The sequence below is a fragment of the Rattus norvegicus genome, chromosome 18 (genome assembly GCF_021556685.1).
Source record: "Rattus norvegicus strain SHRSP/BbbUtx chromosome 18, alternate assembly SHRSP_T2T, whole genome shotgun sequence".
Lineage (NCBI taxonomy): Eukaryota > Metazoa > Chordata > Mammalia > Rodentia > Muridae > Rattus > Rattus norvegicus.
Window position 1 is genome coordinate 36002788 of NC_141551.1, and position 72089 is coordinate 36074876.

At 38.1% G+C, this 72089-nt stretch overlaps 2 protein-coding genes across 2 annotated transcripts; one reads left to right on the forward strand and one right to left on the reverse strand.

Moving 5' to 3' along the window:
• The first annotated feature begins 2384 nt into the window (after nucleotides 1–2384).
• Scgb3a2 (secretoglobin, family 3A, member 2) lies at nucleotides 2385–5307 on the forward strand. Its single transcript, NM_001024283.1, is given in 3 exon segments — nucleotides 2385–2486; nucleotides 4686–4888; nucleotides 5240–5307. Coding segments are annotated over 3 exon segments (282 nt in total). The 5' UTR covers nucleotides 2385–2431; the 3' UTR covers nucleotides 5264–5307.
• Nucleotides 5308–17947: 12640 nt separating this feature from the next.
• Nucleotides 17948–39048, reverse strand: C18h5orf46 (similar to human chromosome 5 open reading frame 46). The gene is made up of 4 exons (NM_001106149.1): nucleotides 38894–39048; nucleotides 31317–31476; nucleotides 27965–28023; nucleotides 17948–18357 (listed from the first exon to the last, which is right to left on the reverse strand). Exons 1-3 carry the CDS (start codon nucleotides 38961–38963, stop codon nucleotides 27966–27968), a joined length of 288 nt encoding a protein of 95 aa, NP_001099619.1. The 5' UTR covers nucleotides 38964–39048; the 3' UTR covers nucleotides 17948–18357; nucleotide 27965.
• Between the last annotated feature and the right edge of the window lie 33041 nt (nucleotides 39049–72089).

Below are 72089 nucleotides of genomic sequence, written 5' to 3' on the forward strand. Positions count from 1 at the left end.
TGAACTTGTGTATTTTGCTATTTTACTGAAGGTGTTTATTGTTAAAATCTTTCAGTATAATCTTTATAGGTCTTGTATGTACATTTGCAAATAAGAGTAGCTAGCCTTCTTCCTTTTCTATTTGTATAGTTTTTATTTTTCTTGTCTTATTGCTCTAGCTAAGATGTCTAAGACCATGTTGAATAAGAGTAGAGCAAGGGAAACCCATGTCACCTTATTGACTGTAATGTAAATGCAATGAGTTCTCCCCACTTCATTCAGTGTAATGTTGGAAGTAGTTTTATAGGCTGTAGTTTTTTCTATGCTGGGATATTTTTCTTCTTTTCCTAGTTATTTCCGAGCTTTTACCAAGAAGGAGTACTGAAATTTGCCAAAAGCTTATCTGTATATATTGAGAAAATAATAAAAATTCTACCTTTAAATGATCTTAACAATTAGCTCAACACTTACACTTCTCTGTATTTTTAAAAAAAATGCCATGAAAATTTATCAACTGAGGGTTTATTATAATAATAAAATGATCACATATGGACCTGGCACCAAGGCTCCTCATTGCTATAAATTTTGCTGAGCTCTGTATTAGGATTCAAAATGAGGTAATAACTTTCTCAAGATACTCACAACTAAACTTTAATATGAGCATCCACAATGTGAAGAAAGGCAACTAATAGTATCAGAACAAACACACAGGAAAGAGATTAAGAGGAGTCAAAGAAAAATTAAAAAGAAAAGAAGTTTCTATATTATACTTATTCATACCAACAGCTAAGGAGATAACTGTTAGTGTAAATAAAATTTGCTATCTGGTATAGGAGCATGACACAACATAGGGCCTAGAAACTCACAGGAGAGGTAAGAGCCTGGAGAGAGAGAGACAGAGAGAGAGAGAGAGAGAGAGAGAGAGAGAGAGAGGAAGAGAGGAGAGGAGAGGAGAGGGGAGGAGAGGAGGAGAGAGGGGGAGAAGAAAAAGAAAAGAAGAAGAAGCAGAAGCAGGAAGAAGAAGAAGCAGAAGCAGGAAGAAGAAGAAGAAGAAGAAGAAGAAGAAGAAGAAGAAGAAGAAGAAGAAGAAGAAGAAGAAGAAGAAGAAGAAGAAGAAGAAGAAGAAGGGTTTTTAAATCAAACTAGCCCATGGAAGCCCTAATAAAGATAGCAGAGATTTACATTGCCAAAAAAAGTGATGACACAAAACTTGTGGGAGGCGGCTTTAAGGGTTACCATAGCCACATCATGTACTAATATGTGTGTTAAAATGGCCAATAAACAGAAATAGTATACAGCAGAGAAAGCAACATTGACTTTGCAAGGCAATAACCTGTACCCTTTTCATTTAGTTGTTCGAGTAGCTGAAATTAATGACAGTGCAACAGTAAAATGGATATAAAAATGATAACCTATGAATTCATTTTAATTTGGCATACATATTCCTTTGGAAAATTTATCAAATCTTTACTGCAATGCCATGGAGGCAAAATTGAACTCAAATAGTAAGGGACTGACAGCACACTTTGTCTTCTTAGCATTTTTCTTTTTTTGCTGTTGGAAATTGTAAAATAAGATCAATGAGTTCTGAACTCATCCCAAGAATCACATGGGCTTTGTTCCCTGTTTCTCCCATTGGAGGTTTTCTTACGCCCTTCTTTACATTCAATGCTCAGCCAATGCCCCCAGTGAACTCCAGTAAATTTTGTTTACAAATGTGGTCATTCTGTTGTTCAATGGCTGAGCCCTGGTGCCCAGAAGGGCAGCTTTGGGAATAGATTGCTTCTCAGAATATAGATTGATACAGGTGATGCTATGGAGGACACATATACATAGACATAGAGGACAACAGAGAAACACACACTCGACTCTCCCTGGATTACTAGAGGACATTAGGAAAGGTAACAGGGAAAATCTGACCTTGTCTAAACCAATGTATGACTATTGACCATGGGTAAATTCAAGAGATATACAGAAGTGCCATTTAGCTAAATCTGGGAAGTTCATCAGGAAATGCAATTCTCCAAACTTTAAATAAACAGCAAATTAACTACAGAAAAACATTCCTCTCAATCCCAACAGAAAGATTTCACTTTTTTTTCTTTTCCTTTTTCTTCCAAGAGGAAATGCTTTGCCATCTGTCATCATTTCTAAGTGAGGGCTTGGGAAAGAACTACTTGAGACTACTACTGTGGGGCTTTGTTTCACACAAGAATGTGATGAAAAGTGAAAAACCCTACAGAGTGTTTAGTTAGGAAGCATGCCCTTTATGTTCTTCCTTGCTGGGGTAAGTCAACAGGCGGTGGTCAGAATTTAAGTCTTTAGTGCATATATTAGTACCTGTGAGGAAAAGCAGCCATCCAGTGACAGCGAGCAGAGCTATTGACACCGTGATTTTGTTGGACTTTCTGTCTACATTCCAAAGTCCAAGAAAACATCAGAGGAACCAGCTATGAAGGTGGTACCCATCTTTCTGCTGGTGACGATTGGTATTTGTGGTTATTCTGGTAAGTCACTATCTGGAGTATCGATAGCTCTCTCCTTTTCTGTTTCTATTGTAATATCACAACTAATCTGGCATACAGGCAATAGAGTGTGGTAAAAAGAGTCTCAGAGTCACAGAAAATTATAACTGTTAGAAGATTGTAGAGGTCCTCCATCAATCAAACTGTAATTCATTAAAAGTACTATTCTCAATGCACAGTAAATTAGTCAGGTTGCTAGACTGAATCTCCTGAAGTCAGTACATTCATCAGTTACACAGGCTGTAACTGTGTAACTGAGCATACAGAGGGTGAGAGTGAGTGAGCTTTTGACAGAAATTGCTGTGCTACACTCTCCAGTGAACTGTATGGGCAGGGTTCAGTGGCTGTACTGGGGACTGAAGTGCTTAATTTTCAAGTAAGGTACACAACCTGCCTAGTTAGAAGGTTGAGCCTGTCCTTTAAGAGAGAACCACTTTAACTATCAGGATGAAATGTTTGGGTCCTTGAGAAAAATCTTCGATCACAGCCTTTGCTCACCCAGGGTAAAGGGTTTGGAGAATGTTCTCCAGAAAGATATAGAACCTCACAGAAATGTTTAATGTGAACACTATGAAGATTTACCATGAGATTTTAAGTGCTACCTGCACTTAGAATCCTGACTGAAGGTAGCTGCTTTTACTAGATTTTCGTTGTTGAGAAATTTGGCCAGATTTGAATATTTCTCTGTCCTTTAATGTGCAAGGAAAGTTTTTCCAGACAAAGATGGCAGCAGAAAGGAGCATGGATCAAAGTAAATAGCTGTCTATGAAAAGAAAGTGTGAAGGGAAAAATTGGTAACAGAAGATAGAGGCAGGGCAAGGCACAGGCTCCAGTTTCATACTTTTAAGTCAGAAATCAGGAAACAAACAGTCTTTAGGAGAAACAATGAACCTCAGAAAATCTTAGCTAGCAAGATTCAAATTATTGAGTGTTTGTATGCTCATATATTTAAATATCTGCACAGGTTTTCCTAGAACTGCATTACACATATTTTTCTACTCTGCTTATCTTCTATGCAAAGTAATTTCTATCCTTTTTAGCTGAAAATTTGAAAGACCTTTATTTTAAGTTGCAATTATTAACTTGTCAATTGTGCAAATTGATAGACTTTTCTGTGATATATGCATATATTCATTCATACACCCTGAACTAGTCATGTGCAACTTTCCTTCCTTTTATACCTCCCTTGTTCAGCCTCTATACTTCTCTTCTTGTTTATTCCCATCCCTCATCCCCTCTGACCTTTTCTATCCCTAGTGACCACTAGTCCTTAAATCAAAGATATAAAGTACAACTTTCCCATGTAAAACCTTGATAACTTCCTACTGTCCTCAGGAACAAGTTCCATAATTATGGGTACAACATTGAAGGCTTTCAAGTATCTTACTTGACTGATTTTTTTCCTGCATTGCCCAGTTTTCTGGTTATTGGCCACACTCACTGAAATCCTGCACTCTGGCCCACACTCTCTTGACAGATGGCTAGCCATTCTATATACATTCACATTCATTTTAACATCACAAGGATTTATTGATTTTGCATCTAATTTCCTCCGCTCTTCTTAACCCAGAACTATTCTTTTTCTAACTGGTGACAATTATAGTGTAACACTGAACTGAATTGACATGCACTCTTAACTAGTTCATGCATGCTTGGTCTTGACTAGAGAACCTTTATGGCACATCTCCTTTGTCTAAAGGCCATGACCATGGACAACTTATATACAATTCTCATTCAATTCCCCCATTAATATCTACTGAATGAGTTTTCAGTACTTTTGCTTACCGCATGACATAGTCAGTTCTGAATATTGAGCACAGCAGCAGACAAGAACTCCTTACTCATGGAACTTCTATTCCAGGGAAAAAGTGAAGGTGGAAAAAATAATACATATATAATATAGTAGATAACAATAAGAAATTATGAGAGAAGAGCAACAGAAGATGCTCTTTAAATATAGTAGCTGCTACAGGCTTCTCTAAGGGGTGACTACAATAGGAAAGAAGGGCTATAGCTAATTTGGAGAAAGTTCTAGGGAAATGGACATGTCCAAAAGGCATCAATAAACATGGGAAATACAAAGGAGTGCATGTAGATTGGAGATGTTGATGGGCAGAGATGGGGGTGGGGATGGAGTCTTAGACAGGCACGTTTCACTCTTTGCTCTCATTTGCTCTGCAGCCACTGCCTTTCTTATCAACAGTGTCCCTCTTCCTGTTGACAAAGTGTTACCTTTACCTTTGGACAACCTTATTCCCTTATTTGATCCCTTGAAGATGCTTCTGAAAACCCTGGGAATTTCTGTAGAACATCTGGTGGAAGGGCTGAAGAAGTGCGTGAATGAGCTGGGGCCAGAGGCTTCAGAGGCTGTGAAGAAGCTTCTGGTAATTATAATTTGTTCTTATTTCCATGGGAGAAGCCTTTACTACCTGAACAATCTCCCATCACTTCTAAGTGTATTATTTCTTCTTCATTGGTTACACTCATGATATGTGCATATCCCAGGGACCCCAAAAAGAAAAACATCTGCATTTATAGAAAGAACATTTGATCAGTCGAAGTTGTGATTTTATCTAATTGCACAGTTTGGGGATCCTTGATAAGACGCACTGAGACATTTCTTCAACATCACCACAATGTTGTCAAATGGGAGATTAAAAGTGAATATTTTTGATACATGCTAATTACAGGTAAAAAGACTTATCATATTTACCTTTGTGTTTTTTCTTTCTCAGGAGGCTCTATCACACCTGGTATAAAATCTGCATAAACAGATTTAAGGTGCGAGTGAAGAGAAGGATGTGCTCTCTCTGACTGGCTGGATCTCATTCTACCATATGTAGATTGAATGTCCTAAAAATGTATGAATAAAGCAATGAAAAGATCTGTGGCTCAGCCTGTATTTATGGTAGAATATAACCAGACAGCTTTCCTCTTGTGTCACACTCTTCAAGGACTATTACTGGGCAAATAGTCTAGCATATGAAATAAGATATACTCATTCTCTCTGTGTAAGTCAGTTTTGTCCATTACCTACCATTCCTTATGCATTCTTACTATCAGTTTGCTCATCTTGTTCTCCCATTTAAAAAGCTCTCATTTAAAAAAGTTAAAAAGTATGTAACGTTCAGCAAGGCAAAGACCATGCTAATATCATTGCAACACCCAAGATAGCAATTTCTATTAAATCTGCAGTTAATTAAGGCCATTCTATAGTTTAATGTGTCTTTAACACATAATCCTCAACAATGCTAACCTTGTTGGGGCACCAGTGGAAAGGGAGGCCCTTGGTTCTGCCAAGGTTGGACCCCTAGTGCAGGGGAATATGGGGAGGCAGTAAGGGGATGTATAGGAGGAACGCCCATATGGGGTAAGGGGAGGGGAGGGAATGGGGGCGTATGGACAGGAAACTGGGAAGGGGAATAACATTTGAAATGTAAGTAAAGAAATAAATTTAATAAAAAACGTAAACAAATACATGATCCCCAGGCAAAGCACTTATAAATTATTTTTTCTTCTGCCAAATTTAGCATCTGAAACAATATTGGCCAGGTAGGAATTCAAGTAGATTGACACCAACTTATCCACAAAAGTTTTGACCCGAAATTTTTTTTATCCTTATTAACTTGAGTATTTATTATTTACATTGCAATGTTATTGCCCTTCCCAGTTTCCCGGCCACCATCCCCCTAACCCCTACCCCTCCCCTTCTATATGGGCTTCCCCGCTCAATCCTCCCCCCATTACCACCCACTCCCAACAATCACATTCGCTGCGGGTTCAGTCTTGGCAGGACCAAGGGCTTCCCCTTTCACTGGTGCTCTTCCTAGGCTATTCATTGCTACCTATGTGGTTGGAGCCCAGGGTCAGTCCATGTATAGCCTTTCAGTACTGTCTTAGTCCCTGGAAGCTCTGGTTGATTGGCATTGTTGTTCATATGGGGTCTTGAGCCCCTTCAAACTCTTCCAGTCCTTTCTCTGATTCTTTCAACAGTTCTCAGTTCAGTGGTTTGCTGCTGGCATTCGCCTATGTATTTGCTGTATTCTGGATGTGTCTCTCAGGAGAGATCTACATCCGGTTCCTTTCAGCCTCCACTTCCTTGCTTCATCCATTTTATCTAGTTTGGTGGCTGTATATGTATGGCCAACATGTGGGGCAGGCTCTGAATGGGTGTTCCTTCTGCCTCTGTTCTATACTTTGACTCCCTATTCCCTGCCAAGGGTATTCTTGTTCACTTTTTAAAGAAGGAGTGAAGCATTCACATTTTGGTCATCCTTCTTGAGTTTCACGTGTTCTGTGCATCTAGGGTAATTTAAGCATTTATCAATGAGTGCATACCATGTGTGTTTTTCTGTGATTGGGTTACCTCACTCAGGATGATATTTTCCAGTTCTATCCATTTGCATATGATTTTCATAAAGTCATTGTTTTTGATAGCTGAGTAATATTCCATTATGTAGATGTACCACATTTTCTGTATCCATTCATTTATTGAAGGGCATCTGGGCTCTTTCCAGATTCTGGCTATTATAAATAGAGCTGCTATGAACATAGTGGAGTACATGTCTTTGTTATATGTTAGGGCATCTTTTGGGTATATGCTCAAGAGAGGTATAGCTGGGTCCTCAGGTAGTTCAATGTCCAGTTTTCTGAGGAACCTCCAGACTGATTTCCAGAATGGTTGTACCAGTCTCCAATCCCACCAACAATGGAGGAGTGTTCCTCTTTTTCCACATCCTCGCCAGCATTTGCTGTCACCTGAGTTTTTGATCTTAGCCATTCTCACTGGTGTGAGGTGAAATCTCAGAGTTGTTTTGATTTGCATTTCCATTATGACTAAAGATGTTGAACATTTCTTTAGGGGTTTCTCAGCCATTTGTCATTCCTCAGCTGTGAATTCTTTGTTTAGCTCTGAATCCCATTTTTCAATAGCGTTATTTGTCTCCCTGCGGTCTAACTTCGTGAGTTCTTTGTATGTTTTGGATATAAGCCCTCTATCAGTTGTAGGATTGGTAAAGATCTTTTCCCAATCTGTTGGTTGCCGTTTTGTCCTAATAACAGTGTCCTTTGCCTTACAGAAACTTTGCAGTTTTATGAGATCCCATTTGTTGAGTCTTGATCTTAGAGCATAAGCCATTGGTGTTTTGTTCAGGAAATTTTCTCCAATGCCCATGTGTTCGACATGCTTCTCCACTTTTCCTTCTATTAATTTGAGTGTATCTTTTTTGATGTGGAGGTCCTTGATCCACTTGGACTTAAGCTTTGTACAGGGTGATAAGCATGGATCAATCTGCATTCTTCTACATGCTGACCTCCAGTCAAACCAGCACCATTTGCTGAAAATGCTTTTTTCCATTGGATGGTTTTGGCTCCTTTGTCAAAAATCAAGTGACCATAGGTGTGTGGGTTCATTTCTGGGTCTTCAATTCTATTCCACTGGTCTATCTGTCTGTCTCTGTACCAATACCATGCAATTTTTATCACTATTGCTCTGTAATACTGCTTGAGTTCAGGGATAGTGATTCCCCCCAGAAGTCCCTTTATTGTTGAGGATAGTTTTAGCTATCCTGGGTTTTTTGTTATTCCAGATGAATTTGCAAATTTTTCTGTCTAACTCTTTGAAGAATTGGATTGGTATTTTGATGGGGATTGCATTGAATCTGTAGATCGCTTTTGGTAAAATGGTCATTTTTACTATATTAATCCTGCCAATCCATGAGCATGGGAGATCTTTCCATCTTCTGAGGTCTTCTTCAATTTCTTTCTTCAGAGGCTTGAAGTTCTTATCATACAGATCTTTTATTTGCTTGGTTAAAGTCACACTGAGGTATTTTATATTATTTGGGACTATTATGAAGGGTGTCGTTTCCCTAATTTCTTTCTCGGCTTGTTTCTCTTTTGTGTAGAGGAAGACTACTGATTTATTTGAGTTAATTTTATATGAAGCCACCTGTCTGAAGGTATTTAGCATGTTTAGTAGTTCTCTGGTGGACTTTTGGGATAAATATACTATTATATCATCTGCAAATAGTGATATTTTGACTTCTTCTTTTCCAATCTGTTTCCCCTTGATCTCCTTTTGTTGTTTGATTGCTCTGGCTAGAACTTCAAGAACTATATTGAATAAGTAGGGAGAGAGTGGGCAGCCTGATTTTAGTGGGATTGATTCAAGTTTTGCTCCATTTACTTTAATGTTAGCAACTGGTTTGCTGTATATGGCTTTTACTATGTTTAGGTATGGGCCTTGAATTCCTATTCTTTCTAGGACTTTTATCATGAAGGGGTGTTGAATTTTGTCAAATGCTTTCTCAGATTCTAATGAATGATCATGTAGTTTTGTTCTTTAAGTTTGTTTATGTAATGGATTACGTTGATGGTTTTCAGTATATTTAACCATCCCTGCATAACTGGGATGAAGCCTACTTGACCATGATGGATGATTCTTTTGATGTGCTTTGAGATTCACTTTGCCAGAATTTTCTAGAGTATTTTTGCGTCAATATTCATAAGGGAAATTGGTCTGAAGTTCTCTTTCTTTGTTGGTTTAGGTATAAGAATAATTGTGGCTTCATAGAAGGAATTCGGTAGTGCTCCATCTGTTTCAATTTTGTGGAATAGTTTGGATAATATTGGTATGAGGTCTTTTATGAAGGTCTGATAGAATTCTGCACTAAACCTGTCTGGACCTGGGCTCATTTTGGTTGGGAGACCTTTAATGACTGCTTCTATTTTGTTAGGAGTTACGGGTTTGTTTAAATGGTTTATGTGTTCCTGATTTAACTTCGGTATCTGATATCTGTCTAAGAAATTGTCCATTTCCTGCAGATTTTCAAGTTTTGTTGAATATAGGCTTTTGTAGCAGGATCTGATGATTTTTTGAACTTCCTCTGATACTGTAGTTATGTCTCCCTTTTCATTTCTGACTTTGTTAATTTAGACACATTCTCTGTGTCCTCTTGTTAGTCTGGCTAAGGATTTATCTATCTTGTTGATTTTCTCAAAGAACCAACTTTTGGTTCTTTTGATTCTTTGTATAGTCCTTTTTTGTTTCTACTTGGTTGATTTCACCTCTGAGTTTGATTATTTCCTGCCTTCTACTCCTCCTGGGTGTATTTGTTTCCTTTTGTTCTAGAGCTTTTAGGTGTGCTATCCAGCTGGTGACATATGCTCTCTCCTGTTTCTTTCTGCAGGGACTCAGAGCTATAAGATTTCCTGTTAGCACAGCTTTCATTGTGTCCCATAAGTTTGGGTATGTTGTACGTTCATTTTCATTAAATTCTAAGAAGTCTTTAATTTCTTTATTTCTTCCTTGACCAGGTTATCATTGAGTAGAGCATTGTTCAACTTACATGTATATGTGGGCATTCTTCCCTTATTGTTATTGAAGACCAGCTTTAGCCCGTGGTTTGACCCAAAATTTATCTTGTCTATAAAAAAATACAGGCACAGGTATGGAGCAGAGACTGAAGGAATGGCCAACCAATAACTCTCCAAACTTGCCATCCATCTATGTTCAAGCATCAATCCCTGAAACTATTAATGGTCTACTGTTATGCTTGTAGACAAGTGTCTAGCATGCCTGTCCTCTAAAAGGTCCCACCAATGGACTCAGACAGAATCATATGCCCACAGCCAAACACTGGTTGGAACTTGGAACCCTGGGTCTCTCAGAGATTGAAGCACCAACCAAAGAACATACGTGAGCTGGTCCAGAATTCCCTGCCTAGCCATAGGAAGCAGCCTCCCCAGACTCCATATCCCCCATGCTGTGAGTCACAGCACAGGACACACTCATTGATTCTGGGGTGCCTCCCCTATCTCAGGTCTCTGTCTCTTCTTGGAGTTGCTCCCTACCTCCCCCCACCCTTGTCGGTTCCATGTGTCCATTTATTATAGCCATCCATCCATTATTCCTGCCCCTTCCCACATCCGACATGGAACTCACCACTCCCCTCCTGATCACTTCTCCCAACCAGATTCGTCCCTCCATATGCCTTTCACTATCATTCCATTTCTCCTTCCAAGTGAAAGTCAAACATCCTTCCTTATGTCCTCCTTCCTGGCCAGCCTCTTTGAGTGTGTAGAGTACAGCATGGGCACTTTTATTTTATAACTAATATCCACTTAAAACTGAATACATACCATGTGTACATGTTCTTTTGGGACTCAATCAGGATGATATTCTTAAGATCCATCCATTTTCCTGCAAAATTTATGATGTCTTTTTTTCTTAGTGTAATAGTATCCTATTGTGTAGATGTAACACATTTTCTTTATCCATTCTTCAACTGAGGAAAAAATAGGTTGTTTGCAGTTTCTTACTTTTATGAATAAAGGTACTATGACTACAGTTGAGCAAGTGTCCCTGTGGTATAGTGTTGCATATTTGGGTATATGCCCAGGAGTGATATGGCTGGGACTTAGAGGTAGAACTATTCTCAGTTTTCTGAGGAACTGCCAAACTGATTTCCAAAGTGGTTTTTTCAAGTTTGCAATCCTCTCAGCAATGAATAGAAGAGTGTTCCCCTTGTTCCACATTCTTGCCAGCATGTATTAGCACTTGAGTTTTTGATCTTAGGCATTTTGATTTTTATAATTTGGAATCTCAGGGTTGTTCTGATTTGCATTTCCCTGATGACTAAGGATATTGAACATTCCTTTAAATGCTTCTTGTCCATTTGAGATTCCTTTGTTGAGAATTCCTTTGTTGAGAATTTAACTTTCCCAATCTGTAGGCTGCCATTTTGTCTTATTAACACTGTCCTTTGCCTAACAGAAGCTTTGAGGTTTCACAAGGTCCCATTTATCAATTGTTGACCTTAGTGCCTGAGCCATTGGTATTCTGTCAGGAAGTTGTTTCCTTTACGAATGAGTTCAAGGATATTTCCCACTTTCTCTGAGATTTATTGTATCAGGTTTTATGTTGAGGTCCTTGATCCACTTGGACTTGCGTTTTGTGCGGGGTGATAAGTACATATCTATTTTCATTCTTCTACATGTAAGCTTCCAGTTAGACCAGCATCATTTATTGAAGATACTTTCTTTTTTTCCCCATTGTATGGTTTTGGATTTTTATCAAAAATCAAGTGTCCATAGATGTATGGCTTTATTTCTGTGTCTTTGATTCAATTCCATTGATCAACATGTCCGTTTCTTTACCAATACCATGCAGTTTTTATCACTATTGCTTTGTAGTACACCTTAAAGTCAGAGATGGGGATTCCTCCCAGAAGTTCCTTTATTGAGAATTGTTTTTGCTTATTCTGAGTTTATTAGTTTTCCATATGAAGTTGAGAATTTTGGTTTCAAGGTCTAGAAAAATTCTGATGCAGTTTTGATGGGGTTGAATTAAATCTGTAAATTGCTTTTGGTCAGATGACCATTTTCACTATGTTACTCCTACCTATCCACAAGCATGGAAGCTTCCCATCTTCTGAAGTTTTCTTCAATTTCATTTTTCTGGAACTTGAAATTCTTGTCATATAGATCTTTCACTTGCTTGGTTAGAGTTACAACAAGATATTTTATATTATTCATGCCTATTGTAAGGAGTGTTGTTTCCCTAATTTTATTGTCAGCCCATTTATCATTTGTATAAAGGGGGCTACTGATTTCTTTAAGTTTGTATCATGCCACTTTGCTGAAATTGTTTATCATCTGTAAAAGTTCTCCGGTAGAATTTTTGGGATTGCTTATGTATTCTATCATATCTTCAAGTGGCAATACTTCTTTTCCAATTGCTATCCCCTTTATCTGGATCTCTTTTAGTTTTCTTACTGCTCTAGCTAGGATGTCAAGTATTATATTGAATAGATAGTGTGAGCAGCCTTGTCCTGTTCCCTGATTTTAGTGTTACTGCTTTAAGTTTCTCTCCATTTATCCTGATGTTGTCTATTGGCTTGTTGTATATTGCTTTGTGTATGTTTAGGTGTGTGCCATGATTCCATGATCTCTCTAATACTTTTTAACATGAAAAGATGTTAGATTTTCTCAAAGGCTTTTTCAGCATCCCATGAGATGAACATGTGGTTTTTTTTCTTTCGGTTGGTTCATATGGTGGATTATGTTGATAGATTTTTTTATATAGTGGACCAACCCTGCATCTCTGGGATAAAACCTATTTGATCATGGTGGATGGTGGTTTCAATGTGTTCCTGGATTTAGCATGCAAGTATTATATTATTTTTGCATCAATATTCAAAAGCAAAATTGGTCTGAAATTCTCTTTCTTCGATGGTTTTTTTGTTTTTTTGTGGTCTAGGTATCAGGGCAACTGTGTCTTTATAGAATGAGTTCGGCTGTGTTCCTCCTGTTTTCATTTTGTGGAATAGTTTTTGGAGTATTGGTATTAGCTCTTCTTTGATAGTCTCGTAGAATTCTGTACTAAGACCATTTGGCCCTGGGCTCCTTTTGGTTAGGAGACTTTTAATGACTGTTTCTATTTCTTTAGGAGTTATAGGGATCTTTAAATCATTTATCTGTTCTTGATTTAACTTTGCTAAGTGGTATCTGTCTAAAAAATTGTTCATTTCCTTGAGATTTTCCAATTTTGTGGAGTACAGGCTTTGGAAGTAAGACCTAATGAATCTTTGAATTTTTTTCAGTGTCTGTTGTTATGTCTCCCTTTTCATTTCTAATCTTATTTGGATACTGTTTCTCTATCGTTTGGGTAGTTTGTCTATCTTGTTGATTTTCCAATGAATAAGCTCTTGGTTTCATTGATTTTTTGTACTGCTTTCTTTGCTCCTAACTGATTGATTTTAGTCATCATTTTGATTATTTCCTGCCTTCTGCACCTCTTTGGTGTGCTTGCCCTTTTCTTTTTCTTCTAGAGCTTTTAGGTGTACTTTTAAATTGTTGGTATGAGAACTTTCTAAATTCTTCACGGAGGCACTTAGTGCTATGAACTTTTTTCAGGCATCATTTTAAAGCCTGTTTACTACACAGCTATAGACACTCTTTAGTTTGACATACTTATGTCAAAACTCACTCTTTGCAACGTTCCTAACCAGGAGTGTAACTCATTCAAGTACAAACTTATCTACTGAGTAGCTAAAAATATAATTACTGGCCAATTCTTGCTTTATGTATTTTAGTCAAAAGACCAGATTAGCCAAATAATGCTCTAGAAAGCTGTTGACAGTGTGAATATCCTCATGATACAACAAATTTGGCTTCTTCAAGAAATGAGCTATATCTGTGTGGCCTAAAGTTGTTTGAGCAGATTCAGGGAACACAAATTGAGACTGTACAAGTAGAAGAGTAGAAGCTAAGTGTTGGGTATCAGAATCATGGCCACTTCCTACTCTAACAACCCAGGAAGGCTTTGAATAGTTTTGTGTCTAGTGTTCTCCATCTCCCTGAATGGCAATTTCATTCATATTGAGACATTAGTCAGCCACCTAGTACTCATGATCCATACTTTTCTCTCTCTTACCAATCCTATCTGACTCATGGCCACACCTGTGTAGTCAGCTCCTAGTTTCTTATATTCTCCCACATCACTCCTCTGCACTGACACTTTTTTGTCTCCATCTGTCTATCTCTTACAAGTGCTCCCGAGCCAGCCTTTCAATTTCATCTGGCCTCTACACTAAGCAGGTGGTGTTTTAAAATGTAAGGCAGTGTTTACATCAATAATTTTAATGCAAAATTTTTATTTAGATTTGGGAAGCATTTTTTTAGGATAACATGTGACATCCTATAAGATTAATTTTCTCCTTGACTTCATTGATTCTTGTTCATAGCTTGTTTATTTTGGCTTTCTTCTGTGAACAAGCATAGCACTATTAGAAATATCACTCATTCAACTTTAAATGGCTTTTTATCTGTCTTTTTTGTTCTTTTTGAGATCTTGTCACATTTAATCATTTTGCTATGCTGTTTCTTTTTCCATCCATATATCAACACAAATATTACTTCTTTAAAAAATCTCCATGATCACTGTACTGGCAAGATACAATTGTAATAGGTTATAAGACAAACACTGTTTTTCCTTTCTGAACACTTCTTTCTAAAGAGAACTAAGCATTCATGAATGATTGATTGTAAATTGTCTCTCATTTTGGGAAAGTTCAAAGAGAGTATAGTATAGTATCTGCTAGTGTCCATGGTGCATGATAAAACTCACCATGGGATTTATTAATGCATGAGTAGTATGATAAACTCCTTAAATAACTCTCACTTTAGATATTCTCTCAAACAACTTACTTAGTTGAAGAAATTATAGGAGATGAATTGTTCTTAATTTTGTTTCTAGTGATTTATGTTTGGGCTACTGCATTTTCTACCCATGTTGCCAAGCAAATTGTACTGACAATTTTGGTTCTAGAAAGCTCAAGTCAACCTACTGTGAAAGCAAATGGGTTACAAATGGCAAGAGAAAATTTTAGGTACAATGAACATGTTCAGTATCTTATTAGATGGAAATTTTGTAGGTATACATTTATTAAAATTCCTCAAATGCATGTTTCAATTTTTGTATATATAATGCATCAGTCATGATTCAATAAACTTATAAAATTTCTTATACATCATGAGGTGCGGATCTACTCTACCTTTTAACAGTAGTGACAATTCTAATCAATAATGTAATTGTTATATGTCCAAGTCTTTCTCACAATATTCATTAGTCTTTAAAAATGTCTATTTACCTAGAAAATACCATCAATGTTCCTCATGAAAATCTCATAAAAGCCAATCAAAGTCACATTGGAAAGGAGGCTGTAATGAAATCATGTGTGGCAATTGGAAGATGTTAGTTGCAAACTGGCCTTCTGACTCAGACAAAGTTCTTGATAAGTTGCCATGGTTACCTTGTTTGGAATTGCCATTCCTTTTTCTCCTTTACTATCTCTGAGGTTAAACCCCAATATTGCTGCCTTTGAAAAGTCTTCACACATCTCCTCACAGAGCATAAGAGATGCTATTCCATATCTCACATTGTCATGATGGTCCTTGTGGTTATGACATGCTGTATGTGACGGCTTGCTTAGACACTCAGCCTTTGTGTGGAGATCTGAGGCACTTGAAGGCAACATTGGGCTTGAAGTAATGTTCCCTTTGAACCCATAATGCATTCCCTTTAAGTAAACTTTCCATGGTTTTCATTTTTTCCTTAATGGTGGGTACAAGAAATACTTACAGAACTATTTGCTCCTAGAGTCTGCTTTTACTGCTCATAACTGCACAAGGAACTTTGAATAAAAGAGTCATGGTAACTGTCTCATGGATTAAATTTATATTTTTTAATATTTTTTTTCTTTTCTTTTTTTTTGGAGCTGGGGACTAACCCAGGGCCTTGCACTTGCTAGGCAAGCACTCTACCACTGAGCTAAATCCCCAATCCCTAAATTTATATTTTTAAAAATATTTTAATATTTATTCTATTTGTTTTCTTTTTAAAAAATATTACTTTGGTTGGGTGGTGTTGGTATATTCCTTTAATTCCAGCACTTGCAAGGAAGAAGCAGGAATTATCTCTTGTGGGTTTGAGGCCAGCCTGGTGTACAGAGTGAGTTCCAGGACAGTTAAGGCTATACAGAAAAACTCTAGCTAGGAACAAAAACAACAAAGAGATAAAAATTATTTCTTTAATTTTTTCAGATTATATTGGATTTACATAATTTCCTCTTTCCCTTTCCTGCATCAAAACCACCTTAAACTCACGTTCTTGCTTTCTTGTAGATTCATGGCCCCTTTTTTTTACATATGTGTGTGTCCGTGTATTTATAAATATGTAAATATAACATTCTAATGAATAGATGAAATAAATCAAGTTTGAAGATCTTGTTAAGAGATGGACTTGATGGAATGAAATGAGACATTCCAAATGGCATAGGAAATACTACCCAGCAGATGTGATTTTAAACACTAAAATCTATGAGAAGCTTTCTGAAAACCTAATCTTGAAGAAAGGATTTAATGAAAAGAAGGCAAAGCCACATGGCTCTACTGTATGGCAATGTGTAGATAACAGCAAAGGACTTTGAAGCATGAAAAAGAACATTCTAGAAATTTTTGAAGGTTCCTTCCATGTGCCTGGAGAGAAAGAGCAAAGGGATGAGATATAGGAGAATGGATGGCAAGTGGGCAGCTCTGGTAGGATTAACCACTGTGAGATAACTGAAACATAACCTTTTCCCAGAAAAAAAAGGATGGGGAGTGGTGGAAGGAATTGATACAATTTGAATTCTATTTAAACAGAAGCTTTCCTTCCACCTAGCACTTCCATGGAAGGTATAATGCTGTGGATTTAAGGCAGAAACGTTTTCATGTTCAAGGAGACACCCACCTCAAAGAATTAAGGTAAAGTGATAGAAATAGAGAAGGCTAATGGATGCTCTTCTCTGGTCTTCACAAGATCAGTGGCTCCTGGTGTTCATGTGCTCAACACACACACACACACACACACACACACACACACACACACACACAAACACACACACACAGAGAGAGAGAGAGAGAGAGAGAGAGAGAGAGAGAGAAGCAGACAGAGACAGAGACAGAAAGAATAGAGGTTACAACTCAGTGGAAAAACACTGGCCTACATGTGAACTTCTCTGGGTTCCATGTACCCCTATAGTACCATAAACAAACACCATCAACTTCCTCCAAACAAAAAGGTAGAGAGTAACATTCTAATTGTCAGATATGAGTTTAATAGATATTTAGGTAACTTGGTTAAGAAGGATATGATAGTTGAAACTGACATCATTCATCAAAATGCAAAGGGTAGATTATCGCAATTCACCATAAAATGCAATGTTTATTTTCACCTCATCTCATTTTATTTAATTTTCTCACTAGGTCCAATATTCCATCCATCTATATCATGAAAAGTTCTTTGTGCTGTATGCAAACCTATCACAGATAAATAAAAAATGCAAGAGAGACAAGCAAGAGTTAATGCTTGCATTCAGGGTGAGATTGAAAATAAGAGTGATGCTTGAGAAAGACAGGACTGAAGAGAAACTCTGGTGAACTTAATAGAAAAAAACAGAATGGGTTGGTATTCTAGACTCCAGTGATGCATGCTCATCTTGCTCCATGACTTAAGTCCTGTCCTCTTGAACACATTAGGACACTCTTGGGGAATGTTTCTGTCAGGTGTGCTGCCATGTCTACTGAGGACTCAGCTCTGTTCCCTAAGGTACCAATGTGAATGGGCTGCATTCAGCATTTCAAGCATTCTCCCCTCTTCAACACTCTGTATTCTAGAAGAAGAATAATGGCCATGAAAGAGAAACAGACATTTGAATGAAAAGAAGAAGTCTAACATTTAATTCAGCAACACAGGCTATGCTGCTTGAAATATTTTGAAGGGAAAACTTTAAAAATGTGTAAAATATTGAAACTTCTTTGTATATCTTTAGAATTTAAGAACTTAGCTTTTGGAGTAAGAATTAAGTCCTTGTTCTACTACCTACTGCCTTTTTTTTTTGAAATGTGTTATTTTATCTTTTAGAGTCTGTTAACATACATGTATTGTATACATAAAGATGCCTTGAACTAGCTTTTGCACATATGTATATGTAATACATAATCTAATTTTCCCTAAATTAGAAAATGAAACACAATGTGGAAAATTGCTAGGAAAAACAAAAATCTCTATGAAGTCAGGTGTGTAATTCTAAAACTCGAAGAAGATACTTATTTTCTGACATTGCGGAAGGAGGAGGAATGCAAAGTCATGGAGCTCAAATGAATTGTATTTGGCTGAAACTGGGGCTGAATTTCCTCTGACTTGCTGGGAGATGCCTTGAAGTCTTTGTTTTCACATGACTTGTGAAACAGAACTGGATGTTCAGGATCTGGCTGTCCTTGATTTTCGTGGCTGCCAAAAGGGTGTGCCCTTCAAAATACAAATAGAGAGAACAATTGACATTCAAACGTAGCAAGTAGACTGATGACTTTCTACCTTTTCATTAGATGTTAATGCTTCTGCACTTTGAAGCACGAGAGGATTTGCGATAAAATCAAACTTCATACAAGTCTGATAAAATAATTAACTAAAGTAATAGAAAAAAGCAAAAACAATCAGGACACCGAAGCAAAGACACAAAAGGCTGCCTAAGATACATCACTTTAGCTCTGAGTGCCTGCAGAAAGAAATAGTAAAAATGGCCATTTTACCAAAGTCGATCTACAGATTCACTGCATTCCCAATCAAAATACCAATCCAATTCTTCAGAGTGTTAGAACAATTTGCAAATTCATCTGGAATAACAAAAAAACCCAGGATAGCTAAAACTATCCTCAACAATAAAAGGACTTCTGGGGGAATCACTATCCCTGAACTCAAGCAGTATTACAGAGCAATAGTGATAAAAACTGCATGGTATTGGTACAGAGACAGACAGATAGACCAGTGGAATAGAATTGAAGACCCAGAAATGAACCCACACACCTATGGTCACTTGATTTTTGACAAAGGAGCCAAAACCATCCAATGGAAAAAAGATAGCATTTTCAGCAAATGGTGCTGATTTAACTGGAGGTCAGCATGTAGAAGAATGCAGATCAGTCCATTCTTATCACCCTGTACAAAGCTTAAGTCCAAGTGGATCGAGGACCTCCACATCAAACCAGATACACTCAAATTAATAGAAGAAAAAGTGGGGAAGCATCTCAAACACATGGGCACTGGAGAAAATTTCCTGAACAAAACACCAATCGCTTATGCTCTAAGATCGAGAATCGACAAATGGGATCTCACAAAACTGCAAAGTTTCTGTAAGGCAAAGGACACTGTGGTTAGGACAAAACGGCAACCAACAGATTGGGAAAAGATCTTTACAAATCCTACAACAGATAGACAGCTTATATCCAAAATATACAAAGAACTCAAGAAGATAGAGCACAGGGAGACAAATAACGCTATTGAAAAATGGGATTCAGAGCTAAACAAAGAATTCACAATGGAGGAATGCTGAATGGCTGAGAAATAACTTAAGAAATGTTCAACATCTTTAGTCATAACGGGAATGCAAATCAAAACAACTATGAGATTTCACCTCACACCAGTGAGAATGGCTAAGATCAAAAATTCAGGTGACAGCAAATGCTGGCGAGGAGGAGGAGAAAGAGGAACACTCCTCCATTGTTGGTGGGATTGCAGGGTGGTACAACCATTCTGGAAATCAGTCTGGAGGTTCCTCAGAAAATTGGATATTGAGCTACCTGAGGACCCAGCTATACCTCTCTTGGACATAAACCCAAAAGATTTCCCAACATATAACAATGACATGTACTCCACTATGTTCATAGCAGCCTTATTTATAATAGCCAGAAGCTGGAAAGAACCCAGATGCCCTTCAACAGAGGAATGGATACAGAAAATGTGGTGCATCTACACAATGGAATATTACTCAGCTATCAAAAACAATGAGTTTATGAAATTCATAGGCAAATAGATGGAACTGGAAAATATCATCCTGAGTGAGGTAACCCAATCACAGAAAAACACACATCGTATGCATTCATTGATAAGTGGCTATTAGCCCAAATGCTTGAATTACCCTAGATGCACAGAACACATGAAACTCAAGAAGGATGACCAAAATGTCAATGCTTCATTCCTCCTTTAAAAGGGGAAGAAGAGGGCTGGAGAGATGGCTCAGCCGTTAAAGGCTAGGCTCACAACCAAAAATATAAAAGGGGAAGAAGAAAATCTTTGGCAGAGAATAGGGAGGCAAAGTTTAGAACAGAGGCAGAGGGAACACCCACTCAGAGCCTGCCCCACATGTGACCCATACGAATACAGCCACCCAATTAGATAAGATGGATGAAGCAAAGAAGTGCAGACTGACAGGAACCGGATGTAGATCTCTCCTGAGAGACACAGCCAGAATGCTGCAAATACGTAGGCGAATGCCAGCAGCAATCCACTGAACTGAGATCGAGACCCCCGTTGAAGGAATCAGAGAAAGGTCTGGAAGAACTTGAAGGGGCTTGAGACCTTATGTGAACAACAATGCCAAGCAACCAGAGCTTCCAGGGACTAAGTCACTACCCAAAGACTATACATGGACTGACCCTGGGCTCCAACCACATAGGTAGCAATGAATAGCCTAGTAAGAGCACTAGTGGAAAGGGATGCCCTTGGTCCTGCTAAGACTGAACCCCCAGTGTACGTGATTGTTGGGGGGAGGGCGGTAATGGAGGGAGGATGGGGAGGGGAACACCCATATCGAAGGGGAGGGGTAGGGGTTAGGGGGATGTTGGCCCGGAAACCGGGAAGGGGAATAATATTTGAAATGTAAATAAGAAATACTCAAGTTAATAAAGATTAAAAAAATACATCACTTTCTGCAAATAGTGATAGTTTGACTTCTTTCTTTCCAGTTGGTAAACCTTCTTTTATTGACTAATTGCTCTGGCTAGGACTTCAATTACTATACTGAATAGGAGAGAGAGAGTGTGCAGCTTTATCTAGTCCCTGACTTTAATAGGATTCCTTTAAGTTTATCTCTGTTTGATTTGATGTTGGCTACTGGTTTGCTGTATATTGCTTTTACTATGTTAAGGTATGATACTTAAATTCCTGATTTTTCCAAGTCTTTTAACATGAACGGGTATTGAATTTTGTCAAATGCTTTTTCAGCATCTAATGAAATGATCCTGTGATTTTTTTTCCTTTGAGTTTGTTTATAGAGTGGATTACATTGATGGATTTTCTTTTTTTTATTTATTTTTTTATTAACTTGAGTATTTCTTATTTACATTTCGAATGTTATTCCCTTTCCCGGTTTCCGGGCCAACATACCCCTAACCCCTACCCCTCCCCTTCGATATGGGTGTTCCCCTCCCCATCCTCCCCCCATTGCCGCCCTCCCCCCAACAGTCTAGTTCACTGGGGGTTCAGTCTTAGCAGGACCAAGGGCTTCCCCTTCCACTGGTGATCTTACTAGGATATTCATTGTTACCTATGAGGTCAGAGTCCAGGGTCAGTCCATGTATAGTTTTTAGGTAGTGGCTTAGTCCCTGGAAGCTCTAGTTGCTTGGCATTGTTGTTCATAAGGGGTCTCAAGCCCCTTCAAACTCTTCCAGTTCTTCCTCTGATTCCTTCAACGGGGGTCCTATTCTCAGTTCAGTGGTTTGCTGCTGGCATTCGCCTCTGTATTTGCTGTATTCTGGCTGTGTCTCTCAGGAGAGATCTACATCCGGCTCCTGTCTGCCTGCACTTCTTTGCTTCATCCATCTTGTCTAATTGGGTGGCTGTATATGTATGGGCCACATGTGGGGCAGGCTCTGAATGGGTGTTCCTTCTGTGTCTGTTTTAATCTTTGCCTCTCTATTCCCTGCCAAGGGTATTCTTGTTCCCCCTTTTAAAGAAGGAGTGAAGCACCATCCTTGCATCCCTGGGATGAAGCCTACTTTTTGATCATGGTGAATGACCTTTTGATGTGTTCTCGGATTTGATGTTTGAGAATTTTATTGAATATTTGTGCATCAATAATCAGAAGGGAAATTAGTCCAAAGTTCTCATTTTTGTTTTCTCTTTGTGTGGTTTAGGTATAAGTGTAATTGTGGCTTCATAGAATGAATTTGATAGTGTTCCTTCTGTTTCTATTTTGTGGAGTAGTCTGAAAAGTATTGGTATTAGGTCTTCTGTGAAAGTCTGATAGAATTCTGCACCGAACCCATCTGGTACTGAGCTCTTTTTTTTGGGTTGGGGGACTTTTAATAACTACTTAGGGATTAAGGGACTGTGTAGATGGTTTAACTCATCCTGATTTAACTTTGCTACCTGGAATCTGTCTATAAAATTGTCCATTTCCTCCAGATTTTACAGTTTTGTTGAGTATAGGCTTTTGTAGTAGAATCTGATGATTTTTTTGAGTTTCCTTAGTTTCTGTTGTTTTTATCTCCCTTTTTATTTCTGATTTTGTTAATTTGGATACTGTCTCTGTGCCCTCTGGTTAGTCTGGCTAAGGGTTTGTCTATCCTGCTGATTTTCTCAAAAAGCCCACTCCTGGTTTTCTTGATTCTTTGTATAGTTATTGTTTCTACTTGGTTGACTGCAGCCCTGAATTTGGTGTATTTGCTTCTTTTTGTTCTAGAGCTTTCAGATGTGCTGTCAAGATGCTAATGTATGCTCTCTCCAGTTTCTTTTTGAAGGCACTGCTTTCCTATTGCACTGCTTTCATCATGTCCCACAAGTTTGGGTATGTTGTGCCTTCATTTTCATTAAATTCTAAAAAGTCTTAATTTCTTTCTTTATTTCTTCCTTGACTAAGTTGTCATTGAGTAGAGCATTGTTCAGCTTCCCTGTGTATGTGGGCTTTCTGTTATTTTTGTTATTATTAAAGACCAGCCTTAGTCCATGTCTGATAGAATGCATGGGTTTATTTCAATCTTCTTGTTTCTCTTCAGGCCTGTTTTGTGATCTGTTGTATGGTCAATTTTGAAGAAAGTATCATGAGGTGATGAGGAAAAGGAATCTACAGATTCAATGCAATCTCCATTAAAATTCCAACTCAATTCTCCATAGAATTAGAAAGAACAATTTGCAAATTCATTTGGAATAACAAAAGACCCAGGATAGGGAAAACTATTTTCAACAATAAAAGAACTTCTGGGGGAATCACCAGCCCTAACTTCAAGCTGTATTACAGAGTAGTAGTGATAAAAATTATATGGTATTGGTGCAGAGACAGGCAGGTAGATCAATGGAATAGATTTGAAGACCCAGAAATGAACCCACACACCTATGGTCACTTTGACAAAGGAGCTAAAAACATCCAGTGGGAAAAAGAGAGCATTTTCAACAAATAGTGCTGGTTCCGCTGGAGGTCAGCATGAAGAAGAAGGCAAATCGAACCATTCTTATTTCCGTGTATAAAGCTCATAAAACCAGATACATTGAAACTAATAGAAGAGAAAGTGGGAGAAAGCCTCAAATTCATGGTCACAGGGAAAATTTTCCTGTACTGAACACCAATGGCTTATACTCTAAGATCAATAATATGCAAATGGAACTTCATAAAATTGCAAAGCTTCTGTAAAACAAAGGACACTATCAATAGGACAAAGTAACAACTAACAAAGTAACTAACCTGGGAAAGGGTCTTTAACAATCCTACATCTGATAGAAGGCTAATATCCAATATATACAAAGAACTAAAGAAGTTAGACTCCAGAGAATCAAATAACCCTATTAAAAATGGGCTTCAGAGCTAAACAAAGAATTCTCAACCAAGGAAAATGGAATGGCCATGAAGCATCTAAAGAGCACACAATGTACATAGTCACTGATAAGTGGATATTAGCCAAAAGGGTTGGAATATCCAAAATAAAATTCACAAACTACACGAAGCTCAAGAAGACTGAAGACCAAAGTGTGGTTGCTTCAGTCCTTCTTAAAAGGGGGAACAAAATATTTACAGGATGAAATATGGAGACAATGAATAGAGCAGAGACTGAAGTCAAGGCCACATAGAGACTGCCCCAACTTGGGATCCATCCCATATACAGTCACCAAACCCAGACAATATTGAGGATGCCAAGAAGTGCATGCTTTCAGGAGCCTGATATATCTGTGTCATGAGATGCTTTGCCAGAGCCAACCATCGGACTGAGAAATTGGTCCCCAATGGAGGAGTTAGAGAAAGAACTGAGGTAGCTGAGGGGGTTTGCAACCCCATAGAAAGAACAGCAATATCAACTAACCAGACTCCCAAGAATGCCCAGGGACTAAAACAGCAACCAAAGAGTACACATGGAGTGACCAAAGGCTCCAGTTGCATATTTTGCAGAGCGTGGCCTTGTTAGACATCAATGGGAGGAGAGGCCCTTGGTCCTGTGAAGGCTGGATGCCCCAGTGTAGGGTAATATAAGAGTGGGGAGGTGGGAGGGAGTATGTGGATGGGTGGGGGGACACCCTCATAGAAGCAGGGGGAAGGGGGATGGGATAGAGGGTTTCTGGAGGGGAAATCAGGAAAGCAGATAACATTTGAAATGTAAATAAAAAGTCCAATAAATAAAAAACATGAATAAAAAGAATGTGCAATAAAACAAATGAATAAATTTTTTAAAAAATATCACTTTCACTATGATCTGAATATTTGCAGAAGAGACACAACAATGCCATCAATCTCATGACTGGAGGAGAACAAACTGACCCAAGGAGATGCAATAGTGTGCCCAAATTTAATTCTAATAATCAACTGCACCAGAACATTCTATTTAATTTACTTATTTTCAGGTAGGACTTAGTAAATCTAAGTACAAGATTTGCATTCCAAAATAGATATTTTCTTACTACAAGTAATGTGTATCGAAATTAAAATTATTAAAGGACATTTTCATCTACTATTTCTTCTGAAGAACTTAATTATCTAATGAGATTTATCGGGCATTTTTGAGGAAAGGAGCCATATAGACAAATGTGTCATATGACTTAAGACAAAAAAAATGGAAGAAAGAAAGGAAGAAAGAAAGAAAGAAAGAAAGAAAGAAAGAAAGGAAGGAAGGAATGAAGGAAGGGAGGAAGGAAGAAAGAAAGAAAAAAGGAAGAGAACACAGCAAATCCAGTTGACTTCAAGTAATGCAGGGCAACAACAGTTAAATTTTTGGAAATCCTAAGCAAGTCACATTAGTGTTGCGGAGTTGAGGTTGAGGGGATCTCAGGTGTTCTGTTAATGGAGCACATTATTTTTCTGATCTCCATAGTGTCCTTTTTATATCTTCTTAGATTGTGTGTAGACTTATACAGTTCACCTTCTTGTAAAGACTTCATCATGCTCATCACCCCTCCTCCAGGAGCTCCTTGTTGCCTTTTCCCAAGGAATTCCCCAGGCCCTCTTATAAGTACCTAGCATTTACTTGCATGTTCTCAGGATACACTGAATCAGTGTTAGCCCAGATGATGAGCTTTCCAATGATAGATAGTACTGATGAACACACAATTGCATGGACTAAAAACAGTGATAAATGGTGTGACAATGGTGTTAAGACATTACTAAGAGCAACACAGGATGTCTATTGATCATCTATCTATCAATTATCTTTAATTGTGTATATTTTTCAAAGCATCATGTTATTACTTACTTATATACATGCGTACGTCTCTGTGTATGCATGTATGTGTTAAGGGACACCAGAGACTTGGCTACCTTGGAGCTGAAATCAGTCAATTTTGAAAGACCTTACATGGGAGCTGGGAACCAAGCAAAGGTCCGTTGAAAAGCAGTAAGCACTCATAAATTGCTAAGCTATAAATCTAGCCCCGTTATTCTATATACCTTAATTTAAGAAATAAGTAGAAGTTTGGTCACATTTTCTGAGAAACAGACATTGCTGTGAATCACTTAATTGTAAAGTGATGACTTGCTTTTGATTAAACAACACAATTACCATAGAACCAAAGCATCTCTACTACCCATTAAGTGCTATGCATAAGTAATCATGTTGTGGTCATTTAAATAGATGTTCCTTATCAAAACTTAGTTATTTATTTGCTTATTCATGGCTCCATATGGAATCATTCTTCATGGATTATGATAGCATCTAGAGTTCATTCAGAATTCTCTCTGTTCACAACTTTTTATTTTTGGTGTATATCCAAAAAAAATCTTATCATTATACTCAGGAACCATGACATTTCTCTAGTGTTTCAAATTCAAGAGAGAGAAATGAGGCCTTGGGAGATAGGGCTACCTCTTCATAGAGGTACAGACAGCAGGTGTCCATGATACAGGTTGAACTTGTACCATCATGATCTTTTCCTCCTCTTGTTGCTTCATCTACTTTATTCCTCCTACACTGAAGCCCAGATTGGTCATGCACAGATTTGGGATATGGCCACAAATGATCCCAAGTATGGAGTAGCTGCCTAAATGAAGACAAGGATTTGGGCATTTGTAACTAGAGGAAAACTTTTCCCTGAGGAGAACATAGAAACATGAACACACAATCGGTGTTTTTAGAAGGTTATCTAGCTTTGAGAGCAAGGCAGGATTATCTGTCTTAGGAATATCTTCATTACCATGCCCAAACCTTATTTCCATCCTTAAAAGCTCATGAAAGAGTAGGCTATATTCTGGGGTAATATAATAATGGCTTTCTCAGCTCACATTGGCCACACCCAAATTATGAAATGGAACCAGCAGACAAAAGGATCTTTCCCAGCGTAGATGGCCACAGAAGTTGGGAAAGGCCATGATTCTGGAGGTGTACATAAGAGGCATCAACTAATCAAGAGGGAAGTGTTTATTTTAGCATGCATTAAGGCTTAATCATTACTGTCAGCTGCTTCCTCCTAGGCCATTCTCTGCTCTCTAGTAGTGATTATGACTTAGATATAAAACACAAAATCTTGGCATGAGGTTCAAGTTCTAGTCTTTTCCTCCTTCCTTATTAATATGTCCATATCAACAATGTTCCCAAACCTTCATTTTCCCACTTGTGAAACTTAAAATAATAATGCATGTCTTTCACAGAGACTAAAAATTAGTTATATGTCCAGCACTTAAAATGGAGCAGGAACACATTTCACGTCAGGTAACTGATACTACTTTTTCATCACTAAAATGCTTTTTTTATATTTCAACATAAGTTTTCAGGACATTATTGAGTAAAAAGAATGGGTGCTCTGGGTTTTTAAACCATAAAAGAAATGTGTGTGGCAGAAAAATTGTTAGTGCTTTCTCCACGTGGTAAGCTCAGCAAATTCCACTCTTCTTATGACTACTGACTAACTGCATGCTTGCCTGGTCCTTAGATTTTACTTTAAGTGTGTGCTGCCCTCTTATTTTATAGGTGGATGTGTACAAAGCAAGCTAGACTTAGGATGTGGAATGCTCTCACAAAGGTCTAAATGTAAAAGACTTGGTCCCTAGCTTAGGGATATTTGGAATGGTTAAAAAGATTAAAGGGTGGGGACATGTACAAAGTCTTCATTCTTGAAAGTGGGATTGGAAAATGATTATGAGATTCTAGTTTGTTCCTTTTTCTTTACATGGACATGAACTGAGTTGTTCATAGGCCCCTGCTATGATGCACCGAGGTCATCACCAGCTTCTACTATGATACACTGCCTCACTATTGGCTCAAAGAAATGACACCAGTGCATTGAGATCAAAACCATGAAAACTGAGATCCCAAATCAATGATTTCTTTTTTATAATATGATTATGTCAGGTATTTGTCAAAGGACAGAAACCCAAAACCATGTTCCTAGGAGAACTGTAGCATGGATCAGAACTCTTCCCCTGACACCATACTTGGCTTCCTCCTTTAAGAGCCTAATGGGATATTGGCATATAAGATGATAACAATATAGGGATTTCAATGTAATTTTAGAAACAAATTACAACTAGAATAAAGATTAAACCAAAACCTTACCTATCTGCTTATATTTATGCTTGAGTTCCCAAAATCAAAGAATACAATTATCCAAACCTTTGTTTTCTGTGTCTACTATGCTATTTTACTTGTAAAATTTAAGTTAAAATCACCTTAGGAGGTCACTTTTGAAGGTTGCTGTCCAGGGTCACCTTCAAGTTCCATAAAACTTCTTGAAAAAGAGAAAAGAGAGAGAGAGCAGGAGTTAGGTGGAGTTACAGGAATGTTAGTGTGACCACACCTACCACGCTGTCTCATTTTTCCTTTACTTTCTTAAATTTTTTTAATTAAAAATTTTTAGTTTTTTTTTTGAAATGGAGTCTCACTTGTTCCTTAAGCTAGTGTCATACTTGTGATTCTCCAGCCTCAACCTCTCAAGTAGTCTGGGTTATAGGCCTGTGCTGCTATGTTCAAAACTAAGCCTGCCCATTACAGTTGAGGCATAATTTTCTTCTCCAGATTTTCCTACACAGCAGTCAAACAAGACCCAATATTTTAACAATAGTTCATAGTTCTCACTCAAGATGGCTCAAGAATAAACTCTTTCTTATCCCCTTTAAGACCAGAGCTGTTTTTTTTTTTGCATTGACAATACAAAGGATTATGAATTTTAAGATCCAAAATGAAAGAAGATGAAGAAATAAGCAAACCAGCAAAAGACTGAATTTTGTAATTGTAAGAGTCTGTAGCTTCTTCCTGGAGCTTGTTTTGACATTGGGTTTTAGGAAGTGATTAGGTTTGATGATTACATAAAGAATTATGGATTTCAGACTGTTGGCAGAGGATGAAAAGCTCATGAAAAAACAACGAGGATCCATGAGAATATCATCCGCGGTTCAGACCTAGGTGTCTGGTGGGAAGTATGGCAGATATAGCAGAAAGTACAAGGACATCAAGAATGGACCTTCACCATTGTATAAGCAGTGAAAATTTTTAAATGAATTTCAGAAATAATAATATATGAGCACATTTGTGGGGAATTTTTTATGACAACATGAACATATTTATACACAGACACACACACGTGTGTGTGTGTATCTGTGTGCATGTGTGTGTGTGTATTATATATGTGTGTCTGTGTGTTCACCTGTTTGCAAATGAATATATGTGATTTTAGAACCATAGGAAATCAGTTCCCATTGCTTCAATAAATCTTGAAACAAATGGAAAAAGAAGTCATGTTTATTCAGTTTCTTCTCAGTATAGATATATGTAGTACCTGTTATGTACTAGACAACCTATTTAGGCATCTGGTATATTAGGATAAATAAGCAAATTTTTCACATTGAGAATCCCCCAACATCTCTTTCCCTTTGAATCAAATCTCACTCTGTCCTTTAAGAACTGTGTTAAAGTTCACATTGGCCCCAAACATTTTGCTATGGGTATTAGTCCCATCGCTTACTCTGGAAGTCAATCTTAATATTCACATAGAATTTATCTTGCTAGTCATTTGGGTTGCGTGATTGTATGAGCTTATGTTATCTAACCTTAAAGACTGAAGTTCTGCGGAGAAGCAATTTATGATCTATATCTGGTTTTAAACAATTTTCACATCAACTTTTCACATGCTCAGAACCTAGCAATGCATTTTTGGAAGCTTCCTCTCATGCTGCACCTCAGCAGCATCATGGTCTTCCTTTGTAAACGGACTCTGCAACAGTTTACATCCTGACTCTCTCCTCATCTAGATTCTTCTCATGGACAAGGAATGGTTTGCTTTTAAACAAAGACCCTTCATGTTTTCATATTCAATTTTTAGTACATGGATTTCAGGTATAATCTGTGTGATTATATACTAATTTTCTGACACCCTGGGAAAGATGCTATAATATTATAGTGGACTAGATAGGCTTATTTGGTTTCTTTTTTCATTAAGCTACATGATTAAAAATAATTTTATAATGCCGTAAGTAATATTACACCATCTGAAAGCAAAGTGACAGAGGACAATGTGTAAGAAAGGGGAGAATAGTAAGAAGAGAATGATAGAATGGTTTTCTAAGGAGGAAGTTGAAGATAAGCTACGGGACCTAACCATGGTCATGAGAATACATAGAGCATTTCAGGTAGAAGGGAGCATTTATGCAACACTAAAGCCTGATCTCATCCAAAGCTCTAGTAGCACAAAGGAGGAATCAGCTCGGAACATGACACAGACAAGAAGGTAACATTTCTGAGATGAGATCTTACAAGTCTCAAGTGGAACAGATAGCAAATGTACAACCGCAAATTTTGCATTTTGCATAAGGGGACTTCTCTAGTGAAAGAGAACAAAGGGGTAATTATTCTGCCTCTTTGCTTTGATATGTTTTCTATGTGATATTTTAGCTATTTATTTTATTTTGCATACATTGAATGTTTTACTTATTAGTTTTCTTATTACTTTCCTTCTTGCTTCTGTTAATAATGAGGAGGCAGCAGATGAAAATATAACTTCCATAAAAGGAATGTAATAGTAAAATAAAATTTCTTTGAGTTTTAACATGTGGAGAAAATCATATGCAGAACACCATACAACCAACTGCATTGACTTAAGCATATCAAAGATTACAAGACAAGCCTCAACTACTCCTTTATAATGAATCTTTATTTATTGTTTGTTGAGTATAATAAGCCATGAATATCCCAGGAAAACATAAGAATTCATATTTAAATAAAATATGAACATAATTTTAAAGCTTCGTAGAACTTTATAGCCCAGGTATGTAGTTGAGCACTTTGCTAGGTATGACTTTCATATCAGAATTACCCAGAAAGCTTGTTTAAAACTGCACCCTCAGCCTTGCTTTTTGGTACACATGGTATGGATTATAGGAAGAGTAATTCAAACAATTATCCACTGTATTTTAAAGATGATAAATAATAAGTCAGTCTCCTCAAACTCTGCTTAGGTGTCTATGTAAACACAAATTTAAAAAATAGCAGCTATCAGGGAACAGAGTGAAAGAAGTATGAAGAATAAGGAGAGGTCATGTGACATCCAAGGTATATCAAATCCAGGAAGTATTAGGAAACAGACTGAGAACATTAGAAGGACTCTGGGAGGGATCATCCTTCATGGTGGCGAACACACTAATCCTGAGAGTTCTGCAGCTCATGTCTAATGAGAGATTATTGGTTACTTTATCTAGCCTACATGAGCTACTCAAACTCAAAGTCAAACACAGCACTCATAATAATCATTATCAGGACCAAAACTTGTCTTCCATGTTTTGGTTCTGCCTTCTGCCTTCTTATTATGGCCCCAAGATTTTAAAGGGTTATGATTAGGATAACAACAAAGCACACTCCAACAAGAAAAATTCAGGGCAATTCATTCACAATTAAATGTAACTTAAGGTAGTGTGACTTCTTTTCTTCAATAAAATTTAATGAATGCATTTGTTCCATTTCACTGATTTTCAGGAGTGTGATCATTATCTACAATGAATCTAGCAAAACAAGGTTTGTCTCAGTGCTTACGATCCCCTGGACATGGAGCGAAGGATGAAGTCCACTGCATTCTCAATGATCTCCGAACCCAGGATGCTTAAGAATTTGGGGAACCCTGGCTCTGGATTTTTAGAGTCATCAGGCTTGTCTGATTTCTCATCTAGGTGGTCATTATCATTTGGGTTGTCATCTGCAAACAAAAAATAAACAGAAAATAATGTCAGATGTGATTCTTAGCAACAAAAAGGGAAAATGTTTCTCACGTAGAAGCCCTTGAACTCCTTAGTATCCACATGGTACCAAGTTATGCCATTAGTTACATCTTCCAGACTTTACGATATTATCTCATTCAAGTATAATCTTTAAAAAGTTTCTGTTTCCTAGCTAATTCTGGATGTGTCCTGGTATCCAGTCAACCTATTAGGCTAAAATGTTAAAGAAAACTGCCTTCTCTCAGTAGTCATCAAATGCTGAAGAGTTCCTCAGCCAGTGTAGGGTTTAATATCAGGCTGCCCCCTTCTATGATGAGATTTTACTTTGCAGGGCTTGTGAAGGTCTTGTGCATGCTGTCACAACTCTTGTGAATTCATGTGTATCTTCCCTGGTGTGTTGGAAAAACAATGTTTTCTGATGTTATCGACCACTTCTGGCTTTTACAATCTTTCCACCTCCTCCTCCACGATAATCCTTGAACCTTAGGGAACAATAATGTGATATGAATGTCTAATTTTGGATTGAACACTCCACTGTCTTGTTCTCTGCCATGTTGGAGGGTGTCCCTGTGTTAATTGCCATCTGTTGCAAGTAGCGGCTTCTCTGATGAACATGGACAGATGCTCTTACTTACAGGTACAACAATTAGTAGCATTAAGGAGATAGCTCATGTAGCTAATATCAGGCTTGAGAGACAGAAAATAGAGGTGTTCAGTGCCATAGAGGTCACTAGTGTTTCCGTGTGATTTCTGTGCCAACGATCATGGAAATAGGGAAAATAAAATCTTCATGGTTAGTTTCCCTGGGCACATACCTCTAACAGGAAGTTCACACATACTGTGTTCTTTTAGCATCACAATTCTATGAGATATGAAAATTACTAAGCCAATATGAAGTTGAAGAAATGAAGTTAGACAGAGATTTCAAAACTGCTTCTCAGAGAAAGAATTACTAGGTTATAGAAATATTATCAAGTGCCATGTTTGTCTGATATCAAAATCTAGATTTGAACAGTATTCTGGGATTAAACTGTACTCTTTGCAGGAAAAGAATGTAACTTTTACTTTTTATGAGAGTGAACAGAAGATAAAAATGTTAGGTATTTTTGTTATTTTTATACCATTATTTGGCTTATAAGCAATGATTTTACAAATGCAGTATAATTTTTCTCCCTAGGAAATGATTTGAGATATGCACATTTTAGCTTTTTGGATGGAGAAATTGATAGTGTTTGGGGGTCAGAAGGCTGTGCAAAATCAAGAGAAAGCAGCAACTCAAAGAATGACTATAGGACTCATTTATCTAGTACATCATCAGCCATGATGGAGGATGCAAAAGTATCCTGGGATGCTCATGGTCATTTTCATGAGATGAAAAGGCCTTGAAGAATGGTATAACTCCAGTGGGTTGCCTTCTCTCTGACCTCTGATAATAGGATAAGATAGGACCTTTCTGTTTTTCTTTCATTAACAGCACTATAGTATGACCAGACTCTACCTAAAATTAATTGATGCCTTGTTCATTTTTAGTTAAATATCAATTTATTTTGAGGATAAGACTGATAAATGCAATATGGGATGAAATTACATTAACAATAATTCATTGCCTGGTTGAGAGCCTGTAGAGATCATATCCAGTAGATAGGCATGGCCATAGGTTCAAGGATAGGGCCATTCACCTATCTCAAAAGTATTATTCTAGAATTACTCCTGTCAAAGTAAATTCAAGGACAAAGAGTGGACCAGAGACTGAAGGAAAGGTCATCCAGAGACTGCCCTACCTAGGGTTCCTCCCCATCTGCAGACACTAAACCCTAACACTATTGTTGATGCCAAGAAACACTTGCTGTTAGGAGCCTAGTATACCTGTCCCCTGAGAAGCTGTACCAGAGCCTGACCAATACAGATGCGAATGCACACAGTCAACCATCAGACTGAGCATGGGGACCCCAATGGAGGAGAAAGGGGAAGAATTGAAGGAGCTGAAGAGGTTTGCAACCCCATAGGAAGGACAACAATAGCAACCAACCAGACTCCAAGAGCTCTCAGGGACAAAACTACCAACCAAAAAGTACACATGGAGGGACCCATGGCTCCACCTGCATATGTAGCAGAGGGTTGCCTTACCTGGCATCAATGGGTAGAGAGTCCCTTGGTCCTGTGGAGGCCCCAGTGTAGGGGAAAGCTAGGCCGCTAAGGCAGAAGTAGGTGGGTGGGTAGGTACAGTAATATCCTCATAGAAACAGGGGGACAGGGAAGAGGAAAGGGAGTTTTTGGAGGAGAAACTGGGAAGACAAATTACACTTGAAATGTAAATAAATAAATAACCAATAAAAAAGAAAATTGAAATTCATAAAATATTCGTTTCAATATTTTTTTACCGAAGCAACTACAAGTGCTAGAAAAATGAATTTTAGAATATTTCATTTAGTTGGAGTGATCTCTTTTGTTTAAACCAGAAAAATCTACTTTGTTGCTCATTCTAGAAGTTTATAAAATTTAAGATCAATACTAAGCATTATTTGTATAAAACCTTTATAAAGACACATGAGAATGTCTTGTATATACACTGCGTGCTCACTACAAGCTTCAACTCCTTAACACTTCAGCTGTAGCCTCAGTTGGAGAGTGTCTAGCCACCCCTCTTCTGGGGCTGACAAATGATGAAAAAATGTGCAATCTGTGTTATATTCAAAAATAGAAACTATTAGTAAAAATGGCATTGGGGGTTGTAAGTATTTGTAATTTACTCTGCTTAATGAAATTTAACAGACTTCTTATTCTAAGTCTTCTAACAGACAACAATCAGCGATCCAATCATTCAGCAGTGGAGTTTTTCACTTAGACCATACTTTGGTTTGGGGTAGCTTCTTTCAGAGTGGAGCATATACTATAGAGCCTTTCACTTGAGTGTTCAAATAAAGATGGTGACTTTCTCATAGAGGTCACAACCAAAGTACCCAGATGGGTTTATGTTCACTCTGAGAAGAAGCAGTAGACTCCTTTTGTGGGGTTTCTGCCATGCAGTGCTGTGTTAGCATATCCTCACTGACCTATATCCTTATCCTACTACAAGATGTGACCACAGTTTCTAGAGAAGAACTGAGATGCTCTAGGAAATTAGACAGTTCACCTAAAATCTCTCAGGAAAAAGTGACTGAGCCAGTGTATGAATTCCATCTGACTCCAGGACACATGATCTTCGCATTACCTCCATAGAAATGGTTCTCTGATAAGATATGTGTAAAGCAAAAGTTCCCAGCACAAAGTAAGGGCCCCTCCCTTTCAATACAATAACACTTTTACACACTCTTAGTGTAATACTAACTACTAGCTTTTCACCACCCAAAGAGCCAGGGCTTAGAGTATGGAATGCTGGGAGTTACTCTGAGTATTTGGGTCACATGCATATTCATCAGTATTAATGTATGCTGTGCCACTTGGTTTAAGGTTCTACAACCTTATTTTTCTTTTTGCTTTCAGCAAAATATTCGTCATGCTCTTTTGTAAATCACACTTAACTACTGTATTTCAGTTTCTTCATTGGAATGTTGCTAGGATGAAAAATATTATATATATTGCTCATGTATTCATACGTGTATGAATATATACATATCATGATATCATAGTGTATATACCACCTATCGCAGAATCAGACCCAGAATAAGTTAACAGCAATTTATCCATGGTATTATTAGTGTTATTACTAATAATAGCAAAACATCTATAATAACTTCATTTTCTTTAACATTTTAGAATATTATACAAATTTAAAATGCTATTGGAAAGCCCAGAAAGCTCAACTCATAAAGTCCAATATGATCTCTTTTAAAATCTAATAAAAAGTAGGCTTTATTTACATTGAGTATTCAGCTGACTTTCTTAACTAAATGTGATCATAAAATTTTGAGCAAATAAGAAATATACATTTTACAAAGATTATAAAAGCAAGTTTATTTTATCTGGTAACATCAATAGTTACGTTATTTTTTAAAAGACTTTTTATGTATCTATTTACTATATTGTGCATATAAGTTACCATATCTGCATGTACAACTTCATGCTAGAAGAGAGCATCAGATCACACTGGGGATTGAATCCAAGACCTCTAGGAGAGCAGACAGTGCTTTTAGCCACTAAGCCCTCTCTCTAGCCCCTAATTTTGCTATTTTATAAGCAAAGAAATTAACACTTTAAACTGTTCTTATTTAACCAGTTTCAGATGTTATTAGGTGACCTGAGAATTGTCTTTAGAACTTAAATTTCACCCTTCCCATCTCTGTGTTGATAACTTTAGAAGCAGAGTCGATATAGACACCTTCATGTGCTCCTCTGCCATAATTCTTTTGCATTGTTTATCTGGGTTTCTTATTGGTGATCTGGAACTGTGAGTTCTGCTAGCTTACACATGAAGGTTCCTGTTGCCAAGGACCTGCTTTTTGCAATACCCCAAACACAGATACGTCAAGAATTCATAGTCTTCTGCAGACAAAAATGTTGAATTGCTAAATAAGAATGCTGCATGCACCCTCAGTCCCCTGTGTGTCTCCTCCATTGAAGGAATCAGAGAAAGGACTGAAAGAGCTTGAAGGGGCTCAAGATTCCATATGAACAACAATGCCAACCAACCAGAGCTTCCAGGGACTACTAAGCCACTACCCAAAGACTATACATGGACTGACCCTGGGCTCCAACCTCATAGGTAGCAATGAATAGCCTAGTAAGAGCACCAGTGGAAGGGGAAGCCCTTGGTCCTGCCAAGACTGAAACCCCAGTGAACATGATTGTTGGGGGGAGGGCGGTAATGGAGGGAGGATGGGGAGAAGAACATCCAGAGAGAAGGGGAGGGGAAGGGGTTAGGGGATGTTGGGAAGGGGCATAACAATCGAAATGTAAATAAGAAACACCCAAGTTAATAAAGATGAAAAAAATAAAAGAAATAATTAAGAAAAAAGAAATATGTGCTTAGTAGCAGTGAGAATAACTAAGAAACTTGGATTTCACAATAAGAAGGCACTTTCACTTGTGCCTGCACTAAAAATGCTTGCCCTCTGCAAGTTTCATTTACTAATCTATACCAACCAAGGACAATGAGAAAATGGAATGTTTATTTAGTAGGGTTATTATGAAAGCCAATTAAGATTATACATGATTTCAGAATGGGAAAGAAAACTAAAAAGATTAAGTAAGTTATGGAGGTCTGGGTAAATTGCATAGGATATGGAAAGGATAAGGCTTAAAATACACACACACACACACACACACACACACACACACACAAAACTCTAATTTCACTATGTTGATATCAAATTTCTACTTAAATCAATGGGATTCTCTTATTAATATGTTTTCCTGGTATTAGTTACAAATACTGCCTTAAAAGAAAAATCATATGTCTAATGAAAGTTTATATAAATTTTATGTTTTGAGTTAAATTTTGTCTAAATATTACCCAGTAGTTAAAAATAGCAAACTGATATAACTGAACTTCTGAGTGTTCAACCACTTCACATTTGGTGTACTGTGGAGGCCTATAATGCGGATAGAAAAATATAAAGTGACAACGCTTTGCTACTTGCCCTCCAAGGAAACTAGGTCGCAGGGGACATCTCTGGACATCCTGTAGCTCTGAAGAGTCTCTTGTCCTGTTGCTCAGGGCAGCCATGGAGACAAAACTGAATGTTATATAACCATTGACTGATCTACAAACAGGAGGATCAGCACAGAAGAAAAACCTTCCTTAGTACCTCCAAGTGAAGCCATGGTCAAGCCAGGCCTTTGATGTTTTCATAGCAGATTAGACAAGTGGTACAAGGAAGACCAAAGGAGAGTGGACAGGAGTTCCTTGGGTTCTCAAGAGACCACTGACGATCAGAACCAATAAAATAATTCTTGTTTTTCCTTCTCTTTTACATCTCTTTCAAGGCAATAGTCAAGGATGTTCTTTCCTCACTAAACATAGTTTTTATGAAATTATCAATGCCTCTTTAGGGTCTTTCAGATAGACCTACTGAATTGGTTCCCCAACTGCCATGTCCAGCACACTCTTCCACTATAAGAAACCATATTGGTCATTGCCATACTTCTATAAAAGCACTTAGACTTACTTCTTATGGAGGGCGATTAATGGGAACAGGAGGTAAAAATTGGCTATGCATCTTAGGGTAAAAGAACCTATGCATACTCAGTTCTTTCTCCACTAAAAGAAATGTATTTGGATCACTTAGCAACCTTGTCTTTTGCAGAGACCAAAGATACTGGAGGGATTTGGTGGGAGGGGTGTCTCTGATACCTGATAAGGTTCCTACATGATTTTAAGGTTAATGGGTAGTCTTAGAGTAGCAATAAAGCAATAAAGGCCTATGAGCGTAAGACCCCTCTTGGTGAAGAGAATAGTTATCTGGTTGGGGGAAGATCTAACATCCACTTGTGCCAGATTAGTTACCTGGCTAAAGTATCACCCTTCACAAAGAAGGAAGGCCGCTCACCTTAAGCCATGCTAATAGATAGGTGTAATAATTATCACCTTAATGAGATACTGTACCTTTCTTTCCCAGAATTCCCACCCCTAGCACAGTAGCTTACTAGGTTGCAGCCAGATGGCTTGGTGACTCTGCTAGGTTGTCTGAACTACTCATTTATGCAACTCATTAGTTTAACTATTCATCTTTTTCTATGTCTACATGAAGCATGCACCTTCCCATATCACTTTAGATTTTTCTGATACTATGGGCCTTCTTTAATACCTTCTTTAAGTTGACTCTGCCATGTGTCTGTCTGCCACAGACACATGGTAACTCAAATAACATTACTTATTTTTCCACAGCTAAGCCACTGCTGAGAAATACAAACTGCCTAAGGTGTTTTTCTTTTAAACGCTAATAAATCTGTCCTTAAACTTGAAAAAAAAATATCATACATGATAACAATAATGTTTAATATTCTTTGGTGATTATTATTAACCAGGCACTATTCTAAACCATTGTCTCCTTACTTTTCATGATGAATCTGTGAGACTGTCAACAACTAGTTTTCCCTTATTTGTTTGACATCTACAGGTATTAAATATCATGCCTTAATTTATACTTCTCATCAGTGATCTTCGTCATCATTGAACATTATTAGTTACAATCATCCAAACTCCCCACAAATATTTCTCAAGGAATGTAATGGAATGAAATAGTGTCACCTGCATTTACTGAGAATGGAGGATACAACAAAAATTAAGCTTAATAAAACTGCTTTCTGTATTAGATGTGTTTCTAACCACCCAGGCCAGTGTTCCTTCTGTGGTGCCAAAATGCCCCTCCCCTTCAGTGTTTTGGATCAGTGTCAGCTTCCACCCATCACAACTAACTATGGCCAAGTTTCTGGGCTGTGATCAGAAACACTTACCTGCCCAGCATGTCAGGATTAGGGCACTCAGTCCCAGGACAACCATCAGGCGAAGAACTGAGACAGCCATTCCTGTTGTCCTGGGTATTGGTGCAGATAAGTTGCGTAGATGCACCTGAAGCTTTGCTCAATTTATAGGACAGTTGGGATGACATCATCTGCTGTGAAATTCAGGCTATTGCACAAGACATCTGCATGGCTTGCTCTGACATCTCTACCAATGAGCTCTGCCCTGTCTTTCAAAATCAAAGCGATTGAGTTTCATTTTTTTCCACCCACTTCTCCATTTTCTCTTGTTCCACTCCTAACAAGCTCCCATCAATTTTCCTATCATATGTGACCTTTTGTCTTTACTCCTATTTTGTCATTATGTTTCTTGTTCCCTTCTTAGGGTTGCCTATCAAGTTCCATAGTGGATCGCACTCTCATAACTTCTCATTTACATTTATGCAAATATATGTTAGGGTTTGCATATGTTACAGAACATTTGATTTTGTCTCCTTGAAATTAGAACACCATTTTAATGTAATATTCTCCAGCCTTTTCCACCCTCAAGAAACTTTATAATTTCATTTTTCTTAGCAGGTTAATAAAATCACACACACACACACACACACACACACACACACACACACACACATATGGCATATTTTCTTTTCCCAGATATTACAAATAGTGCAGCAGCAAACATGGAGGTCCACATTCCTCTGTGGTAGAAGATACAGTCTTTCGAGAGTATGCCAAAGAAGAGTACAGCTAAGCCATATGGTAGGTCTACTCATTTTGTTGAGAAGCCTTCATATCGACTGCATTGGTTTGTAGTCCCACAAACAGTGGATAAGGATTTCTCTTTCTCCATGACCTTATCACTCACTGTTGTCACTTGTTGTCCTGGCCACAGTCAAATTGACTGTGATGAGATAGAATATTAATGTGGCTTATATTTGTATTTGCCTAACGGTTGAGGATGTTGAATTTTTTTTTCTGTGATGACACATTCTCTTTTATTGGGTATTTTATATATTTACATTTCAAATGTTATCCTCTCCTCTCCCATACCCCCTACCCCTGCTTCTATGAAGATCCTCCCATTCCCACCCACCCACTCCCACCTCAACGCCCTGGCATTCCCCTATATTGGAGAAATGAGCCTTCACAGGACCAAGAGCTTCTCCTCCTATTGGTGCCAGACAATGCCAGAGGATGTTGAATTTTTAAAATGCCTATTCACTGGTGTTTGTGTTTCATCTTCTCACATGTTCATCAGCCCATGTTTCAAATGACAGTTTTGTTGTTTAGGTGTTTAATTTTTGCTATTCTTTATATGTTCTGGATATCAGTTTCATCTCTGAGGTGTGGCTGGGTAAATGTGTCTAACATTGTGCAGGCTGTCTGTGTTGCTAGTAGTTTCCTTACTGTGCAGAAAAATTTTAAGCTCATGTGGTCCTAGGTTCTGATCCTTAGGAATATTTCCTGTACTATTGAAATCTTGTTCAGAAAGTCCTTGCCTCTACCTACAACCTCAAGTGCTTTTTTCTACTGGAAGAACCAGCATTTTTGGCTTTCACTTAATGCACTTGATTCATTTCAATTGCTTTTATTGCTCTGCACAGTGCAAGAGATGTGGATCTAAGTTTGTAGATACCTATCGGCACCATTTGTTAAACAGACCCTATAGATACAATGCAATTTTCTTCAAATTGCCAATGATCTTCCTCACATAACTAGAAAAAAATGCAAAAATTTGTAGGGTACAGAAATGACAATAGATAGACAAAGCATTTTTAATTTACTCTTAAAATAATATTTTTGTTAACTCTTTAAGAATTTAACATGATATATTTTAATCATATTATTTCTGCCCCTCCAGAATCTTCCCCACATCCCTACACATCCAACTTCATATTCTTTCTCTATCTTGAATAAATAGATACTAGAAGCAAACAAAATAAGCAAAATGTCCAAGTTTTGTTGGTTGACTGTTCCTGGGCAAAAAGGCTTGTTCTGGAGTGTGGTTGACATACCAATGGCCACTCCACTGAAGAAAACTGATTTTCTATTTCCCGCCATCTATCAATTACAAATAGCTTCTCTTAAGCTGAATGAATATTGCAAGAAGTATCATAATATCTGTCTTGAAATTAAACTTTGGAGCTGAAAAACTAATCCTTCTACTAGCAAAGCAATAGACATACAGACCAATGGCAGAAGACCAGAAATAAGCATAAATTTCTGTGGCTAATTTCTGTGGCTACCTAACTTTATTTTACAAAGTCACCAGGAATATACATTTGTAAAATAAGGTTTTTCAGATAGGGAAAAATTTTGTAATGTGTACTCATCTACAACACTGAAGTACATATTTGAGGTAAAGTTCCAGTGTTAGTGTCAATCAACAGATATTACGCAAATTATTAAGCATCACATAAACTATCAATGTCCCCCACTCCACTCCCTAGAGCATTACAATTTCTTCCTCAGGCTTGCATCCAATGCCCACATTCTGCTTAATTATTACGATATCCATTGTACCTTACTCTAGATGGACCTTCTTTCTTCTTTAACTGCCCTTAGAACCTTTAATTTCATTGCCAATAATGACCTTAATTGTTCTCTTTTCCTACAGCCTGTGAATCTATCTATCTATCTATCTATCTATCTATCTATCTATCTATCTATCTATCTAATCATTCACATATCTTCTGCCTTTTTCTAATTATCTATCTAAAAATTGTCAAAATTAAATAAATACATACTTACAAGATCTTTAGGTCTATTCCTCTCAAAGATCCGGCATTCCCCCTTCTTAAAGTTTGCTCTGCCGACAGACTATACCATCAGGAAGCCTTCATTAAGCTAGCCTCATGGCATTTGCTACACTGCTTAGAATGGAACACTGTGCTTAAATTGTGGATGACTGGGGGAAAGTATCCCAGTAACCTCTGTGACCTGTGTCGTGGATTCTGGCATGTAGCTGAGTTTGCTGAGAAAAATATAATATTGCAAGAACAATCCAGAAGGAATTTAAAAAATACACTATAGGGAAGCAAAAGCTTTAGACAATGTAATTATGGCAAAATTCCATTGTCTTCTAGGGAGATCAATGAGCTGCTAAAACTTTGAGTGAACTGCTTTCATTGACTAGAGAGCAAAGGAATGGCATTGCTACAAATAGCAGATTACTAGCACCAGATCTGCATATAAAAGGTAATTAATTAATATGAGGTGAATGAATAAGTGAGAGGAGAACTTTAACCTCCATGCTTCAAGTAGCTCTATCAACGAGTATCTGTTTGACAAGGTCTGGTACTACTCTGAGATTCAGCTGCTGTATATGTAAAAGCAGGACATTATATTTTCTGTCCTATGTTTCCATAGCACATTAAATAGCAATGATGGACTGTCTGATGAGTTGCAAAAAGGTTTCATGCACGCCTGACTAATAGCAGTTAATCATCTGTAACTTGTCATCACAGGCAAAAGCAAATGAGCTTGGTTTAGATAAGGAGAAAATGAAGAAGGGTTTTACGCATGCTAGTAAAAGGAAGCAGAGGGTCTTTTTTCTAGAACATGTCTCCAATTTGATTAGGAAGTATGCAAATACAAGAAGTATGTTTTAGCTTCTATGAATGATGAAATATTCCACAATTTCTCTGTGCCCATGTCTGGAAAATATATGTAAAATATGTTTCCAGTGTCCAGAAATTAATTATATTTCTTGGGATTGTCTGTAGACTTGACTGGAAAATCTATGTGAGCAGGTAGCACAATGCCTTGTACACACTAAAGGAAAATAAATTATGGACTTGTTCCTTTCTTTCCTCCTTCCCCTTCTCTTTCCTCTTCTTCTCTCTTTTCTATACTTCTTTCTTATATTTTGTCTTCCTATCCTATCCAATTCACTTTACTTCATATAATTCCACTCCACCTCTTTCCACCCCACTCACTTGGATTGTTCCAGGAAAGAAATGACACTTAATTTTGCGAAAAATGTTGAGATTAAGTCCGTGGTTCCTAACTATTCTGGATACATGATAAATCAGTTAAACACATAAGCAAAGTTGTCTGAAGTCACCACTATTATCTTTGTTTTATATAATAAATATAAGTTTAAAGAGATTAGGTAGTTTGTCCAAGGTTACAAATCCTATGTGAGACAGAAGAAGGTATTGGACCCAAAGTTGTGTGACTCCAAAGAATCTGCTAGGAACTCTGATGTTATTTGCACCCACTGAGCTGCTCTGGCAAAGTGCCTGGAGCAAGCCACCGAGTCACTGGAGCTGAAGTTCCCAGCCTAATTCACTAATACTTTTATATCTGCTCTGTTCTTTGCATTAACCACTTCCTTTCTTATTTGCTTCTAAAGGAAATCGATCTTTGTATTCATGTTTTCTTGAAATCATGTTGGAGTATAGGCTAGGCAGGGTCCATAGTGACTCTTTACTTCTTGGCAGAAGGTGACTTCAAGCTTCAGGATCACACTGTAGCTAATTACACTTGAAGTTCAAATGAACAATTAGAAGTATATCTCAGATATTCCATAGAATACAGCTATATTAAAATTACAATATGACAATAACTTCAAGTCTCTCAGGAGAGAAATCAAAGAAGATCTCAGAAAATGGAGAGATCTCCCATGCTCATGCATTGGCAGAGTTAACATGGTAAAAATGGCATAGTAAAATTACCAGAGACCTGGGAGGTGGGAGACTCCCAGGACTCAGAGGGAGTGATCTTAGATGAAATGACCTACAGTGGGGAGAGGGAACTTATAGAGTCCGCCTCCAGTAGAAAGACTGGATGAATGGGGTTGCCTTCCCACAGGCAAAAACTTTGACCCACAATTGTTCCTGTCTGAAAGAACTGCAGAGACAAAAATGGAGAAGAACCAGAGGAAAAGGAGGTCCAGTGACAGGCCCAAAGTGGGATCCAGATCAAGGTGAGGTCTGATACTATTACTGAGGCTATGAAGTGCTCACATAAAGGGACCTATCATGACTACCCTCCAAAAGACCCAACAAACAGCTGAGTCAGATGTAGATATTTACACCCAACCAAAGGCCTGACACTATTACTGAGGCTATGGAGTATCCACAAAAGAGGGCTTTCATGACTGCTCTCCAAAAGACCCAACAAGCACCTGAAAAAGTCAGATAGAGAGATTTACACCCAATCAATGGACAAGAGCTGTTGACTTCCGTGGTTGAATTAGGGACAAGCTGGAAGAAGCTAAGGAGGAGGGCGATCCTGTAGGAGGATCAGCAGTCTCAATTAACCTGGAGCCCTGAGATTTTTCAGACAGTGAGTCACCAAATAGGCAGCATACACCAGCTTATATGATTCCCCTAACATATGAACAATGGAGGACTGCTGGGTCTGGGTTCAGTCAGAGAAGATGCACCTAACCCTTGAGAGAGTTGCGTCCCTAGGGAGTGGGGAGGTCTGTTGGGGTTGAACTGAGAACATCCTCTTGGAGATGAGAGGAGGAGATATGGGATGTGGAACAGTCAGAGTGTGGACCGGGAGGGGACAAAGTCTGGACTGTAAAAAAAGATTAAAGAATAAGTAAAAATAATTGTTATTTGTGGTAAAATTGATTTTATTCTTTTATCCAACATTTTAATAGGTAAAGCTACACTTATTTTATTTGTTGAATCTAGTATCTATGTTTGGTCATGCCCTCATAATTTTTTGTATACATAAAAATGATATCACCATTACATTGAAGATCAAATGGAGTCAAGTGTATAGTAGAGGAATAGTATATAAAAATATACTATATCCTATATATAGTATAGGAAAAGCTCAAATCTGGATGATACTCATGGTTCTCAACCCGTGGGAGAACCCTGGCTCTTTCACAAGGGTCACCTGGGACCATCAGAAAACAGATACTTATAATTCAAGAAAGTAGCATGATTACATTTATGAATTACAACAAAAAATGTATGGTTACAGGGGTCAGCACATGTGAAACTGCATTAAGGCACCACAGCATTAGAAGGTTGAGAACTACTGCACTAGTTTCTCTTTAGTAGAACTGTGGTATGTTTTCCTCCCAGACTTCCCTGAGATAACCCTACCTGGAATATGTATGCCCCCTTATTCCTCATTAAAAAGTCATAAAGACCCCTCTCTCACTCCAGCTACATCTCAGCTGAGGTTTTCTGACATGCCCTGGTAGGAACGCTTGTAGTTCAGGTGCTAAGGAGTGGCATTGTTTTGTCCTCGTGTGGTCTTCCTGTCTGAGGCTTGTCACTTGGCCAATTCTTATGACTTAGGCTCATTTATCAATTATTTATTCATTGTGCATTTCGAGCTTGTACTGTTTGCCATATATTCAGCTTAGCGTTGGAAATATACAGAACACTAATCCTATCTTGCTTAAGACAACAAACATTTAAGCAAGTAGTTCCAGTAGCTATAGGAGAAATAGATGCTAATAGAGGCGTGGAGCATCCTACTGGACATAAGCAGGGTGTGAAGGGATATGGAGGGTCATGTGGATGCTGAATGTTAAATATATAAGTATTATCTATACCATAAAGTTGTAGAGAAGACACTTTAGGCAAGAGAAATGAAACATACACAAGCAGAGGATCCCAGAAGAAAATTTTCCTTATCTAATACTTTCTATGACTTCTTACTATATTCAGATAAGACTTCTTGTGTTTTGTCTACATTTCCTGCTTGAGGCTTCTTCTTAAGCATATAGTAGAATAATTCTTAAAGCACAGGGTCAGGTGGCATCAATCAATTTGTGACTTCACCAGAGGGAGAATTTGCCTGGCATGCACTGGAATGCACACACTGGCTGTTTACATCAGATGCACAGGCTGGGCTGGTGTCGATACCCTACTTACTAAAACACTTAGCATTCTCTGAGTTCCTGAGTTTTTATTTGGCAAATTGCTTATGCTCACTAACTTCATGTCTCCCATTTTTATCACAAAGATAATCAGAACATCAGCTTCATAAAAATTTCATGGCTATAATTGAGATTATGCTATGAAGACCTTAGCATCCTACATTTCCAATAAATATTATACATCACCACATTCTGATCATGCAAAGTAACCTTTTGACTGTTTCTATTGGGTCTTCCCCTCTATAATCTTATCAGAAGCACCACCCTCAGCCTCATATGGCTTTACATGCTCATCATTCAGTATATTCTGCTTAGAATAACTGGTACCCACGAACTCATTAAACATTGCAGCCTCCAGAAACTGTGATCAAATTGCTGATTTAGCCCATGACAAATCAATCATTTCTTTTGTCAGCTCAGGCTGCACACACCTTCATGATAACATGCAATGAATCATAAGTTGTTGCTTATATATCTGCCACACCGACTAAGCTGCAGGTGCCTCAAGAGTGAGCCATGGCTTATTTAACCTTGAATACTCTTTGCCTTGAATGCTCAGCAGTGATTGGCAAGTTATAGGTGTTGAATGAATACATTGAGTGTCCAATTGGTGCCTATTAAATGTGGGAATAACAACTGATCTCAAAACTGGTTTCTGACATCCATTGAAATGGGGTTCAAGGTTTGAAACAAAGCATTGGGTGTAAACAGGAAGGTGGCTAGGTGGTTAGTGATTTTGATTTATTAGTAGCTAAAACATGACTGAAGAAAGAGGTGACATTTCAGAAGATGTACATTGAAATACCTCACTTGATGGGAAGTCAGAGATAGTTGTATATGTGTACTCTCTATCACCTATCTAGGAATTAAACCCCTGACTTCAGACAAGATAAACACTAATTCTATCAAAGAGCTACTTCCTCAGTCTCTTCTCCAAACAGCCCTCTGTCTATCTGTCTGTCTGTTTTTCTGTCTGTCTTTCTCTTTTTCTCACTTTCTCACTTTCTCCTCCTCTCTGTCTTTCTACTTTTCTAAATAATGTGTGCAAATATATGTGCAGATATATTTACCCAATTTAATTATAAAGTGTAGTTATTTTTCTTAAATACTGAAGACCAGAGAACTTGACTATTATTATAAAAATGTTCAGTACAAAAGTAGACAATAAGGTTGCATAAACAAAAGAGAAATGTTAAAAATTTCATTAAATAGGAACAAAAAAGTCCGTAATGTGGTTATGTGGACAGGGAAATTTGCTACCAAGCATAATGACCTAAGTTCAGTGTGCAGCACCCACATGAGGGAATGAGAGAAAATACCCATCTGGATCTTTAGATTTCCACATATGTCATTCATACACACATCTCCAGTAAATAAATGAACAATAATTTTTAAAAGAAATACAAAAAGATGTAGCATCAAACACTAGTCAAAGGCTTTTGTATTATTTATACTATTAACAAGACACGTGGTATTCAGAACAAATTGTATTCTGAGGTATGGAGGGGCATCACAAAACTATAAAGGAGTTAATTGACAAAAAAACACGGAGAGAGACCCAATCACCTGGTCAGGTGGGCACTCCGGAGGCTGCAGAGCGGAAGAGACCACCAACACTGCTCACCCCTGCCCACATCCCTGGCCCAAGAGGAAACTGTATAAGGCCTCTGGGCTCCCGTGGGGGAGGGCCCAGGAGCGGCAGGACCCCTTGCCTGAGTCACCGCTGGAACCTGAAAGAAACATACCGGATAAACAGTTCTCTGCACCCAAATCCCGTGGGAGGGAGAGCTAAACCTTCAGAGAGGCAGACAAGCCTGGGAAACCAGAAGAGACTGCTCCCTGCACACACATCTCGGACGCCAGAGGAGAAAGCCAAAGACCATCTGGAACCCTGGTGCACTGAAGCTCCCGGAAGGGGCGGCACAGGTCTTCCTGATTGCTGCCGCTGCAGAGAGCCCGTGGGCAGCACCCCATGAGCGAACTTGAGCCTCAGGACCACAGGTAAGACCAAATTTTCTGCTGCAAGAAAGCTGCCTGGTGAACTCAAGACACAGGCCCACAGGAACAGCTGAAGACCTGTAGAGAGGAAAAACTACACGCCCGAAAGCAGAACACTCTGTCCCCATAACTGACTGAAAGAGAGGAAAACAGGTCTACAGCATTCCTGACACACAGGCTTATAGGACAGTCTAGCCACTGTCAGAAATAGCAGAACAAAGTAACACTAGAGATAATCTGATGGCGAGAGGCAAGCGCAGGAACCCAAGCAACAGAAACCAAGACTACATGGCATCATCGGAGCCCAATTCTCCCACCAAAGCAAACACGGAATATCCAAACACACCAGAAAAGCAAGATCTAGTTTCAAAATCATATTTGATCATGATGCTGGAGGACTTCAAGAAAGACATGAACACACTTAGGGAAGCACAGGAAAACATTAATAAACAAGTAAAAGCCTACAGAGAGGAATCGCAAAAATCCCTGAAAGAATTCCAGGAAAACACAAACAAACAGTTGAAGGAATTAAAAATGGAAATAGAAGCAATCAAGAAAGAACACATGGAAACAACCCTGGATATAGAAAACCAAAAGAAGAGACAAGGAGCTGTAGATACAAGCTTCACCAACAGAATACAAGAGATGGAAGAGAGAATCTCAGGAGCAGAAGATTCCATAGAAATCATTGACTCAACTGTCAAAGATAATGTAAAGCGGAAAAAGCTACTGGTCCAAAACATACAGGAAATCCAGGACTCAATGAGAAGATCAAACCTAAGGATAATAGGTATAGAAGAGAGTGAAGACTCCCAGCTCAAAGGACCAGTAAATATCTTCAACAAAATCATAGAAGAAAACTTCCCTAACCTAAAAAAAGAGATACCCATAGACATACAAGAAGCCTACAGAACTCCAAATAGATTGGACCAGAAAAGAAACACCTCCCGTCACATAATTGTCAAAACACCAAACGCACAAAATAAAGAAAGAATATTAAAAGCAGTAAGGGAAAAAGGTCAAGTAACATATAAAGGGAGACCTATCAGAATCACACCAGACTTCTCGCCAGAAACTATGAAGGCCAGAAGATCCTGGACTGATGTTATACAGACCCTAAGAGAACACAAATGCCAGCCCAGGTTACTGTATCCAGCAAAACTCTCAATTAACATTGATGGAGAAACCAAGATATTCCATGACAAAACCAAATTTACACAATATCTTTCTACAAATCCAGCACTACAAAGGATAATAAATGGTAAAGCCCAACATAAGGAAGCAAGCTATACCCTAGAAGAAGCAAGAAACTAATCGTCTTGGCAACAAAACAAAGAGAATGAAAGCACACAAACATAACCTCACATCCAAATATGAATATAAAGGGAAACAATAATCACTATTCCTTAATATCTCTCAATATCAATGGCCTCAACTCCCCAATAAAAAGACATAGATTAACAAACTGGATACGCAACGAGGACCCTGCATTCTGCTGCCTACAGGAAACACACCTCAGAGACAAAGACAGACACTACCTCAGAGTGAAAGGCTGGAAAACAACTTTCCAAGCAAATGGTCAGAAGAAGCAAGCTGGAGTAGCCATTCTAATATCAAATAAAATCAATTTCCAACTAAAAGTCATCAAAAAAGATAAGGAAGGACACTTCATATTCATCAAAGGAAAAATCCACCAAGATGAACTCTCAATCCTAAATATCTATGCCCCAAATACAAGGGCACCTACATACGTAAAAGAAACCTTACTAAAGCTCAAAACACACATTGCACCTCACACAATAATAGTGGGAGATTTCAACACCCCACTCTCATCAATGGACAGATCATGGAAACAGAAATTAAACAGTGATGTCGACAGACTAAGAGAAGTCATGAGCCAAATGGACTTAACGGATATTTAAAGAACATTCTATCCTAAAGCAAAAGGATATACCTTCTTCTCAGCTCCTCATGGTACTTTCTCCAAAATTGACCATATAATTGGTCAAAAAACGGGCCTCAACAGATACAGAAAGATAGAAATAATCCCATGCGTGCTATCGGACCACCACGGCCTAAAACTGGTCTTCAAAAACAATAAGGGAAGAATGCCCACATATACGTGGAAATTGAACAATGCTCTACTCAATGATAACCTGGTCAAGGAAGAAATAAAGAAAGAAATTAAAAACTTTTTAGAATTTAATGAAAATGAAGATACAACATACTCAAACTTATGGGACACAATGAAAGCTGTGCTAAGAGGAAAACTCATAGCGCTGAGTGCCTGCAGAAAGAAACAGGAAAGAGCATCTGTCAGTAGCTTGACAGCACACCTAAAAGCTCTAGAACAAAAAGAAGCAAATACACCGAGGAGGAGTAGAAGGCAGGAAATAATCAAACTCAGAGCTGAAATCAACCAAGTAGAAACAAAAAGGACCATAGAAAGAATCAACAGAACCAAAAGTTGGTTCTTTGAGAAAATCAACAAGATAGATAAACCCTTAGCCAGACTAACGAGAGGACACAGAGAGTGCGTCCAAATTAACAAAATCAGAAATGAAAAGGGAGACATAACTACAGATTCAGAGGAAATTCAAAAAATCATCAGATCTTACTATAAAAACCTATATTCAACAAAATTTGAAAATCTTCAGGAAATGGACAATTTCCTAGACAGATACCAGGTATCGAAGTTAAATCAGGAACAGATAAACCAGTTAAACAACCCCATAACTCCTAAGGAAATAGAAGCAGTCATTAAAGGTCTCCCAACCAAAAAGAGCCCAGGTCCAGACGGGTTTAGTGCAGAATTCTATCAAACCTTCATAGAAGACCTCATACCAATATTATCCAAACTGTTCCACAAAATTGAAACAGATGGAGCCCTACCGAATTCCTTCTACGAAGCCACAATTACACTTATACCTAAACCACACAAAAACACAACAAAAAAAGAGAACTTCAGACCAATTTCCCTTATGAATATCGACGCAAAAATACTCAATAAAATTCTGGCAAACCGAATTCAAGAGCACATCAAAACAATCATCCACCATGATCAAGTAGGCTTCATCCCAGGCATGCAGGGATGGTTTAATATACGGAAAACTATCAACGTGATCCATTATATAAACAAACTGAAAGAACAGAACCACATGATCATTTCATTAGATGCTGAGAAAGCATTTGACAAAATTCAACACCCCTTCATGATAAAAGTCCTGGAAAGAATAGGAATTCAAGGCCCATACCTAAACATAGTAAAAGCCATATACAGCAAACCAGTTGCTAACATTAAACTAAATGGAGAGAAACTTGAAGCAATCCCACTAAAATCATGGACTAGACAAGGCTGCCCACTCTCTCCCTACTTATTCAATATAGTTCTTGAAGTTCTAGCCAGAGCAATCAGACAACAAAAGGAGATCAAGGGGATACAGATCGGAAAAGAAGAGGTCAAAATATCACTATTTGCAGATGACATGATAGTATATTTAAGTGATCCCAAAAGTTCCACCAGAGAACTACTAAAGCTGATAAACAACTTCAGCAAAGTGGCTGGGTATAAAATTAACTCAAATAAATCAGTTGCCTTCCTCTATACAAAAGAGAAACAAGCCGAGAAAGAAATTAAGGAAACGACACCCTTCATAATAGACCCAAATAATATAAAGTACCTCGGTGTGACTTTAACCAAGCAAGTAAAAGATCTGTACAATAAGAACTTCAAGACACTGAGGAAAGAAATTGAAGAAGACCTCAGAAGATGGAAAGATCTCCCATGCTCATGGATTGGCAGGATTAATATAGTAAAAATGGCCATTTTACCAAAAGCAATCTACAGATTCAATGCAATCCCCATCAAAATACCAATCCAATTCTTCAAAGAGTTAGACAGAACAATTTGCAAATTCATCTGGAATAACAAAAAACCCAGGATAGCTAAAGCTATCCTCAACAATAAAAGGACTTCAGGGGGAATCACTATCCCTGAACTCAAGCAGTATTACAGAGCAATAGTGATAAAAACTGCATGGTATTGGTACAGAGACAGACAGATAGACCAATGGAATAGAATTGAAGACCCAGAAATGAACCCACACACCTATGGTCACTTGATTTTTGACAAAGGAGCCAAAACCATCCAATGGAAAAAAGATAGCATTTTCAGCAAATGGTGCTGGTTCAACTGGAGGGCAACATGTAGAAGAATGCAGATCGATCCATGCTTATCACCCTGTACAAAGCTTAAGTCCAAGTGGATCAAGGACCTCCACATCAAACCAGACACACTCAAACTAATAGAAGAAAAACTAGGGAAGCATCTGGAACACATGGGCACTGGAAAAAATTTCCTGAACAAAACACCAATGGCTTATGCTCTAAGATCAAGAATCGACAAATGGGATCTCATAAAACTGCAAAGCTTCTGTAAGGCAAAGGACACTGTGGTTAGGACAAAACGGCAACCAACAGATTGGGAAAAGATCTTTACCAATCCTACAACATATAGAGGCCTTATATCCAAAATATACAAAGAACTCAAGAAGTTAGACCGCAGGGAAACAAATAACCCTATTAAAAAATGGGGTTCAGAGCTAAACAAAGAATTCACAGCTGAGGAATGCCGAATGGCCGAGAAACACCTAAAGAAATGTTCAACATCTTTAGTCATAAGGGAAATGCAAATCAAAACAACCCTGAGATTTCACCTCACACCAGTGAGAATGGCTAAGATCAAAAACTCAGGTGACAGCAGATGCTGGCGAGGATGTGGAGAAAGAGGAACACTCCTCCATTGTTGGTGGGATTGCAGACTGGTAAAACCATTCTGGAAATCAGTCTGGAGGTTCCTCAGAAAATTGGACATTGAACTGCCTGAGGATCCAGCTATCCCTCTCTTGGGCATATACCCAAAAGATGCCTCAACATATAAAAAAGACACGTGCTCCACTATGTTCATCGCAGCCTTATTTATAATAGCCAGAAACTGGAAAGAACCCAGATGCCCTTCAACAGAGGAATGGATACAGAAAATGTGGTACATCTACACAATGGAATATTACTCAGCTATCAAAAACAACGAGTTTATGAAATTCGTAGGCAAATGGTTGGAACTGGAAAATATCATCCTGAGTGAGCTAACCCAATCACAGAAAGACATACATGGTATGCACTCATTGATAAGTGGCTATTAGCCCAAATGCTTGAATTACCCTAGATCCCTAGAACAAACGAAACTCAAAACGGATTATCAAAATGTGAATGCTTCACTCCTTCTTTAAATGAGGAAAAAGAATACCCTTGGCAGGGAAGGGAGAGGCAAAGATTAAAACAGAGACTGAAGGAACACCCATTCAGAGCCTGCCCCACATGTGGCCCATACATATACAGCCACCCAATTAGACAAGATGGATGAAGCAAAGAAGTGCAGACCGACAGGAGCCGGATGTAGATCTCTCCTGAGAGACACAGCCAGAATACAGCAAATACAGAGGTGAATGCCAGCAGCAAACCACTGAACTGAGAATAGGTCCCCTATTGAAGGAATCAGAGAAAGAACTGGAAGAGCTTGTAGGGGCTCGAGACCCCAAAAGTACAACAATGCCAAGCAATCAGAGCTTCCAGGGACTAAGCCACTACCTAAAGACTATACATGGACTGACCCTGGACTCTGACCCCATAGGTAGCAATGAATATCCTAGTAAGAGCACCAGTGGAAGGGGAAGCCCTGGGTCCTGCTAAGACTGAACCCCCAGTGAACTAGTCTATGGGGGGAGGGCGGCAATGGGGGGAGGGTTGGGAGGGGAACACCCATAAGGAAGGGGAGGGGGGAGGGGGATGTTTGCCCGGAAACCGGGAAAGGGAATAACACTTGAAATGTATATAAGAAATACTCAAGTTAATAAAAAAAAAAAAGAATAGCTTAGTGCTCTTAACTGTTGAGTCATCTCTTCAGCTGCAAAAGCCATATAGTTTTAAGACAGGAACTGTGAAGAGATTTGTGTCTCTACCCTATCCCTACCTAACACTCTCTGCCTAGTGAGTTGACCACTTAACAAGCAGAAGCCAGGAGTACTGTGGCTACATTTTAGACATGAATGTACGTATGCAAAAAAAAAAAAAACACTGTATGGTGGGTTTATACAAATTACAACATATTTACAAAGCCTATGAAGGAAAACTGACAGAAAATAAGAACTCAAGTCTCCCAGTGATTCACAAACAATGTGTCACCAAGAAGAATATAGAGGAGTTGATAAAACAGTCCTCTTTTTTTTCATGGTTTACATGATCCCAGTGGATATCCAAAACTGCCAATAGCATCACATTCTATAATCCTGTTTTCATATAAAACATATCTGTGATATAGTTTAATTCATAAATCAGACACAGTAAGAGTCACATAACTCTTGATAACTAATATATAGACAATTTATAACTATGTACATGATAATGTTTAATTCAATATAATGATCTCATTATATGATTTTCTTCCTTATTAAGGACTCACTCTTAAAGATGGCTTCTCTGAACACCTAAAGAAATGTTCAACATCTTTAGTCATAAGGGAAATGCAAATCAAAACAACCCTGAGATTTCACCTCACACCAGTGAGAATGGCTAAGATCAAAAACTCAGGCAACAGCAAATGCTGGCAAGGATGTGGAGAAAGAGGAACACTCCTCCATTGTTGGTGGGATTGCAGACTGGTACAACCATTCTGGAAATCAGTCTGGAGGTTCCTCAGAAAATTGGACATTGAACTGCCTGAGGATCCAGCTATACCTCTCTTGGGCATATACCCAAAAGATGCCCCAACATATAAAAAAGACACGTGCTCCATTATGTTCATAGCAGCCTTATTTATAATAGCCAGAAGCTGGAAAGAACCCAAATGCCCTTCAACAGAGGAATGGATACAGAAAATGTGGTACATCTACACAATGGAATATTACCCAGCTATCAAAAACAATGACTTTATGAAATTCGTAGGCAAATGGTTGGAACTGGAAAATATCATCCTGAGTGAGGTAACCCAATCACAGAAAAACACACATGGTATGCACTCATTGATAAGTGGCTATTAGCCCAAATGCTTGAATTACCCTAGATGCCTAGAACACATGAAACTCAAGACGGGTGATCAAAATGTGAATGCTTCACTCCTTCTTTAAAAGGGGAACAAGAATACCCTTGGCAGGGAATAGAGAGGCAAAGATTAAAACAGACACAGAAGGAACACCCATTCAGAGCCTGCCCCACATGTGGCCCATACATATACAGCCACCCTATTAGACAAGATGAATGAAGCAAAGAAGTGCAGGCTGACAGGAGCCGGATGTAGATCTCTCCTGAGAGACACAGCCAGAATACAGCAAATACAGAGGCGAATGCCAGCAGCAAACCACTGAACTGAGAACAGGACCCCTGTTGAAGGAATCAGAGAAAGAACTGGAAAGCTTGAAGGGGCTCGAGACCCCATATGTACAACAATGCCAAGCAACCAGAGCTTCCAGGGACTAAGCCACTACCTAAAGACTATACATGGACTGACCCTGGACTCTGACCTCATAGGTAGCATTGAATATCCTAGTAAGATCACCAGTGTAAGGGGAAGCCCTGGGTCCTGAACCTCCAGTGAACGTGATTGTTGTGGGGAGGGCGGCAATGAGGGGAAGATGGGGAGGGGAACACCCATACAGAAGGGGAGGGGGAGGGATTAGGGGGATGTTGCCCCGTAAACCGGGAAAGGGAATAACACTCGAAATGCAAATAAGAAATACTAAAGTTAATAAAAAAAAGAAAGAAATAAAAAAAGAGGCACATATAGGATAATAATAATAATAATAATAATAATAATAATAATAAAAGATGGCTTCTCTGTAGCTCAGCTGGAGTGACAGCATGCTTCTCTTACCCTCTGGACTATCATTTAGTACAGTGAGGGTTACTTGAACAGAGGTACTGTGACCAAGTAGCAGTTGATCTGATGATAAGGACAGCTCTTAAATGATGTATTAGAATGTGAGATTTTATCATCATGGTACTCTGAATGCACCATGATTTCACATTAGCAGTTGGGCCCATGAAATGACTTAGTAGGTAAAGCCACCTACTGTCCCTGTCCTGATTCCTATTAGCTGCCCTTTGACCTCCATATGTACTATGTGGCACACATATGGGACAGCATGAGAGTGCAGCATACAGACAAATGAATACTTGCAAAAAATATTGTTAGTGTCTGCAGGCACCAGGTTGACCTCTCTATGTTCAATGAGCAATGCGGATGTTGTCCTCAGCAATGAGGACAGTGAATTGGCAATGTTTCCTCTGGCAGCAGGCCAGAAGTGGTAAACAAACTCACAGCCAGACATTATGCAGAGAGAGCCTAAAATTGGAGGTCTCCATCCCTCTCCTTAGAGATTGGAAAATCCTGGAAGAGAGGAAAATTGCAAGAATCAGAGGGGATGGAAGACACCAAGAGAGAATGACTCATGGAATAAACTGAGCAGGGCTTACATGGGCTCACAGAGAGTGAAACACCAAGCATGGAGCCTACCGGAGTCTGTACTATATCTTCTGTGAATGTTACAGCTGTTAGTTTGGTGTTTTTGTGGGACTCCTAACAGTGGGAGCAGGTGTGTCTCTTATGCTTTTGCCTGATCTTGTGACTCTTTTCCTCCTATTGGGGTATTTTGTTCAGCCTAGATAGACTTTTGCCTTGTCTTATTTCATCTTGCTTTGTCTCTGGCAGTCGTTTCTTGGAGATACGCCTTTTTCTGAACAGAAAACAGAGGAGGTGTGGATCTCAGGGAGAGGGGAGGAGTGGAAGAAGAGGAAACTGGCTAGGATATACTGTATGAGAAAAGAGTCTATTTTCAATAAATATTTTATTCAAATAAAAAAAGAAGTGTCAATCTCTGGGAATTTCTATGTACTATTTTTAGACTACAGCTGACTCTAGATAGGTAAATTATGAAAAGTGGTTTTATACAATGCAGGGTGTCATACAACAACTAACACACTGAACTAATTAAAATTTAAAGACTGGGGAGAAGGCTCAGCAGTTAAGAGAGTATATAAAACTCTTCTAGAGGAGCCATGTTTGGTTGTCAGTCCTGTGTCAGATGGCTGGTAACTCCAGGGATATCCATAATTCCAGGGACACCTTCACTTTGGCACTTGTTTCTGCGCACTTGTATGTGCACTTACAGTTGCACCTACACACACTTGATTAAAAAACATAAATCTTTAAAAATCTCATATATATATATATACATATTTCACATGTGGAAATTTAAAAAATTGAAAGTCTATCTTGATTAAAGAAACATTAATCAAGATAGACTTCATGAGATCATGCAAAGGACATTAATAAATTATCAGAACTGATGCAATAAAAAGATTTTTCCCTATAGTGGAATCAAGCAAACTAGAAGTCAAATTATCAGTTATAACAAATGTCTAAAGATGCTTACAAATAAATTAAAACGTTCCACATAAGACTGGGTCAAAAAAGAAGTATCAACAAATATGGAAAGGTATTTTTAATAGAATAGTACTATACCCAATGAAAACTTGTGAACAGCAATAAAAGTGGTACGGAGAAGAATGTTTATGGTATTAAATATTTTTAATAGCAGTGTACAAAACAATGACTTTAACTCTGTCTTAAATGACAATGGGGAAAGTGAATTAAGCTAAAAATAAATAGAAGAATTAAAATAATAAAGAAAATAGTATAGGGACCAGAGAGATGGATCATCTGTTAAGAGACAACACTGCTCATATGGAAGACCCCAGTTCTGTTCCTATCATCCAAGGTGGGTACTGTGACTAAATAAGAGCTCCTTGAAAGAACATACATCCATTAAATTGAGATAAGAACAACCAGTGAATCAGAATCTAATTCCAAAATCCCTAAAAACTGAGAGGAAAGTAGAGAGGGAGAAAAAGGAAGAGGCAAAGTAGGAGGGGGAGGTGAGATATGTAGATAGATAGATAGATAGATAGATAGATAGATAGATAGATAGATAGATAGATAGATAGATAGATACAGAGACATATTGACACAAAGACACAGAGAGATAAAGTGAGGGAGAGATAAGGTACTAAGAGCAGAACTTAACTTAGGTCAAACAGACATTGCTCTTGAAGAAAAAAAAAATAAGGATTATTGAAGAAGTAATAGGCTTGACAGGCAGCTTAGAGATTCCAGGTTAAAAATGTGTGTTTTTATCTTCAGAAGCCACATAGGATGGACAGGGTGGTACAAACTACAATTATCAGTCTAGAAATTTGATGAGCTCTAGGTCAATGAGAGATCCTGTTTCAAAAGACAAAAATGATATCAGAAACTGGCCTTTGGCATGCACACCCATATTCATGTAAACACACAAATGAGAGAGAGAGACAGACAGACAGAGACAGAGACAGAGACAGAGAGAAAGGGAGAAAGAAGAAGACCGAGGAAGAGGAAGGGGAGAAGGAGGAAGAAGAGGAAGAGGAAGAAGAATATGAGGAGGAGGAAGAGGAAGAAGAGGAAGAGGAAGAAGAGGAGGAGGAGGAAGGAGAAGAAGGAGAAGAAGGAGAAGAAGGAGAAGAAGGAGAAGAAGAAGAAGAAGAAGAAGAAGAAGAAGAAGAAGAAGAAGAAGAAGAAGAAGAAGAAGAAGAAGAAGAAGAAGAAGAAGAAGAAGAAGAAGAAGAAGAAGAAGAAGCAGAAGCAGAAGCAGAAGCAGAAGCAGAAGCAGATAACCTGATAAGTTCTGTGTTTATTAGTCAAGTAACCTGGATGCTTGATACTTTCAGAGACTGAATCACCAACCAAAGAACATACATGGGCTGGACTTAGGCCTTCTTGCACATATGTAGCAGATGTACAGCTTGGTCTTCATGTGGGTCCTGAACAACTGGAGTGAGGCACTGTCCCAAAAGCTGTTGCCTCTACATGGGATATGTTCTTCTAGCTGGGCTGCCTTGTCTGGGGCATAGACTTGATGTGCCACAGTGGGGGTATGCACAGGAGTCCCCACCCACTCAGAGGTGAAGGAAGAAATGGGTGGAAGGATGGTGGGAGGGGGTGACGAGAAGCAGCATTGAGCAAGATATAAAATGAATAATTAAAATTAATAATACGTAAAAAGCAAAACTAAACATACTCTTGAAAACTTCATGCGTGGTAGTGCATGTCTACAATTTCAGCATCTGAAAGGCCAAGGCAGAAGGTTGATAAATTTGAGGCCATCTTAGATTGCCTTTCAAGTTCAAAGTCAGCCTGTGTTGTTTAATGAGACCCTGAATCAAAGAAGTCACTGAACAAACCTAAAGCAAGAATAATGAAATGCTAAGGGCTGGGGACAAACCAAAGTGGTGAGGCACTTGCTTAGTATGCGGGAAGACTTTTGTCAACGACGGTGCTGAGGGTACCTGGAAGAGAATGGGGGACAAGAGACATGAAGAAGGACGCCAAGACAAGAGTCTGATCAAGGCAACGATTTTATTTTTTCCCAAGGCTGAATTTATACCATAACAGGGGTAACAGAGGGAGAGGGGAAGTGGGAAACATTTACACAGGCCTAGGACACAGAATTCGTGTGGTCAGCTGATGTCAACTGGATGTTAGAAAGATCACAGGTTTGTCGTATCTATTGGTCAGCAGGATGTTGGTTTCTCAGAAAGGTTACAGGTCATCACATTGGTCATCTTGACGTCAGATGTATTTCTCAGCAAGGTCAGAACTTTATCATATCATTATTCATCCAGACCACCAGATTTGTATTAGTCTTCTGCAGCTGGCTGGGGATTTTCCATGAACCCAGTCATACTTAATTCTAACCATAATAATAACATCAATAATGGAGGGTTTCAAGGGCATCGCTCCCAACAGACTTTCAGTGATAAAATGTTTAAACACTGAGCAAGCAAATAATAATAAATCTATAATTCACAATATATAAGAGAAGAGAACAATTTCCCCCTAATTTTAAGAGGGTGTATTTATTTTTAGCTTTAGTCCTAAGATCACACAACTTACTAGTGTCCATTTCACTATTTCAGTACATTCATAGACCTGTGACAAGCAGTTTTAGAAACATCAACCACAAAAAAAACCAAAAAACAAAAAACTATAAACACTAACAGTTCTGGCTCATCTCCATCTGAATTTTCCCTTCTTTACCCAAGCAACCATTGTGGTGTCTACAGTCTGACCAATTATACACATGAATGGTGCAATGTATGGTTTTTGTGTCCAGCTTCTTTAACTTATCATGATGTTATTGGGGTTTTTGGTTATTGTATTTTATTAACAGGTCATTCTTCTTTATTTCTGAATAGTATTTAATTGCATGAGTATACTAACCTTTATCAATTCACAAGGTAATTGACATTTTGGACTATCTTTTCTTTTCATTTTTCCATTATTTTTTCTTGTTTTTGAGACAGGTTTCTGTGTTTAGGCCTGGCCATCCTGGACTACTCTAGAGATCAGGCTGGCCTTGAACTCACAGAGATTGGCCTGCCTCTGCCTCCCCATTGCTGGGATTAAAGGCATGCACCATCACTCCTCTCAAGTTTTTTCTTTTAGGGGACATACATTTTTAGTTTTCATAAATATGAATATGACAATAGAATTTCCTGATGATCTCATGACTCACTTTAACCTTAAGATTTTCAAACTCTTCAAAGCAGCTGTAGTATTTTACATTCATAGAAATATTTTATGAAAGCTACAGTTTTCTCTATGTTATAATTCAATCTTCTATGATTTCTTTTCTGGCTTTTCTTTTTTAAAATTTTTATTAGATATATTTCTTTACTTACATTTCAAATGTTATTCCCCTTCCTGGTTTCCTCTCCGTAAGTTCCCATCCCCTCCTCTCCCCATCCCTCATACAGGTATTCCCCCCATACATCCCCTTTACTGCCCCCGCCTATATTCCCCTGCACTGGAGATCCAACCTTGGCAGGACCAAGGGCTTCCCCTTCCACTGGTGCCCCAACAAGGCTATCCTCTGCTACATATGCAGTTGGAGCCCTGGGTCAGTCCATGTATAGACTTTCGGTAGTGGTTTAGTCCCTGGAAGCTCGGGTGGTTGGCATTGTTGTTCTTATAGGATTGCAAGCTCCTTCAGCTCTTTCAATACTTCCTCTAATTCCCCCCAAGGGGGTCCTGTTCTCATATTCAGTATATATGGACCATGTGGGGCAGGCTCTGAATGGCCGTTCCTTGGGTTGTTGCTCTAAACTTTGCTTCTATATCCCCTCCTATGGATTTTTTTCCCCTTTTCAAGAAGGAGTGGAAGCATCTGCATTTTGGTCATCTTTCTTGAGTTTCCTGTGGATTGCATCTTGGGTAATTTGAGCTTTTTGGCTAATATCCATGTATTAATGAGTGCATACCAAGTGTGTTTTTCTGTGATTGAGTAATTTCACTCAGGATATTTTCTAGTTCATTTCATTTGCCTATGAATTTCATGAAGTCATTGTTTTTTATAGCTGAGTAGTATTCCATTGTGTAGATGTATCACATTTTTTTAATCCATTCCTCTGTTGAAGTGCATCTGGGTTCTTTCCAGCTTCTGGCTAATATAAATAAGGCTGCTATGAACATAGTGGAGCACGTGTCTTTGTTGTATGTTGGAGCATCTTTTGGGTATATGCCTAGGAGAGGTATAGCTTGGTCCTCAGGTAGTGGAATGTCTGTTCTGGCTTTTCTAACTGATGTGAAGGGTTTTTTGATGTCAACATTTGTCTTGATACCAAAATAATAAGAATAAATGGCAATAACATTCACAGGTCAATAGTTACAATATGGGCATATTTAAAAGGAAAATGTAATTATTATAATAGTGACAAAATCATTGAGTTCATAGTTTAATGTTAGCTATGTAAATTTATTGGTAAAATATACAGTATTGTGTATCTGTGTTTGTGTGTGTTTCTCTCTGTATGTATGTTGGTTCATATGTATTTATGTCTGTGTGTTTTTGTGTGTGTTTATACATGTCTGGTATTTGTATGTGTTTCTTTCTGTATGTGTTTGTATGTTTGTGTTTGTGTGTGTGTATGTGTGTGTGTGTGTGTTTCTGTGTATGCTTGTGTATGTGATTTCCAGTAAATATGGAACATCTTTGAAACACCCTTGGCTGATGTGCTTGGTCATGATGACAGCCTCGCCCGTAAGATCACAACAAAGTGCACATATCCTTTCTTGCTCCTTTCCGTGCCATGTTGAAGTCTTTACCAGAGCAGTAAAAGCAGTAGAGATGTATAACAGAAAGAACTAAAAACATCCCTATTCATAGAAGACACAGAATTTGCAGAGAGTATAAAAGACTCAACACAAGTGTTACCAACATTGAACTGATGTGTAGTCATGATAAGAGAGAGATTCAATACATGACAATTGACTTTGTTTCTACATCTTTACCACTTAGAAAATGAAATTTAATTGTATCTTTCTCAGCAACACTAAACACAATATTACTTATATATGCATCTAAGACAAGTATGTTGCATAAGCATAAACCTATACTATTCTGTTGAAATAGTTTAAAAAGTAAGTAAAGAAATTTAATGTACTCCTGTTGTAAAAAAATTAGGCTTCCCAACATTTTCTATAAATGTAATATAACTCACAATTCTAAGAGTATGCTGCACAGAAACTTGTAAAGTGGTTTTAGGAGTGAAATTGCCAACTCATTGAAATTAACACAGCTCACTTATATATATGGAATAGAAAGATAAAGAACCATGGTTACCAGAACGTGTGCACATATGGATGCGCGCGCTTGTGTGTGTGTGTGTGTGTGTGTGTGTATGTGTATGTCTGTGTGTGTCTGTGTGTGTTTCTGTGTGTGTATGTGTGTCTGTGTGTGTCTCTGTGTGTTTTCTTAATAAAATATGAAAAAATTTGAAAGGAGGCTATGCTTTATTTATGGGATAGAATAGAGTCCAGAAGTATGTGAACTGTTTTGTGACTAAGTCATTTACAGTGAAGGTAGACAGGTAACCCAATAGAGAAAGAACTCTCTTTTTAGCACATGACGAATATTTGAATATTCTCATGCAAAATGAGAAAGGAAAAATAGTCTGGGTTTGCATTCTGTGTTGTGTAGAAATTAATTCCAACTGGGTCGCATACCCAAAAATAAAACTTTAAATATCAGAAATAAAATCACACTGAAAAAAACTCTTTCAATTATAGGCTAGACAGAAGTTTCCTAGATAGAAGCCTAAACACAAATAAGCACACATATACCTAGACTCTGTTTAGAAAAGAAAAATATTCCATTGCTTCTCACAGTTTTTGTAAATATTATAAGCAGGCTACATAGATTATTTTCAAAATGCAATATGTAGAAAATTTACAAATTTTAAAATGTGGACAAAAGGTCTGGGCAAATGCCTTACTGAAATACAAATATAAATATAAAATGTATATGATGCAATGCCCTGCTTCCTTTGTTTAGAAGAATAAAACTAAAGCTGAAAATGTCTTTTTCTACCCATCAATCAAAGTAGCTAAAATTAAAATAAACCCAACAAAAACAACAGAAAATAGAGAAGTAGAAAATCATATACATTGTTGGTAGAGTTAGAAACATATTAACATATTCTCCTGTGTCTTATTCATGGCACATATATATGTATAAATATACATATGTACATATAAATATATATATATGAGAGAGAGAGTGAGAGCACACTATATTGAGCCATTAAACACCTGAACTATTTACATATGTTTTTCTTAATATTATTTTATATATCCAGGAGTAGTAATAGTGACTTTATTAATAACCCCAAACTGAAATTAACCCAAATATCTATCAGATGGTAAATGAAGAATAAAGCTGGGAGTGATGCACAGACTCATTTCCTATGCAGCATCAAGAATGAACTCCAAATGCATGAGACAGTAGAATTAACTCCAAAGCACTGCTATAAAAGATAGGAGCTAAATACTGAGTTTCACATAAGGAATCCCATTTATGTAAACTTCTTAAAAGAAAGAATTGTAGATAGAGGACATGTGAGTAATAGTAGGGACAGAGAGGGATACAGAAGTAGGAAATGGCTTTTCTGAGTTATAGTGTCATGAGTATGAACACATTTGCTGTGTTTGGAAAATTCCATTTGGATTTATACCTTAACAATTTTAAACTGTATGTAAAATATACATAAATATATTATTCCATGCAAATTATACTCTAACAAAATTTAAAAAGTAAGTTGGGAATAACCTTTAGAATGGTGCTGTGGTAGAAATGTTTAGGGTAACCAAGAACTGGTGGTGTTTGTTATGTGCCATTTATGCAATTGACTTGCTGGGTGGACTTGAACTCATCCTTTTTTCTGTTCTTCAGTCCAAATTACTGAGGGTTTTCAGTGAGGAGGAGAGACAGAATTATGATTGGCATTCCCTCTTGTCTTAGCATCCTATGATGGTTAATGAAGTGATTTCATAGGTTACTTTTATTTTCCCCCCAATCTCTCAGAACTGATATTTTGCTGGAGTCTGGGCTGGGTCTGTGTCCTGGCATATTACTATACATATGAGTAGGTGTATGCTATAGATGAGTAGGCTACATTTTATATCATGATCATCCTTTAGTGTTTAGCAAGCTGTGTTTGCCTTCACCATGAACAAGAATTCTCACCAGCAATCCAGATCCTGGGAATGAATGAAAACAAAAAGAACAAAACAAAACAAGAAACAAATCTCAAGCAATTATCTCGTGTATGACACGTTCTGTTTTCTTTGCTTCTATTAATTGAATAGCTCAAATAATTTAGTAAGAGTAATTTCCATTCTATTGACCCACTCCCATTGGGAACTCATGCATTCCTCACAATTATCCTACCCTGAAATGTAGGGCAGGATGGATGCAATTATCCTCATTTTGTAATTACAAAAAAAATCTAACAAAAATGATAGCAAAATAAATTGAGGTGTGGACATTTTAAGGCACCAGTCATCCTCATCCTCATTGCTGCAAAAAGGCAGAGATTGGAGGTTTATATTTTTAAAACCCACTTTAGTAAGTGTACTTAAATGTTTTAACCTTTGTTTTAGCACGCCTCCCACCTGATGTAGTGGGAAAAAAAAGGTTACCAGAGCAAAGAAGGATGTGGACCTATTTAGAAATAGCTTTTGGGATGAGTCCGATCTGCATTGTGAGGATCAGCAATGGTAGCTTGACTCACTTGCAGACACCATTCATGAATCAGTAAGGGCAGTTTGACCCAGGAAAATACATGAGGCTCCGACAATTGCTTGGAGTTTGTAGAAGTGGCAAGAAGCCTCTGGAACACCACCAGAAGTTGTTTGGTGCGTTTCTGGGGACATCTTTGTGGAGATGGGAGGTGGGAGAGGTATGGGATGTGGAACAGTCAGAGGGATAAAATCTGGACTGTTAAAAAAGATTAAAACAACAACAATAACAACAACAACAAAAGAAAAACAACAACGTCAAAACAAATGATGATCAGCAATGAAGGCAAGACAAACTAATGCCACCGTGTAGTCTTCTGTCTTTCAGGTTATATTTATACCCTTTCCAAATATCACTTGTTCTCTCTAGCAAAAAATCGCATGCCCTTTTCTAGGCAGCTTCCAGAAAACACCATATGTCTGTTCTCAGCAAAACATCCTCCCACGTCTTCTTCAGCAAAAACATCCTCTTAGAAGACAGTTTTCCAGAAAAACAACACTTGACACAAACAAGTCTCCAAAGAAACCAGAAATTTCGGCTTCAGAAGTAGAACTTACACTCATTGCTTTGAGTGTTGTAAAAATCATTAAAGGAAGATCGGGTAACCGCTTTCTAACTTGTATTATACGAACCTGGAGCCTTAGGGTTTCTATTGATATGCAGGCAGAAATGTGCTGTAAAAGGAGCCAATGGTTCTAACAGCTGAAAAGAGCAGGTAGCAGGATGAGAGAGAGGGAGAGGGGAAGGGAGAGGGAGAGACTGGGCCTTGCTTGATCTTGTGAAACCTCAAAGCCTGCCCCCAGTGACAGAAGGTCACACTTCTTAGTAGTGAAACTCCCTATGAACCTATGGGAGCTCTTTTCATTCAAACCATCACACCTGATTAATATTTTAGTTAGTTAGTTAGTTTGATTGACTCTTTCCTTCCTTCCTCCCTCCCTCCCTTCCTCCCTTCCTCCCTCCCCTCCTTTTTTCCTTCCTTCTTCTTTCTTTCCAGATAGTAACCTATAAGGCACCAAAAGCCTTACTACACTATACTCAGGAAACACAGCAATGGCCCAACTAAACACAATTCCAGACTTCATGGAACCTGCTAACAATGTACACAAACTGATCAGGGAATTCTACCTCAGCATGATCCTGGCTCAATAGGTTGATACAACCATGGTAGAGAAGGCTGGAGAGTATTCAAAGAGGGTGTTAACTATGCTGAGATATGAATGGTAGAATAGAAGCAACCAAGGTTTTTAGGGAAAAAAAGGAAAGTGGATGACAGAACCAAGGAGCTCAGGACACTGTTATAAGGTGGTTTATAGACTGGAGAATATTCAGACTTCTACTTATCTAAAATTCTGTAGGCTAGTTTACATAGCTTGGATTTAGTCTTAGGAAAATGTGAAAGGGATTCAAATAGAGAAGTACTGTGCCCCAATTGCCTTTGTCAGATTATTATCATTATTATTATTATTATTATTATTATTATTATTATTATTATTATTATTATATTCAGAAGCCAACAGTGAAGCAAAGGGACTGTTATTACATTATTTATGGTAATAATCACACTGTCACAATATTAACGCTGGGAAATTATGATGTGAGGTAGAACTAACTGGAGCAGTGATGATACAGCTGAGCAGATAGACTATAGCCTAAGACTGTTTAAGGTCTTTCCATGTTGATACTTTTGTTGTTGTTTGTTCAGATATTTGTTTCTGTAGCTCCAGTTGTTTGAGATAGGGTCTCATGTAGCCTAGCCTCAAACTCATTTATATAGAATGACCTTAAATGTCTGATCCACTGCTTATCTTTCAAGTTCTACAAGTGGTAGGGTTTCAGGCATGTGCCTCTGAGCCTGGCCTGCATTCCTTAGTCTCTCTCTCTCTCTCTCTCTCTCTCTCTCTCTCTCTCTCTCACACACACACACACACACACACACACACAGAGAGAGAGACAGAGAGAGAGAGAGACCAGAGCTAAAATTAGTAGATTATATGTTTTAAAATATGTGATTATGAAATGCATGAAATTTCATAACTATAATATATATGTAAAGAATTTCTGTAAAAAAGATGAGGCAGGGAAGGACTAGGAGGAGTGGAGAGAGGAGAGGGTGAGGCCCAATATATTGTAAGGAAGAAGAGTAAAAAATGATTGTAAAAAGAAAAATATAATAAATAATATAGCGTTGACATGGGTATTCTCCAAGGCATGGCTGTTTACACTGAGACCCACTAGTACAGAAGGACATAAGGCAGCAACCCTGGCAATTCTCTATAGTGCCTTGGTTTGCTACTGGGTGAAGCCAAAGAAAAAGTCAAATCTGTGTTTCTTCCCTTTCCATTGTAGGTGACAAAAGAGTTGTGCATTTCAAATACAAAATAATGAGGGTCTTCCCCAGATTAAAGAGTGATTTGAGTGTTAAGTATGTTGAATATAAATGTTTTGTGCATTGACATAATAAACTATTACTAAAAATACATTTCTAATGACTCAATATTAACATGAAGCTCAGAAGTGAGGAGTTTGCTTGAGACATGGATTTGGAATCATTGCTATGCGCATGGAAGACACAGCCTTAATTAGATGAGACTTTGCTGTGTAGTGTATATAATTAGAAGAGAAGAATACTTAAATAGGTATTGAGGGCCACAGAACATAAATGGGCTTTAAATAAGAAACATAGCAAAGGAGACCTAAAAATAAGCTACTGAAAGGTGGCATACTTAAGTGCCATGGAAAGGAAGAACAAAAATAGAACCCATGAAAGGAAGAAAGCTCTACCATATTGGGTACCACTAACAGGTGGAGGAGTGGGAACTGGGGTGTTTTACTTGTCTATCCAGCATATCAAGCAGATATGTTCTCATCCACACGAGCATCAGGAAGTGGTATGATGAACCTCCGGTCATCAGAGTACTGGGAAGTGTTTGTGGGTAACAAGGAAACAGACATCATCTAGGTTACCACTTCCTTGAAGACTAGTCTTCAAATCTGGGAAGCACAGATGCTGACAGTCACGTTCTCCTTCTGAAGTGGATGGGATGAGACGGATTTAGTGTTGGACAGAATACAAGGAATTTTAAACTTGATATACAGAATAGAACCAGGAAAATTTGGTTTTGGTAATTCTGCTGTTTACACACTGAATAACCCTTTGAATGCATCTCTGTTCAAAACCCATTCAAACCATCGGGTCCCATAAAACTGGGAAGGCTAAAGTGTTGATATTGTAACTGCTGATCATCTGTCCAGAGCCTCTTTCATCATTCCCCAGCAATACCTCCAGTCTTCGCATTCATACTTCACAAAGATGGGATTCCCTGGAGAACTCACTGGGAGCATATGACACAGACTTTGAAGTCAGAAAGGATAAGGTTTGGATGCTGCTTCAGTCAAACATTAGCCAAGACATCTTTGGAAAGTTATTGAGGCTCTCAAGGCTTTAATTTTATTGTCTCTAATATAAGAATTTGAAAGCCTGCCTCTTGAGTCTTCTAAGAGACACAGACTTGGAAATATTTGTAAAATAAACAGCAGAAGCTTTGGAGCTGAGTTGTAAAGGGTAATTTTTGTTTTAATATTCTGGTAGAATATTCCTTATTATTTTAGTTTCAAGATTTCTCCTTCTATCTCCCCCAAATTGGCCATAGCTGTTGCTCTCAGTTGTGAGCAATGAACATAATATTCCCCACAGAAGCTCATTTTCTTGTAAGTCTTCTCATTCCAATGCCTAGAAATTTTATCAAGGATGAGCATTGAGGTTCATGTACAACACTCCTGCTCTTTTCAAATGTGCTCTAAGATATCCCTATCCATTCAAAGTGGAGATGGTTCAGACACTGATAGCTGAAGGATAGCAAAACTGTCAGTGATGTGTTCAGAGATGAGACAAAGTAAGCAAAAACAAGGGTCTGAGTTTCAATGTGTTTAAAATTCCAAGAAAAGACCATTTTTAGACCTCTTTAAGGAATTAACTTTACTTCATTGTCAATGAAAATTCCTTAATATTCCTGAAGTAAATAATCTCAGAAATTTTTTCCATTAGTATAGAAATGCAATAGATGTAGACACAAAGAAAATAGAAAAAAAGAGTGACCTATGTACATAAAATAAAATATAATACAAATAGAGTGATTTGGCAGAAAGGAGCCAATGAAAGGCATTGTCAATGCTTTCCTTTCCCTAGACTATTTGGAATGGATGTGTTTATTTGGATTTTCCTATAATTATTATTAATGCTTTTATAAAACTTTATAAATGACAGGAAATTATCAATGAATAAGTGCATGGGGGCTTTAACATTTCTGTGTTTTGACTTCAGTTAAAAGGATAGCTAAACTTAAATGATATGACAGCAAACAAAGTTAGGTTCATCTGGACAAACTAGAAAAGGGAGGCAGAAAATGGTTCGAATCATGGAAAATGTCATTGGGGCAAGCTGTGCTGTCTAATGCTGTGACAACCAAACACATGTAGCCATTTACATTAAAATTATTTCATATAAAATACAAATACATTTCTTTGTCCATGCTTGCCACCTTTCTACACACAGGAGCCAGGCAGGGCTATCACACAGCTGGTCATATAGCATGTCCTGGAGAGTTCATTGTGCATTGCTGTCCCAAGAGTTGTAATACACAGAGAGAAGTCATAAAGGTTGTTTGTGATCAGATACATATACACTATATATTTAAAGTTTAAACTTCATTGCCTTGCTACATGAAGTAAAATGGTTTTGTTAACCAAAAATATACGAGACTCAATTCAATCTAGCTTAAAAAGCAAAAGAATATTCAAGTGTCTAAAAGCCTATAAGAAGAGTTCCACCAGGGCTTTCATTCAAGTTCTTTATAATTTTTATTCTTATTTATTGTCCTTTTAAAATTCATTCTTGGGGTGGATTTCTACTACAGAAAAATTATTTAGTTGGATTATCTGAACAAAAATTAATTGTTTTATGTATTTTATGTGTATGTGTGTTGGAGTACCAGATACATGAACTTATGTATACCACATGTATTCAGGAGCCTAGAGAGGCCAGAAGATAGCATCCGATTCCCTAGAACTGGAACTACAAGTTTTTCCGAGCTTCCCACAAGTACAGGGAATGGAGTGGGTCCTGTGCAAGCACTGTAAATGTCCTAATTAACCACCTTCTCTCCAGCCCCCGGGGTAAGTCTTAAGTTCACAAAAGATTCAGTTCAGACAAAGATGGCATATCTTCCTCTCAACCATGGTAAAGAAAATTTCTGTTCTTTCCCAGACTTGCCCTTTCATGTGCCTGCCCACTCCTGTGTGATGTTGCTATGGCTAAGGGAGTGCCACTTGCTGACAGGTGCCTGACACATCCAGAATGGCATACAAGGCAAGGAGTGTAAATAGGTTTAGGCAGGCAGGGCCAATCTTTGCACAGAGGGTGGAGCTGGTCTCAGCCATCAGCCATCTGGCCATCACCTAGCCTGTTTGGGAATTGAATGGGGCAGTTGAAAGCAATCCTTAATGTATTTCAGGATATATTTTCTTATTTCAGAAAACAAAACAAGCAACAATGAAAACACAGGTTATGAGAATTGGTTCCATTTTTTAAAAATTTAAGGTATAATACAAAAAAAAGAAAAAAACCATTTTAAACACAGAAAAACCAACTAGGGTTATGTTGGTTTTAAAATGTTATATAGCTTATTGTTAAAGGGTTCATCCACATGAAAAATAAATTCAATGTTTCAAGGTGTAGCTCTTGAAGAACTCTCTGCATAATATATTTACTGCCATATGAATGCTATAAGAACTTGTGAACTGTGTGGCCAAAGAGAAGAGTTAGTATTTTACTGTTGCTCTTTAAGACAAAGAAACAGGGAAAATGTGCTTTAAAACACTTAAAACTCTTGCTGAATAAGCCAAGAATACCCATACCTTTCCACTGGAGCTCTTCTGTTCAGCAGAGAAAATGTTGGAATTGTCATGCAAGAGATTAAATATTTCACTGCATGCTGCAATAACTTTTATTCCATTCTGTGAAAAATAACTGGAACATATTCCAATTGCCATTAATCAAGGGGAACCTGTATAAAATCAGCCACTCTTTGCCAACTAATCATGACTAACTAACCAAAGACACCCAGTGCTGTCCACAGATGGCTACACTGACTTGAATCCTAGTACCTACATGGGAATCTGAAACAGGAGGATCATAGGTTTTACTCTAGTCTAGGCCTTATGATGAGATCCTGTCTCAAACCAATGAAATGGAATTACTAAGACCAGCTAAGAGGTATGGAGAAATGGTTTTAACTTTGATCCCTACTTGCATTCTTGTTTAAGAATGCATTCTCCTTTAAGAAATAGAACTATCCCACCACAAGACTGAGTATGAAAATAAAAGGTAGAGCAATGCAACATCCTGTTCTAGGTGAAGATCTTCTAAAGAGAAACTGTGCCCATCCTTTATTTTACTGCTATATTATTGAAACACTATATCTTATGATGTTGTAACTCTTCCATGATCTCATACTCAGAGAATAGAAAGTCAGACAGAAGAGAGGAAACTTTTTCCAGAAAGAGGTTTACAGCTTTCCAGACAACCTTACCAGAGAGACATTAAGAGATGGACAAAGAGTACCATGGCCAAGAATATTTGCCTATGCAATGCTCTGGCCCTCTGCTTAAACCTTAGCCTCATTTGGGACCCAGAAGATGAACTTGGAAAGGTCATTGGATCCCTTTGTCCCTCTATTCAACCTGACTATATTAAAAACCTGTCACCCTTTTCTGTTCTTCACTATTAAGAAAATAAAATTCCAAGTAATTTCAATGACATTTTCCACAATAGGATCAGTAAAACATTTCCCCTATGTATATCATCAACTTAATAGATTAATAAAAACGTATTTTTTAAAAAAAATAAAGTCATGGGAGAAGGTATCCCACTGTCATGTAGCATTGGTGGGCTGTAGACACCCAGAGTCCCACCCCTCACCATAACACACTATGCAATACCAGCAAGGGAAGACACCAAGAGGCCTGATTGCTACTATACCACATAGTGGGGTTGAGGGAAGACACCTGAAAGCCTGACAGTAACATGGCCTACCTATAGCAGGAG

Coding starts and splice junctions, on each gene's coding strand:
- C18h5orf46 (NM_001106149.1), bottom strand. CDS start 38,963: ATGGCTGTCTCAGTTCTTCGCCTGATGGTTGTCCTGGGACTGAGTGCC. Junction 31,477..38,893: donor AATCCTGACATGCTGGGCAG/GTAAGTGTTTCT, acceptor TTTTGTTTGCAG/ATGACAACCCAAATGATAAT. Junction 28,024..31,316: donor CGCTCCATGTCCAGGGGATC/GTAAGCACTGAG, acceptor CTCTTTTTCAAG/AAGTTTTATGGAACTTGAAG.